This window comes from Rhagoletis zephyria, unplaced genomic scaffold (assembly GCF_001687245.7).
Source record: "Rhagoletis zephyria isolate East Lansing unplaced genomic scaffold, Rhagoletis_zephyria_1.1 Rzeph_scaffold_00313, whole genome shotgun sequence".
Classification (NCBI taxonomy): Eukaryota; Metazoa; Arthropoda; class Insecta; order Diptera; family Tephritidae; genus Rhagoletis; species Rhagoletis zephyria.
Genome location: NW_016157397.1, coordinates 198,838 through 270,926, shown reverse-complemented (window position 1 = coordinate 270,926; position 72,089 = coordinate 198,838). Strand labels below are relative to the sequence as shown.

At 33.7% G+C, this 72,089-nt stretch overlaps 4 protein-coding genes across 5 annotated transcripts in view; 3 read left to right on the top strand and 1 right to left on the bottom strand.

Annotated features, from left to right (window-relative positions):
* Positions 1–21,006: 21,006 nt before the first annotated feature.
* LOC108358914 (phospholipase A1 2) lies at positions 21,007–27,957 on the top strand. Its single transcript, XM_017610442.1, has 3 exons — positions 21,007–21,967; positions 23,986–24,256; positions 26,957–27,957. The coding sequence occupies exons 1-3, from the start codon at positions 21,862–21,864 to the stop codon at positions 27,918–27,920; spliced, it is 1,341 nt and encodes a 446-aa protein (XP_017465931.1). The 5' UTR covers positions 21,007–21,861; the 3' UTR covers positions 27,921–27,957.
* An 18,774-nt stretch (positions 27,958–46,731) lies between these two features.
* LOC108358915 (endonuclease G, mitochondrial-like) lies at positions 46,732–47,820 on the top strand. Its single transcript, XM_017610443.1, has 2 exons — positions 46,732–46,893; positions 46,974–47,820. Exons 1-2 carry the CDS (start codon positions 46,732–46,734, stop codon positions 47,811–47,813), a joined length of 1,002 nt encoding a protein of 333 aa, XP_017465932.1. The 3' UTR covers positions 47,814–47,820.
* Positions 47,821–48,712: 892 nt separating this feature from the next.
* Positions 48,713–54,842, top strand: Sec24CD (COPII coat complex component secretory 24CD). 2 transcript variants are annotated; one of them, XM_017610441.1, is made up of 12 exons: positions 48,713–49,354; positions 49,562–49,773; positions 49,852–49,969; positions 50,033–50,554; positions 50,617–50,843; positions 50,910–51,151; positions 51,333–51,448; positions 51,515–51,763; positions 51,821–52,270; positions 52,331–52,499; positions 52,561–53,351; positions 53,443–54,842. In XM_017610441.1, the coding sequence occupies exons 1-12, from the start codon at positions 49,094–49,096 to the stop codon at positions 53,581–53,583; spliced, it is 3,498 nt and encodes a 1,165-aa protein (XP_017465930.1). In that variant the 5' UTR covers positions 48,713–49,093; the 3' UTR covers positions 53,584–54,842. The 2 variants fall into 2 exon arrangements, with proteins under 2 accessions (XP_017465930.1, XP_017465929.1); XM_017610440.1 differs by having other exon boundaries at positions 49,562–49,969.
* Positions 54,843–62,162: 7,320 nt separating this feature from the next.
* sau (Golgi phosphoprotein 3 homolog sauron) overlaps positions 62,163–72,089 on the bottom strand; it is a 14,131-nt gene continuing 4,204 nt past the window's right edge. The window contains exons 2-5 of the mRNA XM_017610444.1: positions 65,048–65,175; positions 62,903–63,021; positions 62,658–62,833; positions 62,163–62,565 (exon numbers count right to left, since the gene is read on the bottom strand). Of these exons, the coding sequence (XP_017465933.1) occupies positions 62,317–62,565; positions 62,658–62,833; positions 62,903–63,021; positions 65,048–65,175 (672 nt within the window). The 3' untranslated portion in view covers positions 62,163–62,316. The remainder of the gene's footprint in view (positions 62,566–62,657; positions 62,834–62,902; positions 63,022–65,047; positions 65,176–72,089) is intronic.

Below are 72,089 nucleotides of genomic sequence, written 5' to 3'. Positions count from 1 at the left end.
TCTACAGCGCGTATGAGTAATATTGGTTTTAGAACGAATGTGTAACCATCGCAGAAGGACGTTTTACAAAAATATTTGTTTAAATTAGTCGATTCCAAAGAATGTTTAGGTGCAGCTCTTCTCGAAATAGTTACATCATTTCCATAAAACATTCTATGCTCAGAACAAGGAAAAAATCTAACAGCTAGCTATCCAAACTAAATAATAATAAAAATCAAATTGATCAACTTACCTCCGGGAGAAATGCAGAGAAGGAAATGAGTTAAGATTTTTTTTTTTTTTTACCAGAATTCATCAACTTCAAGGGAACTATGTAATTATAAGCTAATACCAGCTATAAAGTAATACAGTAAGTGCAAAACTCATTTCAGTAAATTGCAGGAAAATGTACAGGTTCCACGTCTCATATGCTAATGGTATGCGCACTTAACACATATATGTACATACACACACAAGCATACTTATATACAAATTTTCCATTATGACGTTAGACATGTAAATCTCATTTAATTCATTATGGCAATCAGACAGTTTGTGAAAGTAATTCAATTAGTAGATCTTAATTGTGATGGGCTGCTGTACTAGCTTGTGCTGGCCTATGTATGTTCATACATACATACATACATATTTGTGTATGTTTGAGTATTTGTAAATGCAATATTACTAGTTATGGCCGGTGCTTGGGCAATAGGATCCAGCAGCAATGTAACGCTTACAGCAACAACAAACATTTGTTTACGTACACTTCAGTAATATTTGTAATCCTGTCATAGGTACAGTTTCATCAGTAGGTTCTCCTTACCGCCATAGCATAGTCTACAGTAACTTTCATAAATGTTCGGGTAACTTCATTGGTAATGCATATAATTCCAAATTTGACATATAAGTAATTATGTTGCAAAATTATTAAATTAAAAACGGAGAAGATGAAAATAAGGGCATGTGGTTAGCGGGAGTCACCTTAGAAGGAAAATAGGTTCTCAAAGAAATAAGCCAGTGGAATGATTTAAAAAGACATATATGTGCCTGATGCGATTGCTAGTGCTCAAGGAAAAGTTAGATTTAATTTCTTATGTAGTTTTACAGAGCAATTCTGGCAACCGTCTTTCAACTCACCACAGTCTTTTGCAAGAAAATTTTTAATTATGGCAACTATCTTGAAAGCTCTTTTCTGTCTTTCGAAAGACTAACTGAGATATTCGACGAGGAGGTCTTAGCGTTATTTAGTGTGCCTTTAAGCAATTATATAAATAAAATTCAATAAACAACTTTTTTTCTGTTTAAAATTCAATTAAAAAAAATAAAAAATAAATTAATTGAAAAAATATAAATTAATTAAAAAAGATTCTAAAATTTTTAATTCAATTAAAAAATATATATTTTTCTTTTTAAATTAACAAAATTTATAAGTTAAAAAAATTAAGAAAAAAAGTAAAGTTTAACAAGAGAAAAAAAATAAAAAAGTCCCTAAAATTTAAACGAAATAAATTTTTTTTACATTACATCTAAATACTAAAATTAAGTAAAATTAGAGAAGAAAAAAATTTATAAAAAATAAAAAACGAAAGAAAAACAATAAGAATTTAATAAAATTAATAGCATATTTCGTTTTTTGAAACAATAAAATTTAAAAATCAAAAGTATATTCAATTAAAAAGGAAATTGAAACAAAAAAAAACACAAAATAAATAAACAAAATCTTTCAAATTAAAATTAAAAAAAAAAAAAATATTATAAACAGCAAAGTTAATAAATATATTAAAGAACAGGAAATAAATAAAATAAGTTTTTCAAATTAAATGAAAATCAAATAAAATATAAAAATTAAAAGAAAATGAAATTTAAAAAAATTTAAATGAGTTTCTTGAAAAATAGTTATATATTTTTCTTTTTAAAAGAATTTCCGATTTCATATGTAAAGAAATAACATAGGCAAAATTAATTAATTCACTAAAAGTACAGTTTTGTCTATCAAAGGATTTTATCACAAATTTGCCTGACTTATTTCGTAGATTTCTGTACCTAACTACTCTTTCAATTAGGCGTCCACTTAAAATATTTGACTTATACTGTAAATACGAGAAGAAATCGTTTTTTTTTCACTTATGCAATTTCCGCAGCTGCTTCGTACTAGAGGGCTGCATGAACTCATTCAAAACGGCATATGAATAATTCATATACAAAACGAATGAATGATATTACTTCAAATTTAAACAAACATTATCTTTTCCCACTGGGTGTGTTTCCTATTACAATACGAACAAAGTTTTTTTTTGGAAAAAACCTGTAAATCAGTGAAGGACTGAAACTAGAACCGGTGGGCATAGATGTCGCAATACACCCCAGAAAATTGGCGTCCTGTCACTATTTGGTTTTTATATGAATGCACATTGAAATGACTAAGCTTTTCGAGAAATGGGTTTATCAATTCGAGCTTTCAAATTTAAGAAGTCTTATAGCTGTGACAAAAATCTGCTGATACAGAATAGAGCCGTTATTTTACCTATAATTTCAACTGTTCCTCTTCAAAAAACAACCGTCTCATCTCTTCTTCAACTCTTCAACATTTTCGCCCAACTGACGCGCAATTTTCCAACAAACAATTTCGTTAAGCGCGGCCAAGTGTCAAACACAAAAAAAAATATAAAAAAATAGGAAAAATTGCAAATGCTCAAAATAGTGAACTAAAAAATATGAAATTTAGTGAAGTGAAAAGGTGTAAAGGGCAACGAATTGAAATAGGAATCAATCAGCAGCAGCAACAACAACGGACGCAGAAGAACGAATCGCATGAAATGAACAACAGTTGCAGAAAAGTGCAGCATTGTAAAGTCAGTTTGCATGAAAATGCAAATTCAATAATGGCAGTAAACTGTTATACTGGTTTACAATTGAACTTGCGTGCAAAACGTTACATACATTCTTGCTTATTTTGCATACCTGGCTGAATAGTTGCCAGTTGGTGGAAGGAAGGAGGTGCTAAAGAATCCGACCGCAAGCGGAGGAAATTGAAGCGAAAAGGAGAGCGGTCTGCTCTCTACAACCTTTAATCTACATTGGGTACAATGCTGAATATGAATATGAATATGAATATGAATATGAATATGAATATGAATATGAATATAAAATATGAATAATATTATGAGTATGAATACATATGAATATGAATATGAGTATGAATATGAAAATGAGTATGAGTATGAATATGGACATGAATGTAAATATGAATATAAATATGAATAAATAAATAAATAAATTTGAATATAAATATTAATATGAAAATATGAATATGAATATGAATACGAATATGCATTTGAATATGAGTATGAATATGAATGTGAATGTGAATATGAATATGAACAGGATTGCGAATATGAGTTTGAATATGAATACTAATACAAATATGAATATAAACATTGATTGTGAATATTAATATGAATATGAAATTGGAATTGAAATTGCAATTGGAATAGGAATCACTATTACTACGAATACGAAATGCAAAACGAGTGGGACCGCTCCGAATACAAATAAACCCACATTACTACAGTTAACCTATGCAAGTATTTTACAACTAGAACTTTACTTTTCTGAAAATGAACTGCTTCAGTAGTGGACAAACTGCAAAATGGTCAAAACCTGCGTGACATAACACAAGTTCCATTTATATCCGTTGAGCTCAGGGCAAGTTCTAACTCGTTTATGTCAGCAAATTTTATTATATTGAGAGAAATAAGTATGTGTGTATGTAAGTAGGTACGCAGCTATTTGAACCACTGCGGTTTTGAGTTACATACCATCACTACCCGCTCACGTCTAACCTACACCCCTTTCCTGCCCTCTACGCCATCTGCATTTGCAAAGCATTTTCAGCTTGTATCGGTGACCGGAAAAGTCAATCATCTTTTCTTGTTGTTTTTGCTGTTTGTTCATTACTTCCACTTCCACTGCTGTTGACATAACGAATTTGCATGCCACGTAGCCGCTGGTGTTGTTGACAAATGAAATGGCATAGCGATAACTCAAGTAGCCAATCAGCATTTGCAGGTCAACGCTTATTTGTTTAATGAAAAAGGGATATTTTTTAGGTCTCTTGCAAAGTCAGCACTTCTAATCGAAATGGAAATTAGATGAGGCAGCAATTGAGTTTTCTTCTTGTCCCCTAGCTTTCATTATTTTTTTCCAAAGAAAGACAATAAATGGTAAATGGTGCGGACGTTTTAGCAAAACTTTGAGAATTTGACGAAAAGAGTGTTTTCTAAAGTAGATCATTTTCATATGTACTTTGAGAAATATACATATTTCGTAGTTAATTGAAGCCATGTCAAGTGATCCGCGAAAACTCCAATTACCTAGTTCCTCGGCATATCCATGTGTAATGGGATGGGTATTAAAGAGAGAATTTCGGAATATTAGATCACGGTGACTTTGGCCGGAACTTTGAAGAAATGTTGCCTTTTCTGCCCTCAAATAAACAAAAGGGCGAGATTTGCACGGTTGATATCACGGTCGTGTTTTCCTATGAAATTAATTAAAGACTTACAGTGCAAGTGAGTAAATCAGTTGTATTAAGTTCTATAAATGAACTTCTGATGGAGTAGTATATTTTCTGTTTCACTCTCATATGAAGAAGGCAACATTTTCTCAGGTTTCAGGGCAACGCAAAGCAAGACAAAAGGCAAAAGGGAAACACTTATTTTAAGAAAAGAAAATTTGTCTTAAACCAGTCTTTGAAAAAATTTCAAAAACAGCATCAAAAATTTCATTATTATGATTCCGTAGAAAATTTATTTTTTTTTCTTATGCAAATTTTTTAAGCTTAAACGGTCTAGTCACCTGAAGTAATTTTTTTCAAAAACTATTAACAAAAAAAGAACTGTCTTTATTAATAAAAAAAAAAACTCAATTTTTGGAGGTATTTTCAAATCGGTCCAGCTCACGGAAATCTTAATATTTTTGCGAGATATTTTGGTCGAAGTCTTAAAATATAATACATTTTATAATTCCAGTGGAAAAACAGTACCAATTTTTTTTTGTATGGGGAGTGATGAAGTCTATTTTATATAGATACGATTTAGCCACAAAATCCCACATCATCATTTTTCTCACCTCTCGATTGCTTTTATCCCATTGCACTTATCTCTTCAACATTACAAATCTCTTATACACCTGGTCAGTTTATGCCACTTAAGCGTGCTTGAGTATTTATGTAAGTGGCAAATTTTGTTTGTATGAATACTACATATATGTAAGTATGCATAGTATAGTAGTAGTAGTAGTAGTAGTATGTACTACACTGGCTCAGCTAGTGTGTGAAATTTCATTTTCCTCTACTCGTTTCATCTATCATGCTTGCGAGTGCAAAAAATAATCTTAGAAATATGAGAGCTGAAATAAAATTCAAAGCGATTGCTTTTAAAAGAGAAAAAACGAGAATTACTTCTTAATAAACTTTGCAGCGGGCTGCAGTTAAAGTAGGGCAGCAAGATGGATGGCGAATCAGTCAGTCGGTCTATGAACGGAGCCTAACTAAACGGTCATGTCTATGCCAATTTGATTACCCAGCGCGCATCGGTGATGCCTTCGAAAGCCGATATCCCCGTCGTCCTTGTATGCTTTGCCAACAGGCGGCTATCTACCGCAACGGTTACATGTACGGGTATACTATGTAGCGTGACAATGTGGACAAAAATAGAAGAAGTGTGACAAGATTCGTGCTGTCCTTTCCACTCAATTTTTCCGCTTCTTCATAGAACTTCGTTTCGTAGTCATGAAGGCAGCGAGTCTATCCGTTCACTTCTAGCAGTTGACTCACGTGTCTTCTCAATTTGTTGCTCGAATGCAATTGATTTGCTCTGTCAATTGATTTAACCGCCCTTAGTGAATTATAAATGAGCCGAAAAGGAAGTGAATATAAATATGTACTTATTTTAATTTTACTTCTGTGCGCGACAGGTTAGATTTTCTCCTTTTTTCGAAGCGGCAGCCGAGATAGGGCGATCTTCACCTCGGCCATCGCTATACAGTATCAGATGAATTGTGAGTTGAGCTGCAAGACCCATCGAAAATTTGTTTACACAATAACAATATTTTGTGCCCCTCCCCTCGACGAAATGATGTGGCCTAGCCAAAGGTAAGTAGGTTTTAACTTTGATCAACAATAGCTCTGATTTCAAAGAGCCTTTGCCAGTAATTTACAAAAACCGAATGTGGAGCCCAATTGATCGCAGAACACTTGTGGATTACTCCCGCTAATGACTAAGGAAAGGTCATCAGCATACACTTTCGTCAGAAGCTTAATTCGAGAAGTTTGATAAAAACAGAGCTGACAAAAAGATTACAAATGATTGTTGACAGGAAGCCTTCTTAAGCTTACTCTTTGACTTATCGACCAAGGTAGTACTAATTCTAAAGGTACCGACAGTAATACTATCCTAGCGGCATGATAATCTATTTAACCAGTATAGATCCTGAAGTATCTCTGTCAAGTCAGGAGTGCCTGAAACTTTTTAGAGCTGCAAGGATATATAAATATATTGCTTACTGTATATGGTCCACCTTCTGGCGGTGGGTGCTAAGAGAAGCATTTGGGGCCTTCGGGAATAATCTTATCCATTTTAGGGATGCATTCATCCCAGCTGACTTCCAGATTGGCTCTTTATGTACCTACATACATATATGTATGTGCAGCTACTCTTTGTGGAAGCAAGGCGCCTATTCTTCTTTTCAAAAGCTTAAGAAAAATGCCGACCGGGACAGAAGACTGGGATTGCTATCCTTACTCTCTTCTTTTTCTTCTTTACTCTCTCTAACCGGTTCCAATTCCAATACTCAGATCTATGCTGTTGAGCACTGCAGTGTCCTACTAAGTACGATTCACCCGAAGAAAAACACATTCCCAGAAGAATCTCGAGAGCCTGCTCTTCCAAAAAAGAATACTGCCCTTCCGACTTTTCGATCCTCTTAGCAGTCACGAGAATGCGAGGTGGATGACTTCTGTAGCCGACAATATTTACCTCTGCACTGAAACGCCTCGATGATACAAATGTGCCACTTTGAAATGCTTTCTAAGACAATGCTGAGTAAGGAATGCAGTCGACGTGTGGAAGGTCAGGGACCTAAGTCTCCTACAATACTATCAATGATACGGTTACTTGACAAGAAAATTGAGGAAGCGCTAAAAGATGAATCGGAAGAAAGTTCGATATGGCGTACGAAATGGGTATATGGAATGTTTAATGCCTTACTATAGCTACTAGACTTGGGGTGAGCTTTGAGATCGTTCATCAAGGCTTGCTTCCAGAGCTTGGGCTTGACTATCCATAAAAGCTTCCAGATCATGATTCGCATCCAGAGACCACCTATCGGAAGGGTAATGCACAGAACCAGAATAAGCTTCGTATGCAAATACATACCTCTGTGTTGACCTAACAAGACTGCGTGCAATGACCCCACTTTGATACAAATTTGGATTCTGCTTCGAGTGTATCCGGTGAAATAGATTCGCAGAAGTGTTGTCAAAATACAGCAACATCAACAATAATATGCGTGCAAGTTGCGTCAAATTGCAGAAGGTGCGAACATTCATCACTCAACTGTCATTGGCAAATCCATCACGTAACATTTTGGAAACGCAGTAAGCCAAATCAACGCAACTTGACGCCAAAATCAAACAAGGATAAGTATGCAAACATTTGTACACGCACTTATATATGTATGTAAATGTTTGTATGTATTACTCACATGTGGGTAGGTGTGTATGTGTGCCTTTGAAATTAACATTAGCGCACATATGCGCCATGTTGCCAAATGTCCCCAGCGTGTCTTACCGACTGACAGGCTATCCCACTTTCTGCGCCTATTTAGCTGACCCACTTGTTGTTCTGCTATTCACACACCCACCATGCCTGCCATAACAATTTCCTTGACAATTTAACTGTCAAACGATAAATACCAATCAAACACACTCGCACACATAGTTAGACAACTATAAGCCCGTTAGCACGTTAGCACGTAAGCACGTAAGCACGTAATTACGCATTAAACAATGACAGCAACGCCGATAAATGGTATCAATCTGGCCGCTACAAATCCGCGTCAGCTGTCATGGTGGCGATTGTGAATGGCATGGCGCGAGCGTTTAGGCGTGTGGAGAGCAAAGTCCTTTTGGAAAGCAATGCTGCTTTCTCGCTCTCAGCAGGCGGCTTAGGTAATTTGAAATGTGGTGATGGCAACCATTAACAGAAATATTCATATTTAAATACTTTTTTCATACATCTACATATGTAAATCAAAATTTCAAACTTTTAGAACTTTTTTTTTGTAAAACATCAAAATTTTAAACTTTTTAATCTGATCTTTTGCAGTTTGCAATTTTGTAGCGTATTAAATTTTAGTATAATAAAATGCAAATTTCTAGTAGCTAGAACTTAACGTTGATTTTTGGAAATATTTTGTTCACACAAAGGTATTTATGGAGAAAATAAGCCACACCTTCCCCAAAAGTATTGCCAAAAATCAACGGAAAGTACTAGCTACTTTAGATGCGCACTTTTTTATACTAAAATTTAATGGCCTACAAAATTTCATACCCAGAATTTTTCTATGAAATCTAATTAAGAAGCTAAAAATTTTTATGAAATTTTTTTTTCGAATTTTGCTAATACATTTGAAAACATAACGTGAGCGAAAGCAACCAAAGAAAGGAAGCAGTGAACAGTCATTTTAATAGGAAGATTAAACAGATGGGAAGCGTCTAGAAGTTAAGTTTTGGAAGTGTAGCCCAAAGAGCTGCAGATGGATCTACAGCTTGATAGTACTGGCAATAATGAGAGAGAACTAATTTAGTCATGACGATATAGTCCCTTTAACTTCAAACTTCAATGTCTATTATGTATATGTATGGAGCGACTACACGTCAACTTGGAATAAGGAAAGGTCTTAAAATCTAGGATTATGGTAAAGCTAATATCCCAGCTTCAACTCGTCTTCTTCCCCATACATAAATACTAAAGAATGGATTCTATTAAGCTATATGTATGTACAAGCGTTTTCATGATTTAATTAGTAATGTTGCGTGCAAATGTTTTATGTTATAAAATCTATAATTTAAATATTTTACTATATTCCAATTAGTTTGAGTATTAAGCGGTCGACACTTGTGCAAATGAGTATGCATGTCCGTCCGTACATATAAAAACTTGTTGAAAAACATGCAATTTGGCACATAACAAATTAGTCGAGGTTGAAGCAACAAAAAAGGTGTCAATTTTAATGCCATTAGCAACACGAAATCCGGTGATTATCAACATATGTACATACATATATGCCTGTTCAAACACATGTTAAAATATCATCAAAGCATACATACAAATTTGCTACATGCACATGCACGCACATGCATACTTTTTCAACGGAATTATAAATACATATGTGTGTATATTAAGAGCTTAACCCTACAAGACAGCTGAGTATCATATGAGTACTCATATTATCATTATCCCTAATCACAAAAGTGCTTATCAAAGTCCTCATTTTCGTTCAGGCCATGGGAAAAAATTGAGTACTTTCCCCTCAATGTTGTCATCAGAAAGTCCTCAGTACTAATAGTCAAACTACTCATTTATGCCGTACTACAAAAACAAAAGTGTAAATGTGTGAGAATTTTTGCCTAAAGTGCTCAGCAATGTCTTGTAGGGAATCTATACTCGCATGTGAATACATATATGCAAATGTATTGATCTGTTTAAATGCATTATTCGATGAGGTGCCACACTGATTCGGTGAATAATATGAAGGCCATGGGGCAGAAGTATTTCAACAACCTACATACATACATTTAGTATTGATAAACCTCGAATGTACACAAATATTTTTTTAAAAGCCGCGAGAAAAACTTGAAATGGTATGTATGTATACTGATTTTCCGCCTAACAGCTGCTGGCGGGCTACATTTTCAAGTGTAAACTATTAGTCTGTTCCAATAGCAGTCCGGTTTACAGGATTTAGTCAGAACTTACAGGAAGTCGTTCCTATTGACATAAAACCTGTAAGTGGGAACACATTTGAGAGAGTAACTGAGCAACTGTTCCTAGTCAGAAGTTACAGGATTTAGTCCGGAGTTTTTTTTCCTGTAAGTTCATGAAAAGTGTCAAACGATCAGCTGATTTACATGTGCAAACAAAAACAGAAAGCGGTGAAAGCAAAGAACCTTATATTTGTTAAAAAATGGAAGTAAACAACGAAATATTTGAATATGTATAGATTTTAATAATTATTTAGTGATATTTCAGCCAAATCAGTGTAGTACCAATGACATGTAAACAAACCGTCTGACGTTTTTACAGGAAATAGTGCTTTTTGCGTTCCTATGCACTTCTGCATCTGTTCTCCTTTTACTCTCATTTGAGAGCGTAAAATTGTAGTTTGACAGTTCCACAGGTTTTAGTCCGAAGTTCAAAGGAACAGACTATATGTAGACTGCATGCAACGATAACTGGTAGATATTTTAACAGTTGCGAGAAGACCAAAAGCAAACGAAGGTGCATCTGTTTGAAGCTTACAGTCAATCATACAAGCATACATTTATATACATATACCAACATACATACATACATATGTATAATCAGAGAACTTAGATAGATAGAGAAGGTGCAAATTTTTGGAACGTAAAATTGTTTGGCTGAAAAATAAATCCATGGAATATCACCACAGCGCGATTAACATTTTAAGAAGAGTTAAAAATTCAAAATGATATTGTTTGCAAATTATGTTTATTTATTTATTTTTAATAATTTCCTTTAAAACATAATTCAATCTATAACAGAAACCACAATAATAAAAGTTTAAAAGCTTGCACAAATTGCAAAATAATAAATCAAACTTCAAAAAATTGTTATAAAAATTTCAAAATTTTTAATTAGAATATTTAGAAAATTTTCGGGTATGCAGTATTGTAGTCCATTCAATTATAGTATATGAAAGTCCAAGCTTCTAGTCGTTAAAAATTACCGTTCATTTTTTAGAATTTTTTTGTGGAGGGTTGTTCGCATTTTCTTCCACCTAACACATGAACAAAATTTTTTTTTTGTATGGGAAAAAACAGCAGTACCCCAACAAAAAAAAACCTAAAAAATCAACGGTAATTTTTAACAACTTGAAACTTGCACTTTCTTATACTATAATTGAATGGACTACAATACTGCATACCCGAAAATATATTAAATATTCAAATAAAAAATTTGGATGACCATTTCTTGAAGGTTGATTCATTTTTTTGCAATTTGTGCAAGCTTTTAAACTTTTATTATTGTGGTTTCTGTTCCAGATTGAATTATATTTTAAATGAAAATCATTAAAAATAAATAAACATAATTTGTTGATGGCAGCTGAATGTATGTATGTATGTACTTACATATGTAAATATGTACCCCATACACATACTCCAAAATCATTTATTGATAACGTTCTTGCACCTGCACATAATATTACATATATGTAAGTACATACTAACTTTCTTCTTATTTGGGGCTGACAAACTTTAACTTAAGAGTCGACTTTATTTCGTCTACTAATATGCCCCAATAGTTTTGGAGTCAAATGAAAATGCATTTCCCACGCATACATATATGTATCTATATGTACTACATGCTCCATTAATTGACAACGTTTTTGCATGCATATATAAGTACATCCATACATACGTGCATATTGCTGTCTAAGTACCACGCACATATATACAAATGCACATATGTACAACTCACGGCAGCATACATACACACATACATAATTACGCGCATATTCAAATACAACAATAACTATTTCATTCATAAACGCATGCGCATATTTCTCAAGGCCAAGTAAATTCATTCATAAAAACAACCGCAGCACATCTCCCCGCAAATTCATCACCAACAAGCGCAACTTTGTCAATCCGACACAAAAATTCTAAAATCTTAAAATGAAGAAATCTCGGCCAGCCAAGTGAAAAGTGGCAATTATTTCTCTATAACCAGTAAAATAAGTTATCTCGAATCTTGGCAATTTTTGGTAATTTTTGGTAATTTTTGACAAAACACTCTATTTCTCTGTTCCATACCAATATTTCAATCATTAACTAGTATTTTAAAGTGTCATTTTAATAAACATTAAATAAAAGTGTACGTTTTCTGCAGGAAAATACATTAATTTTTTTTAATAAAATCAAAACTTCTAAAATCACAAACATATGTGGTTTTATCGGAAGTTCACAGATGTAACGTGGCAACTTAGCTCGTTTTCACATTTTTCGGTCCGAAATTGTAAAATTTTTGTCCATGACGCGCCACGATTTTTGTACAGGTGGGTCAATGTGCCTTGAACACCATTTACATATATACAAAAAAATTATTTTATTTATTTTTTAATATTAAAAATTTCTATACTTCAAAGCGTTTATAAAAGTATATTTACATATATGCACGGACGATTTTTAATATTTTTCATCCGTAAGCAAATCTTCAGTACCATAAAAGATTCAAACACATCAAAGTACAAGCAATGCAATGTCCAAGCTAGTGCTACTCCACTGTACATGTGTATATGAATGTATGCATGTATGCGTGTAAAAAATGTCAATTCCAGTTGGTTTTTAACCCATTTTAGCGGACATAGTTTTTTTGGTTTCAGCTGGTTCCAACTGTTAATGAAGCACAATTTTTATGGTTAATCTTGATGAAAGTTACATGTATCGTCGAGAACATGGTTACATGCAGAATTTTAAATTAATTAATATTCTTCTCCATATAAAATGTACGAGTATGGCTTTATTAAATGTAAACTTATGCGAAAACCTAAATATTTCGTCAACCAAGGGTTAATTTTGGTGGCGTCGTGGCAATTCGCAGAAATTTAATAATTTGTCTGTGGTTGGAGGACGGCGAGGGGAAGACGAAAGCAGAACAATCGTACATATTTATGCACATATTTACATTTATAAATGCACACATATTTATGCGTTTGTCTTCTTGGACGAATGAAAAATTTCATATATGTAGTGATTTAGAGATTGCCGTTTCAGTAATGTGCCGTGGCGTGTACGCTAGAGGCGATGCAACTTTTTGGCGTCTCGCCGTTTGTCTTGGTTCAAATCCCGGACGGACCAAGTAATAAATTTTTTTTTTTTTTTTTTTTTAATTGTCATATTCATATTCCATTTTAAATTTTACTATTAGCTTTGTTTAAAATAATATATGTAAATGGATATGTAGGTACAAACGCATGCATAATTTCACATAATCGCTCAAATTTGCCAAAAGTTACTGAAAGCTTTATTGTAAATATTTTCACTAAAATATTAGTTATTGGAATTAAAATTTTATGCGAATCCAATTTTTATTCCCATTTTTAGAAAGCGCAAGTATGTATATGTTCGTGCCACAAAAATTATTTCATAAGTAGTTAATTTTAAACACAAATATGTATGTACACTGGCAAAGTGAGTGCATCCTGTTTTTTGTTTAATATTTGCAATGTTTTTAAGTTAAACTTTTATGTTATTTTCGACGGGAATTGCGGTTTTATGCATATAGCAAGTGCAATTTGTAAAAAATAGCGCTAATTTTTTTTTATTTGTTTGCAAACGGTCATGCGCATTTTATTCTACAAGAAATTCACTTTTATTTGGTAAAAAGTGCAAAAAGCCGTCAGCAATAAATAATCATTAAAAATCAACCGGATTTTTTAGCCGCTTAAAACTTGATCTTGTTCCACTAGAATTAAAAAACCGATCTATCTGCGTACTCAAAATTTTTCTAAAAACTCAGATTAAACAGGTCAAAATTTAGACGAGAATTCGTTGAATTTTTCTATGTTCTGTGTAAAGTTTGAAAGTTTGACTTATGTAATTTTAATTAAAGCATGAACCCCATTTTTATAAAAAGATAATAAAAGAAAATTAATTGAAAAACATTGCAAATATTAAGCAAAAAACACCATGCACTCACTTTCGATTGCCAGTATATGTATGCATGTACATATGTGTGTAAACTTTATGCCAAACTATCATTATTTTAAATTGTATTTGCATCTTCATAAAAGGAGAACAAGATAAAAAATTTAACAAAAATTACAAATTAATGAAAATTATGTGAAGATTTACCATATTTTCGTTTATTTGCTCACAAAGAACATCACATTTCATGTTGCTCAACATTGTATTATGTTATCAACATTAAATTCAACAGAATTTTTACATTCCGACTTGAACTTTTCTAACGCTGTTAATTTTTCGTCCGCGAATAGTTTCCACTTTCAGTTTGCACCTTCTCTATCTATCTAAGTTCTCTGGTATAATATTCTAAATGAACTAAAATAGCAGAAAGGCTAACAACCATCTCATCACATCGCAAATAACCACATACATACATACATATATGTTTCTGCGGTGACCATATGTCCTGCATTGTACCGAACAATCCTTTTTTTCTTCAATTTTTCATATAATTTATTTATTTCATAAGGGAAAGCAAATTTTCAAAGTTTCTTTTAGTGTTTTAGTGATGTTGGCATAAGATCGTAATTTTCCACATAAACAGTTATTACTTTTAAGCCTGGACGCTTGTGATTCAAATCTAGAAGCTCATAGATGGTTTCGGTAGTTATAATTTTGCATATAAAAAGGCGTGAGTACCAGGTACTTATGAAATTTGATGTGTAATCATCTTTCTCCCAAACTATACCCCAAACCGTACGGAAAAAGTCATGAACTAAGCCCAAACTGGTATCAGACTAGTCTCGAAATTCCACCGAAAAAATACGAACTAGTAGCAAACTGGGCCCAAACCAGTCTCGAAATAATTCCGAACTACTTCCGTAATTATCCCGAGCTGTGTCCTGAACTAGCACCGAACTTGATGCGACTTAGTCCCGAAATCATGCCGAAAAAGTCCTGAACTAGTCCCTTAATGGTCCCGAACTACTATAGTATATACATATATATCTTGAAAGCTCTTTTCTGTCTTTCGAAAGACTGATAGAAAGATTTGGTAACCAGGAGGACTTTGCGGTTTTCTGTTTGTCTCTAAGCAATAAGTTTTACAAAATTTAAATGAAATAAATGGAAGTATATATTTATAACAACTAAAATAAAAGTAAATAAAAATATAGTAATAAAATAAGTTTCGAAAAGTGGATGAGATTAAACAATTTGGTCTTTCTAAAACGATTGAGTGTGAAAATTTAAATAAAATTATATTAAAAAGAGAACAACATTAAATTAAAAAAGAAGAAAAATATATAAGTTTCTAAAAATAGAGTTAAATAAATAAATAAAAAAATTAGAACAATAGAATCTTATATTAAAATTTAAAAAATAAAAAAGGAAGCAAATGAAAATAATTGGACAATAAAATGAGTTTTTAAAAATTAAATTTAATTTAAAATAAATGTTTCTTTGTAAAACAATTAAATATAAAAAATATATAGAAAACAAATTAAAAAGGAAGAAAATTATAAAATATATATATTAATTTAAATTAAAAAAAAAAAATTAAAATAAGAAAAAATTAAAATTAGAAGAAATAAAAATAATAGAATAAAGTGAGTTTCTGTAATTAAATAAATCAAAAAACAAATATTCTTTAATTTAATTAAAAAAGAACAATATATATATATATATATATGTACATATAAATTATAACTTACATTCAAAAAGGAAAAAACCAAGAAAATAAAATAAGATTCTAAAAATTAAATGGAAAAATTTCATTTTTAAAACAATTAAATCTAAAAATTAAATTTAAATCAATAAAAAATTATCGCTGACTTTCTACTATCTACCTAATGTCTTTCAAAATTATTTTTTTCCCGCATTCAGCTGTCATAAATATTAAATATGGTCACCGTATACATACATACATAACACACGCTCCTCAACGCTAGTCGCCGCCCCATCGCACATGGCATTGACTAAGTACATAGTTCTAATTCTAATCAACTTCTCGTGGTGCACAATACCCATGGGCGAAGAAGCTCAAGGATTGCCAATGAGCACTGTAGCGCAATTTTACGAGTTCATAAATTATTTATAAGCAATAAACATAAAATTTAAATAATCGAATAAAACCGAAGGATATTCCGTTGAGGTTAAGTGCACAGGGGCTTCACTTGTGAATCATAGGTTAAGTAAGGCAAATATGTACATACATACACACTTAAATGTCTAACAGCCACCCACACATACGTAAATTTGTAAGCGCACACTTTCATACATACATACATACATGTTAAGATCATGCGGTTAGAAGGTCGGCTCTACATCAGCGAATGCATAGTTTTAGGCGCAATGATCTAAACATCGCTTAACCTAGCGTCGATTCTGGGTCAAATGACGCTGGCAGTGACACTTGGCAATGTAAATGGCTGTAATGATAATGATTATGATAATGAAATGAATTGAATATGGACTGAAATTCACCTTTTCGATGATATTTAAAATGCAGATGTTAGTATGCATGTAGTTATGTATAGTAGGGTGGCCCAAAGATACATAGGAAAATCCACTTTTTTGATTTTTCCTGCTGCCACCCCCCAGAACTGAAGAATATCCAAATTTTTGTACGGGGTTGCCATTTTTCTAAAAAATACAACAACCGTTATTAAAAATTTAAGCTTGCTTACTACCACAATATGGGTGTCAAATGGAAGGTTTATGCACTACCAGCAAAGTTTTTTAAAAATACATACTTTAATTCGCATATATTTTTAGATAGGGTGACCGTTTATCTATAATAAAAAAAAAAATTATTGCGGTTAAGTAAAATATGAGTTTCAAACAAAAGGTGTTAAAATGAAGTTTTAACGCCTACGTATTTCTGGGTAGAGTCGGCACCTATCTATAAAATTAAAATGAGTGCGATGTATCATCGCTACCATGTCAAACGATCGAATGTGCAAAAATACGTATTGCATCATTTCACTTAACTTACATAATTACCTTATCTTATTTAACAAATAGATGGCAACCCTATTTAAAAACTTGGTAGTCCAAAGCTTATGTATACACCTATCGTGTGATACCCATATTGTAGTATTAAACAAGCTTAAATTTTTAATAATCATGGTCCTATTTTTTTAGAAAGGTGGCAACCCAGTTTAAAAATATTTCTTTAAATATCTTCAAACGCTTTTATTCTTGATGAAGAAACTTAAATGTTTTATTGACCTTAACATAATTTTAAATTTTCAGATATCTGGCAACCCTATTTTAAAACTTTTTTACCACGAGCCTACGGAAAACATCAATGCAAAATAGAAATAAACACATCCATGGAGCAGTGCTATGGGCTCAGTAATAACCCCCACTGCCGCAGTGTGGTAATAGATAAAATAATCGCTATAATTGCTTATACATTTATCGATAATAATCGATACACATGTCGACATATATGTTTTCACACTTGCCAGTCGAATATTTATATAGTACATAATTAGGTTTTAGATTTTTTCAAAATTATTTTCTTATCAATTTCACTTCTTTACTTATTATTTACTAATCGATATTTCTTATTGTCTGTTATAATTCCATTTCACCTTCGAGAAACTGGGTATTTTTAGGAACAGTTTTTTAGAGCTGGAGGCTGGTTTTTATGAAAAATAAAATAAAAAAAGCTGGTTTGTGAAAATGAAATATTTTTTTGCTTAAGTCAAATAAAAAGTTGCAAAATAAATCAAATAAAAATTGACTCTTTCATTAAACATATTTGAGCCTTATTCGTAAAAAATAAAAATATATTTAAAGAATAAAGCTGACATTTTCATTCAGCAAATGACGTTTGTCTGTCAGGGTCAATGCCCGCGAAATTCAAGTAAGCGGTTTTCGAGATATACCTGTGCAAATATGTACTTGATACATTTTCGGCGGTTTCACGCCCCTTTCAAAATATAATCCGATAACGATAATAAAATATAATCCAGTTTGAGCATCCTAACTTTATGAGATTTCAAAATATTGCAACTTAAAAGTTTTTCAAAATTCCCGTTATATGGCGAGTGGGCGTATGTGTAAACGTATTAAGTTCATTTTAGGTCTTTTTTTCTAAATAATATGCTTCAAAGAAGCTTGTCTACCAAATTTGACAACTTTAGGCCCATTTTTACTATTTATGACCAACTTTTGTATGACACGCTCCCACCGTGCGTCAGCTTACTTAGCTACACTTAGCGTCTGCATAGTTGATGTAATCGAAATCGCATAACTGCTAAATAAATTATTATTTTGCTTTTCTGCTTGTGTTGTTGTATTGTTGAACAAATTGAATTTTAATAAATTTATGGGTTGGATATTCTCCAGCGGCATTGGCATAAATTGCAATCACTTTATGCAGAACTACAAACACACTTATGCATGTAATATATATATGTGCATGGGCAAGAGTGGTTAACCATTGTAAGAGTATATATGTATGTTTTTAAATGTAAGTGCTGTTAGTATTAAAATTAGCTTCTTTGTTAGGCATTTCAACGCAGTTATGTTTTCAAAACTACATTAATTAATTTATTTACGCAATAATTGTATTGTTCTATGCTATTAGGCGTCTCGAAATAATTTCGTTAACTACAAACACAAATATAATAATAAGAAGTTAGCCTACTCCAATAATAGAGAGCGCAAAAACATAATAATGCATTGTTACATTTGAAATTAAATAGTAAATACATAATTCCAAAATTCATTAGAGTTTAAATTTTGCATTCAGCTTTTAATTACTGCTGCAAAGCTAAAAATTTCCTATTTAAAATACACATACAAAAGCTCCTACAAAATGCTAATGGAATTCATATTTTTAGAATTAATAAATTGATTACTTAGTTTGTTTAAATAAATGTTAGTTCATGAGCATGTAAGGATGAAAAGGAAAAATACATTAAAGCATGTTCACATTATCGTAATTTAGGACACATTTGTAATTTAATAGCAAATCATGCTGAAATTAAGTAACTTCGCTTTGTAAAATATGTCAATAAATTAAATAGAAATGCGATAATTTATCATAAATCAATAACCTAATGAAGAAAAAGAAGATTTTTTAGCCACCACTGTTGAGAAAATTTAAAAAAAAACTAGCGAACCCGCACGGCGTCAAAACGCCAACATTTAATCAAATTTTTTAAACAGGTGAAAACCTCTAAAAATATTCCTACTGATTCACCTAAACCATTTCTCAATGAAGTGAAGTCTCGCATGGTGTCGGTTTTCATTTCATCAAATTTCAAATCTCCCTGTACCGCTAAAAAGGTTCTAACTTCAAAAAATAAAACCTGCGCACATCTATGTAGAATCCCAAGTTCTTTAATTTGACTTCTCATTTTGGAAATTCGAAATAACGGTGCAGATGTGATGACCTCCAAAAAAAATAGATGGCAACCCTAATTAAAAAAATTATCAGCCTAAAGTTTTCTTAAAACTCTTTCGTTTGACACTTATATTTCGATATTTCATTTATGTATCTTTTGTATAAGTAAAACAAATTCGACCTTTCAAACAGGTGGCAACCCCTTTAAAAGTATTTTCAAACTAAAATCTTTCGCTTAAGTTGCATTAAATAAGCGGAGACTACGATGGCATTGGCGCGTTGCCCGTCCGTGCAATACCCAGTTTTTATCACAACGACATCTTGGGAGCAGAACTCTCTAAGCATCGACCGAACGCGGCACTATAATGCATGCGCGCGGCCTTTCTGTCCCTCGAAATTGAAGTACGTTACCCCAGGAAATCCCTCCAAGTCCACAGATACGCCCGCGGCATACCCATGGCTCCTGAATTAGGATTATTCATATGCAATTTCGCATGGCTACTATATAATAGGGTAGTAGACGATTTGCTATGCTGCAAATTAATTTGTGTAAAAATTATTTCAGGTATACCTAGAGGGGATAAAACCATAAACTACTACTTACCAGTTTCTCAGTATTTATCATGGACTCGAAAATGTGTTCGTCCCAGGTGTAGGTGAAGGCGATACTTTCAACGAGCCCTCGTCAATGCCCACGACCAGGAAAGAGCCTTCTCCATCGCTGGAAGTCGGTCCTCTCCAGGTGCATGAATAAATACGCCATTGGCTCGTATTCAGTCCCACTTTCTGTCGCGGTATCCAAGCAGTAGGATGAATTTGCAGTTTTCGCAGGCTGGCATCCTTGCTATTATTTTGGCCAGCCACTCTCGGGAAAACTCATTAGAGCATTGTATCTTTAGGATACTATCCTCCACGCGCATCCACTCGTATTTCGGTTCGGCTGTTGATACACCAATGGCCGTCTATAAATAGCTGTCGAGAAAGTCTCTTTGCCCCTTGGACAAAGCCCTTTTCCTTTTGTCGGAATGTATCTCACCATCATTGCTTCCGCAGCTAATGAGGCAGAGGAGTGATGGAGAGGATCCTTCAACAACCACATTTGCATGAGGAGATTGACATGCAGGCAGTCGGATCGAGCGTGAAGGCATGTCCGATGCCTGGACCATCTAGAATCTCCACATCTGTCACAACCTTGGTTGCTCCAGAACGTATCGATGGTAGTTCGCCCTCTAACTAATTCAGAAGTAGGCTCTCCATTGACAGAAAGAGAGAGAGAGAGAGAGAGAGAGATTGCATTTTATCCTTACTGTCAAGGGGTGGGCCTTTCAGAGGGTACTCTTCCCATCGTCCTCCTACTTCCCGAGAGGCACCGAATGGCATTTGGGATGCTCCGACCTAACAACTCCTGGTCATCGTTAAAAAGGCAGCCCTAATAAAGGCGATAGGGTTCAATTGGTGAGTACATGTACTCACACAGTTGTACCACTATCCGTTGAGAAGGTCTAATTAGTGATTCGACAAAGCCCTCGCACCGCGTCAAGGTGCCTGCCATCGCGATCGATGGTTTGCCTATTTACATGTATGTATGTATGTATTATTTTAATAGTGTATTATACGCAAATATTAACAATCTTTGCAAAAAAGGGCAAAGAAATTTTTGACAAATTATTTAGTCCAAATTTGACAAAGCGAAAACATTCTATAAAAATACATGCACAAGAGTATTGAGAGAGAGGCATTTCTCTTTCTCTCCAAAAAGATATTCAAATGAGCGAAAAGTTCGTCATTTTTTGCATCGATCACAGCTGCATCAACGCTGATGACGTTGAATCGAAATACTTCCGGCAGCAAGAAAAAAAAAAAACCAAAACAAACAGTCAGTAGCATTGCAACAGCGTCCAGCAATAAACAATTTAGCCAGCCAACAGCTGACCATTTACTTGAGTAAGATCAAGCAGATCGAGACCACCAAAGACAACCAAGAGCCAACTTACTCACCAAGCAAGCAAATTTTCGAAGTTCAGTTGCGATGTGGCGATCGCGCAAACTGGTTGATGGCAGAGCTTAAGCTTATTTCGACAAAAGTAAATGTAAATAAATATTTATGTATTTATATGTATATTAAATATATACATAATATTATGCTAAATATATTGCATTTACCGCAAGAGCTGGTCGTCGAACTAAATTGAATACCAGTTAGTTGAGAGCGGTGCACACGCGATCACAGCCTCAGTTCAACAACACAAAACGCCATTCAACAGACTCACGATTAAAAAGCTGTCAACTTTAATACGAATACTACCGACATAAGTAGCTGACAGAGTTGTTATTGTCGTGTCATAGCTACATATTAAGTTTGTTGACATTTTTACGCGTTTGTTTCCTCGCAGTGTCTTCGTATGGCCGGGATGTGCTGATTCGCGAGTACGTTCAAATATTATGAAAGAGTGAATATTGAAGTGGAAGTACTGAGGTTAAATCTTCAATTGTGTTATTCTTTTTATTACTGGTTCGTCTACGAGCTTAGATGAGCAGGGCAACGGTTAAATTTAATAATTTATACGCTAGTCGTGTCGTGCTGCGCTTAGCAGTGCTGGCTGCTGTTGTTGTTTTAGTGATACTTGCTACAAATGGTAAGTGATAAATGGAGGGAAAAGATATTTATTTATTTTTTTTTTTATTCAGATGGAAGTGAAAATACTTTTATAGAATCTTAAACCTTTCAAGAGCGAGAACAGAGGGGGAAGTCAGTGTCTTTTGAAAAATATTTACAACTCATATACACTGGTTAGAATTTTCCATCCATTTGATCCGAATAAATTTTGGTAAGAACTTTTCTTTAATCGTATAGCAAAGTGTAGCCAATGGAAAAAGAAATAAAAAAATTTCAAATGTAAACAAAGAAATAAAAAAATTCAAAAGTACAAAATTTAGAAACTTCCCAAATTTTGTAAGTTATTTTTTTTTAATGTCTCAAAAGCCATTATAGACAAGAATGGTTCTAGTCTCGTTTTAAATGTAATATTTGTGTTATACAAAAAAATATGAATATTAAAAAAAATCAAAAAGTGAAAAATTACAGCATTTGGAAATTTTAAAAAATCCTAAAAGCGAAAACTAATTAAATTTCTGACTTTATTTTTTAACTTTGAAAAAAAAAAATGTTTTTCAAACTGTAAACTAAAAATTAATTTAAATTAAATAAAAAATGTTTAAAATAATTTTATTTACAGGTCAATTCTGGCAACTATCTTGAAATTTCTTTACTGTCTTTCAAAAGACTAATTGAAAGATCTGCTAATGCGGAGGTCTCAACGTTACGCTGTTCGCTTTTTAGCAATAAGTTTTTTGAAAACTTAATTGATTTAAAAATATATATATTTGTTTCTTTTTAAAACAATAAAAAGTAATAAATGAAAGAAAATGAAATAAAAAAATAAAGCAAAAATTAATAAAAATTATTTAAAAAAAATTAAGAAATGTTTTTAAAACAATAAAATCTAAAAATAAAGTTAGAAAAAAGTATATCAGAAGAGATTTCTTCTCTTAAGTACTTAAAAATTAAATAAAGTTAAACAAATATTTATCTCTGTAAAAAATCTAAAAATTAAAAAAAAACTAATTAATTTAAAAAAATACGAAAAGATACAAATTTAAATAAATTAAATAAGATCCTAAAAATTAAATGAAGTAAAACAAATATATTTCTCTTTTTAACACAGTAAAATACAAATCAGGAAAATTTGAAAAAGAAAAACAAATTAATTAAAAAGGAAGAAATAAATAAAATAAGTTTCAAAAAATTAAACGGAATCAAAAAATAATTTTCTTTATTTAACAATAAAATCTAAAAAAACAAAAATTAAATAAGAATAAAATAAGTTGCCAAAAAATAAATGAAATTGAAAAAATATTCTTCGTTTTTAAGAATTAACATCTAAAACTTAAAAGAAAATTAAATTAAAAATTAAAAAAATTGTATTTAATAAAAAATCCGCTGCTCGAGGACTCGAACTCGGATCTGTCGAATGATACGTCTATGTTTGCTCACTCGGCCATTGCGACTGTCGGAGCGACGCAAGCTAAATGATATACAAGTGCTTTCTCTCAAAATAGTTTTTCACCGCGTGTAGTGAATTAGAGAGCTTTTTATAAGACTTCTGTGCTATAATATCAAAAGTCTTTCGATCTGTCCTGCCATCTGTCTTTCATTTGTCTTACGAAAGACGTTTTACTATCTTAGCCAGAATTGCCCTGTTAAGAGTTTGCAAAAAAAAATTTCAAAGTTAAAAAATTCATATCTTTAAAACAACACCTTCTTGAAAGCTTCAGGATCTTTAAAGATCAGTGTATAAAAAAAAATTTCCATACATTTTTACAAGTTTTTGCTTTAGGTTTTTTTTAAATTTCGAAATTCTGTAAATTTTTAATTTTAAGATTTTTTTCTTAATATATTTATTATATAATCGCAAATATTATATTTTAAACGAGACCAGATCCATTTTTTTAACTACATATATTAATTTTTGAGATATTCAAAAAATAACTTACAAAATCCATATTGTACCAATCGTGTAATATACCAAAATATGTGCAATTTCATCTGTTCTCGTTTTTTTCTGTTTTCACTAAATTTGCCATCTATTTGCAGTTCCTTCCGCTAGCAGCGCGCCACTTGCCACCACATTGCGTGATGTGTGCGGTCATACGCTACGCCGGCCAAGCAGCTTCTTTGCTCGCCACTTTGATTCGACTTTCCTGAAACATTTCTTCAAACATTTGATACCATTTACCAGTACGATGCGCGTCAAAATGCAATTCTTTCTATATAAACGTGATTTTGCCGAGTGTGGACGTGAAATTATTACAGATGATCATAATACTTTGGACATGTCGGAGTTCAATCCGGAGCATCCAACGAGGTATGTACATAATCTACGTATACATATTTATGTATGTATGTAAATATAAATTACAAAAAAAAAGTGGTCACAAACCCTTTGCCAAAGAGGAAGTTCTAGGAGTAAATCCAGTCAAAGCTGAACAGAATGGAAAATTAAAAAAATTGAAAGTTGTTGTTCCTTGCAGTCAATATTTTTAATTTGATCCTGGAAAATGTTGAGCATTACTAAGGTGCTTTTACAGATGTATGTATATATAAATGTGTATGTGCGCAATACTTTTAGCAAAGGCTTTAGAAGTCTTTAGAAAGTCTTCAAAACTTTTCTGTTGTAATAAAAATAAGGGCCACCTTAATGCTTACAATCAGAATCAAATTCAGCTAAGTGCAACTAATTAATAGCTGTTTTATAATTAACGAAAGTGTCACCACGGATGCGGTGTCATTAGATGAAACGCAAACACACAAAAACAGCCATGAATAATTGACATGTTTTTGTATACTTACTTACGTTTTGTATATTTAAACAATTAATAATACATTGATGCATTGCTACTAAATAATAGAATTAGAAACTTTAAGCCGCAAAGTGCATTGCACGAATGTTGTACATATTATGTACATTAGGGTGATCCTTAAAAATATGAACATTTAAAGTTCGCATGAGGTAGCCTTTAATTTTGTTCTACGTTGCTTTAGAGTTATCCACGAAAATTTCAAAATTTTAATATAATTTTAGGGACCACTACCAGGGTTTGAAAGATTTTTTTTTTTAATCAAAACTACAAATTTTGGGCTAATCAAAATAAGTTTGATACGCATTTTAACTGTCTTTCCAACGAAGTACTGACTGGAATTAATCGGGTGTGTCAGTTTAGTCATGTCCTGAACACACTCAAAAATACCATTATCCCAAAAAACTGTCTAAAGGAAATTAAAAAAAAAATGCGCTTTGAGCTGAGGAAGTTCATACTAACTCTAACAAGAGTTTCTTGGTATTTTTTCATGGTAGCTATTTGTTAGCCAGTGTAACAGAACTTAGAAAAATTTTTGAAAATGCTGCACTTACTCCAAAAAAAAACTTAAGCAAATAACAATAATAAATGCACTTGGTAATTACTATGAATTGATATGAGTAGTTTTAAAAAATATCGCAGCTTATCAGATTTAAATTTTTTTGAAGCAGGGTTCTGCCCATTGAAAATTATTTTAAAACAAGCAAATGCCCGGCGTGCTTCACTGTGCCTTAAAAGTATATAGAAAATAAAATAGATTTGAAGAGCTTTACGGAGGGCGATTTTCAAACAAATTTTCGGTTTATGGAATATACTTTTTTTATGAATAAGTATGAATTTTATGAAATAGTTGCTATGTATGTGTGTATGTAAGGAATTTAATCCTGGAAGCATAATTTATAATCTTATAAATTGATTTTACATATCGTGCATTTTTTTCAAAGTTGTGTCAATTTTCTATATTCCATATCTATCTTATCACTTTAACTGAATGAAATTTTTTAAGTAGTTGGCAACCCGCTACAAAAATATTTTCGGCAATAAAATTTCTTAAACCGCTTTAGTTTGATAGCCGTATTATAATATTTCATTATATCAATTTAATAAAAATTTTCAAACAGGTGGCAACCCTCCTCAAAAATATGTTTGCCAGTAAACTTTCTTTAATCTCTTTAGTCATATACCCATATTGCAATACCTAATTTATCTTATCGATAAAATCAAATTAAATTTTCAAACAAGTGGCAACCTTGCCCCAAAATATTTTTGGCCGCAAGCTTTCTAAAACCTTTTTCTTTTGACAGCCATATTGCAATATTTACTTTATCATATCAATTAACTTAAACTGCAATTTTCAAACAGGTGGCAGCTCTCTAATTGTTTTTTCCTATATTTAAGTTAGACCTTTAGCAAAGCATCGACAGACAAAAATTCTAAAACTTTTTGATTTGCCTTCTGTTGCTCTAATAAAGACCCCCATATTATTTTTTTCTTTTATAGTTAAAGGGCAACCCTAATGTACCTACATACATACATGTGTACTACATAAAATAAAAACACTTAAAATTTAATATTCGCTTATTTGACAGGGGAAATTAAAAATAAATGAGTGCAATTAATGTGAAATTTCGTAATGGATATATTATATACATAAGTATTAGTAATTTTTGGCAAAAAAAAATTAATGGAAATTATTTTTATTAGCAAAATAACAATTTCGTAGGCTTGTTTGAATAATTGATTTAATCTTATGCGGTAGTTTGAAAAAATAGGAAAAAGCGCTAATTCATAAGCAGCAATTGGCGAGTAAGTGTAAATAAAAATGTGTAATTTCCGTGAAGAAGAAAGAAAAAAATACATATATTCAAAGAAACGCGCCAAATGCGGTCTAGGTAAATTTCGCGATTATTTATCGACGTTTTTGAGGTCACAATATGCATCAACACTACTGTTATACATACAAATGTGCGTGCCTGTGTAGTTAAATAAATATAAAAACATGAATTTAAGTACTCATTGTATGCTCAGCTGCAGCTACAACTTCATGACTCAGTGACGCATTCACTTCTTTTAGCCGTTCCATTGAATTTGCTTGAAGAGTTTCCCGTTTACCAAACTGCGCGCAGATATTTTTACTTTTCCAAATAATGCCATATTTGCTCTCACCCTCTCTCTCTCTCTCTCTCTCTCTCGTCATTTCTTTGCAGAATAATCATTCACGGTTGGATGAGTCAGAGTAAGGGCGCCTTGAATCGTGCCGTCAAAAACGCTTATCTCAGTCTAGTCAAACGCGTGCCACAACCAGCTGCCAACGACCCCGATACAAGCCGCTTCACTGATGCGTCAGATAGCGGCATCGTCACCAACAGTCCATCACTTAGCAATGACTTTGAAAACACTATCGACAGCAGCTATCCAAGTGACCTCAACACCAATGCCACCAACACACCAAGCGACTTCAATGTCATCGTCTGCGATTGGAGTTTGATATCGTCGAATGTCAATTATTTTGGCGTTGTCGAAATGGTAGAGGATCTTGGTCGTCTACTCGCCGATTTCGTGCACTTCCTGCACCTGAACACGGGCCTGCACTATCACGATGTCTACTTGATCGGCCACTCGTTGGGCGCGCAAATTGCCGGAAGCGCTGGCAAGCAAGTGCAACCATTTCGCTTTAACACCATTTATGCGCTCGATCCAGCTGGGCCGAAATTTCGCGATCTAACCGATGAGTATCGCATCGATCCCACCGATGCTGAGTATGTTGAATCCATACAGACAAGCAGTAGTTTGGGCTTCGAAGAGCCAGTCGGTCATGCGACTTTCTATCCCAATTATGGACGCGATCAGAAGAAATGCTACATCTATGGCTGTTCCCATAGGCGTGCCTATCACTATTTCGCCGAATCGATTACCAGCAAATTGGGTTTTTGGGGCACACTTTGTCGTCGCGAATCGGAGGATGTTTGGATAATTTCGGAATCGGGTGCAGAGTTTCGCATGGGTGGTGAACCTTCGACACCGAAGCGGGGCACATTCTATGTAAAGACTGCAGATCGACCGCCATATGCGTTAGGTCGCAATGTACAGCCGTTTAGGTTGGTCACACCGATGATAGATGATGCGGCAGATGGAAGTGTCGAAATGAAGTCGCCATTAAATGAGTTTTGATGTTCTTTTTTTTTGAGTCGTTGATGCAAATTATTTATTTTTTTTTACTAACTAATAAAAATAATTCAAATAACTTATTCAATGCATAAAATACTAGATTGATTCTAACTTAATTGTTTTCGACTAAACTAAAGGCTTAGGTAGAAGAACCGTTAGTATTTTCACTTTTCCCTACTTCTGTCAATATATGTGGAATGAGTTCACATATAGAAGATTAGCATTTATTTATAAATCATCAAATGATGTTTACCACTTCATAAATCAAGGACCCATACAATTCGATATAGTTTACGGGGCCAGACAGAGAGGAAGCGGATTTTGATTGCACTGGCTTCAGTGTCTATACAGCGTCTTCGCAAAGGAATGATGAGTGGATTAGGGGCTACTATAAATCCATGTAAGGCCTTCTAGTAACCTAAGAGTGCCTTTAAATTTCGCAGGACTGAACTGGCCTCAAGGTGAGTAGGTAAAGTTAGGTTAGAGGCGCTTCTAGACATAGCCTTAATTGTATGATTGGCTAATTTTATTGTTGTTTGAACACATGAAAGAACAACAAAATTATGCAATCATGCTATTTATGCTATCTATGCACCATGGTAGACATTATGCACCGGATCGTGAATACCCCTACTGAAAATTCTGAATAAAATTTTTAAATTTTGTCAAAACTTATTTTCTTTTTTTTTTTTGTATGCACTTTTATAGCCAAATTAATTCTAGTATATATATAACAAAGTACAAGTTCGAAGTAGGTACACAATGCCGTTCATTTTTGGCAATATTTCACGGGGAATTTTTAAAAAACAAGACAGTCGATTTTGATTAGCCTGCTAGAGATTTTCTTAATCTATTCGAGATATTCGTCGATCCTGAGCCTTCTCATTCGGATTCTTATTGGGAATTTGTTGTCTAGACAGAGTAGAGAAATGGTATATTTAGGTGAGGAAACTTTGACATAGACTATGCCAGCAGTGAAAGCCAGGTGAGATCAGCAATCTTGGTGAGGGAAAACTGAGGACTTGACATTTGTGGCATAGAAAAGCACGGAGATAATGCTACATGACGACTGCTTTTAATGCTCCATCAAAAGAGTAGAGCAGGTTAGTAAGGAAGAGAAGCGCAGAGAACAGAACGCTGTCATAGGCGCAGCTGTGAATCCACATCATTCTCTCTAGGAGCTGCATCGACTTCAACTAATAACATCAATTTTCAATCGTAACTACGTGGGACCAACGTGGAATGGCATTCTTTATTTTACTCTTTGTTTTTGAGCCCGCCGCATTACTGATGGAGTGGGAGGGTCATTAGCGCACCCTCCATCTCGGATTTGCCAAAAATCATTGGGCTTTTATCAAAGAGTTAGTTGAGAATCTTTAAGTTCTCCCTATTTGTCTAGGAACCTAAAAGTCTAGACTGCATCTTTCATGCGATGTTACAGAAGGCGGCGCGTCAGATGGCCAGTTCTTCACTAAGAGGCATATTAGAGAGCAGTATCAGGCTAAATTAAGTTCCTAAGTCATGGAAGACGCCGCTGGTTGCTTTCTTGCCAAAGGTTATTAGATGTCTAACTTTGTAAGTCTCGAAGGCTCTTGAGAGACTGATAGATGCGCAGAAAGCCTAAGTGGCACTCTATACATAAAAAATATGCTTACAAATGCGACAGATGTTTGTTTCATTTTGCTTTTCACTGAGATAAAAGCGGAGGGAACATTGTCCCGAGAAATTCTCAGTGTGAGTTCTAGTTTATCTCTGCCCTGTACATTCAATCCAATGCCTATAGAGGTTCCAGAGTCTACACAGTTATTTATGATCTTCCCTTGCATGCCGTTCGGTTAACCCACAACAGTATCCCGAACCATAGAATACTGTGACAGTCATCATCGTTCTAGCCAGTTTAATTGTCTTCACGCCTAAATGCTCAACCCAATGGTACTTTTGTATTGTATTCAACAGCGTCCTTAGAGATCACTAGCTTAGTGTGATCAATTGACAATCTTTAGTTTTTTCACCATCTTTGTGTGATATGCACTACTGGACGTAATGAGCCCACATTTATGTTATGTAACCTAACGACCTAGTAGTGTCTTGAATACCAGCTGCTTTTATTTGTAAAAGACAGGTGTCAAATAAGAGGCAACTAAATTGACTGAAAGCATTTTTAACGGTTGGCATTCAAAAAAGGTTCCATTCACTTAACTAGAATGACTTCATGCGTTATATGATTTCACTTATTAGTTGTGATGTGATCTGGCTGCAATGGATGATGTGTACGAATAACTCATCTTACATTCTGAAAGAATGAGCAAATATAAATGATGTAAGTACATATCGCTTATTTGCGGCAAGAGTGGCATAACTAATCCAATCCAAATCTAAACCTCGACACATGTTCTTCTAAACGATACAACTGTGGAATTTTCACACAACATAAAAGAAGGCCACTTCTGCTCTCACGGCCTCATATATACATACATATATACAAGGCCATATTTAGAAGGGACTCTGACCGCCCAAGAATAATATTGATTTGTAAATATGTTGAACTTTAATATGCAAAACTTGTTAAATACTAAATAGTAATGTAAAATTATTCCACGCAAGGTGTTTTAAAGAGAGCGCAAAAAATTTAATTCCTATAGTGAAAAATCTTGCGAGTATGGCAAAACATCCCATCCTAGTTTCAATAGTTTATGGGGTGACACCAAATATTTGTGCAGCCTCATGGCTTTCTACTTGTAGGAGTTGTTTATCCTGACAGATTTTTTCACTAGGGACAGAAAACCGAGAGCACACATTGTAGCACTCTGAAGCCCTTACTACGACCAGACTTCGCTATGTCAAGAGGATTTCTTAAAGCCATGTGGATCAAAGGCCTGTACCCACATAGTAATATGTTGCAAAAGATCATCCCTGGTCGCAGCAACTGCTGCCTCCTCTACTTGCTCCCTGCTATAAATATTAATCCAATCTAAACAAAACGAAGTACTCAGTTCCTGAACGTCTCTTAAATTAATAGGATATGAACTATTTATGATGGATTAAATTTTCCTACAAGGTCTGTGCCTATCAATAAATATGTAAAATAACACTGCCATCATTCATGTGTAAAATTAATTCCTCATTTCCGTCATTTAAGACGCATTCGTTGCTCGCTGGCATATGAAAATTGTGGCATTACATATGTATGTATGTATAATTAAGAACAATACCAAACACCAACAATTTAAAGCATATTTTAATTAAAGTCTTTTGCATGAAATTTTTTTGAAAACGTGAAAAGCGAAAATAATTTCACTAAAACGGTACTTTAACTAAGAGAATGACTAAAGCTTATGAATGTGGATCAAAAACATATATGTATGTACATGTGTGATTGACTTAAAATAACTTATTTGTGTCCAGCGCTGATTTATCTAATGAACCGATTTGAGATATATGTACTTTAGGGCGGGCCAATTTTATTTGACTGTGCGCGTATAGCATAGGAGGAATCTACGTGTAATTTTAATTTAATTTTCATTTTAAGTACACAAAAATTATGTCCAATTTCTTAATTACCAAGAATTTATGTCCTCTTTTTAAATTACCATAAAATTATGTGCACTTTTCAAGTTGTACATATCTCCGATTTTTAAATTGCCAAGTATTTTATTATCTCCAATTTTTGAACTGCCAAGAATTTGTGTTCACTTTTAAAAGTACCACTAAAAATTACGGTCACTTTTGACATAATCAAACATGTACTTTTCTAAATTTATGTACAGTTTTTAAATTTACAAAGAATATTTATCTAATTTTTAGATTACCAAAAATTATGTTAAATTTTTAAATGAGCATAAATTATGTCGAATTTTTTTTGTTAGCAAGCATTTATGTCCTATTTTTAAATTACCAAAAATTTGTGCCCTGTTTTCAAATAACCACAAACCTATGTCCAATTTTTTAATAGCCAAGAATTCATATCTAATTTTTAAATGCCCAAAAACCCAAGTCCAGTTTTAAAATAAACCAAGAATTTTTATTCATTTTTTACATTACCAAAATTTATGTTAAATTTTTTTATTCCAAAAATTTTGTACAGTTTTTAGGTTGCCAAAAATGAAAAAAATTTGGGTCCAATTTTTAAATTGTCAAGAACTTATGTATGTGCACTCACACTCATATTTTGAATAAAATAATTGTCTTCACCGTTTATCGAAAAATTAAGTCCAGTTTTTAAATTACAAAAAATATCCACTGGGTGAATAACATTCTATGCTGTCCGAAATTGAACATAAACATCTGCACGAGTATTAATCAGTTTCCTCTTTGGCACTTTACTGTAATATGCACTTAAGCACGTACTCTTTGTAAGCAGAAAATCAAACGATCAAATTCCAGCTGAAAATTTCAAACTGAAATGGTAAACGAATTTTCGAATGGATTGCAAGAATATTTCTACCAAAAGCATGTTAATTATTTAATTAACGAGGAGAGAGAATGTATGGGAATTCAAAAGCTATGTGACGTACATATGTATGTAAGTACCTATATTATGTGTACATTTGTTTCCACATATTCCACATGCATATGTGCATACATACATACAAACGCATTCAATTCATTAAAATTCTTTAAAGCAACATACTAAATACTTAATCACATAAAAGTGAGAAGCATCCTAATGCGAAGTACTGCTGCAACAATTAAGTATGTCCTTTCCATTTAAAAGCATTTTATGGACAGTAAAAGGTAGTAAGGCGGTCATTGATGTGAACTATGTACTACTGGATGCGACGCTGGTCCGTTTCCTGCTCGATTTTAACTTTTCTGTAACGAATGGTAGATCCAATATGGATTCGTTATTTCGAATTTTTAAAATCAAGCAAACGAGGTGGAAGAAAGCTTTATTTGGAAAATATTCTCGAAGCGGGCTGCCACCTGTTTAAAAAATCAAATCCTATAACATTAATATGAAATAATGGGGCATGTGTATCAAACAAAAAAGGTGAGAAAAAGCTTTATTTGAAAAATTTTTTTTTGAAGATGTTATCACCAGTTTAAAAATAAATTTCAATATATTTAATAAGTTTAAAATAAATATTACAACGTGGAAGGTTTGGGAAAACTTTATTTCGAAAATATTTTTAAAGAGGGTTGCCACCTGTTTTAAAATTCAAATCTAATTTTATCATAAAGCGAAGAGAAATATTTCTGCGTGGTTGTCAAAAGATCGAGGAGGAGAGTGATGCCACCTGTTAAAAAAAAATTAAATTTAATTAATAAGTTAATTAAAGTATTACAATATGGATGTCAAACGAAAGAGATTTGAGAAAAGTGTTGCCACCTGTTTAAAACTTCAAATTAAATTTAATTAATTAGCGTAGTAAAATATTATAATCTGGGTATATCTGTACAACTTATAAACATATTTGCACTAAAGTCTTTTAAAGTATTTTACTCGAGATTTGCTACCTTTCCAAAAGAAGAGCATTCATGTTGTGAAGGATAAATTAAATCGAATTGAAATCGCAAATGAAATAAAATGTACGCCGCTCCTTTATGGCCACTCAAGTATGCTGGTGCAGCACAAAAACTGCGAATTGATACAACAATTGTGAGTTTGTTTGAAAGACTGGAAAGAAGCATGCGGCATCTTTACAAAATTAAGAGAGAGTGGAGGCAGCGTAATGCATTAATAATGATGAAAATCGATTACGCGGCGAAAATGCGGAGAAAACCAAACCTAACCGAACCCTCACCCTCCCACGGTTAACTGTATATGGTATAAATGCAAATCTTTTGATTTCCTATACTCATTAATAATTAACAAATTCATTATTTAGCTATTACAAATGCTTACTCATACACCTCATTCTCGTAAACACTTTACGAGAAAATTAATTTAATACAAGTAGTATTTCAAGCCAATTTATTTGAAACTCAAAATCCCCCACTCCATTCATATAACTTCGTCAAAGTTGAGCAAAAACAATCAAAGCTTCACTTATGTTTTGAATGCAGGTAAGAGACAACTCATTAAATATTAAAAGCTTTCTGTCACATGTCATACCATTAATTATATGCAGAACATAACTGACCTATCGCGCACGCCCTTTATTGCCACTTGTCGCACAATTTTCACTCCACGTCCTTACTTTTAAGTGTTTCGCTGCCTAAGCAAAAGCAAATCTATTAAAAAATTTATAAGCGCACTTAACTCTGATAACCACAGAGAAACATGTTTTATGGCAGTAGTTGCGCAGGTAAATATGCATATATTTATGTATGTGTTTGTATTTATAGATACCCTGCAGGGAAACCGCGGACTGGTGAATCAAATTTCTAGTTCCGTACTAGGTCTTCATCGCCAAAAAGGAACAAGCCGATAGGAACTAGATCCCCACCAGTCCAAAATCGGCGAAAAGTGGTACTTTTAAGAAACTAATTTTTTCAGTTTTTTTCACTAGAAATCTATATCTAGAGTGACGAATTTAGAAATGGTTCGGAACTGTAGAAAAAGGGATGCAGAACGAACTAGATCTTATTTGTCGAATTTAGAACTAGTTCGGAACTATCGAATAAGGGATGCAGCGGGGGGCTTGTTTACTTTACATAGATATGTGTTCGGCGGCTTTTTCGTTCAAATACGCTTCTATTCTGTGCTTCGCAGATGCTATTTCATAGTTTGGTAATACAAAACAAAGCTTTGTGTTAACATATTAACATCTTGGGGTCGTATGGAATCTAACCAATAACAGGGAGCACCTCTGCAAAGTCAGCTACACCCAAAGGTATGTAAACGTACATTTCTTACAATCATTCAAACAAATTTAATTTAAAATTTGAAAAAATGTTTCTTTGAAAATAATGTAAAATCGCACACGGCAGAACCGAAAAGATTGAAAAATCATAATACCTTTTTCTTTCGTCTGTCGATTTTAGAACTGGTTCGGAACTATAGAATTTAGGACTAGTCCGGAACTATCGAAAAAGGGATGCAGCGGGGGGCAATTGACACTTCGTAGGACATCGCCATGTTAAATTCGCCAGTTGCTTGCATGCAAAAGAGATTTATCGCGTACCAGTACTGGGTCTAAATGTACTAGAAGCGCCCCAGTTCAGAACTAGAGATTTTTCCCACAGGGTATGTAGTAATATAGCACACACAGCTCGGTCGCATGAAGGCCCACAAATATGCGCATACTCTGTGATGCCGCAAACTCAAACAGCGACGCGGTATTAGTGCATAAATTTTTCAATTATGCAAAATTTTCGACACAGGAGGCGCAAATACTTTTACATACATACTTACATAAACATTAATCTACATATATACAAGCACTATCCCGACTCACTGAGCATTCAACACCCACAAAGATACTATTTAGTAGATATGTATATTTAATGTTAGGTATTTGAGTATTTATGTACTAGAGAGCTGCTTAAATGGTTTTGTGAACTGTTTAAAACTTTCGAAAACTATTGACACTTTACAGAGTTTTTCCATAATTTCAGTAAGTTTTCAACGCAAATTAAAAATTTTCGGTATTTTCAGAATTCTTATTTTATTAGGAGTTTTTTCGGAACTTAAAATTTTTTTTTATCTCTTAAAAGAAACATATCCAAAATTTGGATTTGCAAGTTTTTTATACTTATTTACAATTTACACGTTTCTGAATTTGTTTGGTACTATTAAGAATTTACTAACAATAACTTTAAAAATTTTAAGATTTTGCGAAAATTTTCAAAATTTGTTGATTGCTTGTGGTTTCAACCAGGGTTAAATACGATTTGTAAGTTTTATTTTAACTCTTCTACTTAATTTAGGCAGATGGTAACTCTATTATTATTTGCCATCCTACAAAAAAGTTAAATATAATCTCTCCGCATTTTCAAATTTTTTGCGATTTTTCGTAATCTTTTAATTATTTTTTCAACCAGTATTTGGATTTGTAAGAATTCTAGGATTATTAACCTATGAACACTTTTCTGGACTTTCTGAAACCATTTGCAATTTAATAACAATAATTGAGAATTTTCGTTATTTCTTAGGTTATATTTAAAAAAATATATATTGGCTTCTTAGAGCAACATCCGTGGTTAAGACTTGTAAGATTTTTTTACTTTTCTACTTATTGCAGATAGGTGGTAACCCTGCTATATGTATTTGGATGAAATTACATTTAATATCTGTTTTATTTATGAACAATATTGTGAGGAATTTTTAATTTAACTTAAATCTTTTATATTTTGCGACATGTGGAAACTCTATGAATACATGTTTGAACTTGTTTGATAAAAATGTTGCAAGACTGTTAAACCACAATTTCATTAAATCATTTTAATTTTAAAACAAGTAGCAACTCTAATAAAATACATATATATTTCTATTAAAATTTAATTTATTTACACATTTTTATGCGTTAGGATGGATGAAATTTTACTTTTTAATTTTTTTATCATCCATTAAAACATGCTAGGAATAAGTTTTCCATCGTCTTTTTTAATAAGCAACCATGCTGATCGATTTTGTAAGCTTACTACCTTTTTAATTAACCGCAAGTTTAAGAAAGGTGGCAGCCCTATTAAACTGCTAAATAAACTCGTTCGATATTTTCAGCAAGTTTATCGATTTTAAGGGTTTTTAATCATTTTTAACGATTTTTATCTTGCATCCGGAATTTGGATTTGTAAGATTTTTAAACTATTGACACTTTTCTGATTTTTTTTTTATTTTTTACAAGCTGCATTTCTATTAAAACACATTTCGGTAAAATTTCCTCAAGCATTTTCCAGTGGGAAACCATGCTGAACATTATTATATTTAAAGTTTATTATATTTAAAGTTTGGAGCCAATGGCAACCCGACGAAAGAATATGTTTGAATTCATATTTGCCTAATAACTTCTTTGTGTTAACAATATTTTAAGTTTAATTTGCCTTATATTCTTCATTTATTTAAATTTTAGTACGGGTAGAAACTCTATGAGACATTTTTTTCCAATAGCAGATTTAATAGTAACCATGTTAGACGATCTTTTAAACTTACTATCTCACTGTTTTTTTTACTTTTATTTTAGGGCAGGTGGCATTTTTAATTCATTTTAATTTTTAACGGGATGGCAACTCTATGAGATAATTTATTTAGATAAAATTTTCGCTTACTTCTTTTATATTTGGTTGTCATGTTAACTCACTGAGTTATCAATCCAGTTTAAATTAAAAAAAAATGTTAAAATATATATGTATTTGTATGTATATCTGTTTGGATACCATTTTTCTCAATACAATTTTTTGTATGTTAACAATATAGTTTTTTTTTTAATTAATTATTTAATTCATTTCAATTTTAAGACGGGTGGCAGCATTTTGAAAACATGTTTGAAAAAAATTTTATAAAAAACTGTGGTTTTGTGAAACAATAAACCGTGATAAGCAAATATAAGCAAAATTTTTTGAAGACTCTTTCGAATCCATTTGTGCAGCCCTCTAGAATGTATGTATGTATGTATGTATCTGTTTATGAGAGCGACCAGCAGTGTTCATTGCAGAGTATCTTTGTGTATATATACTTAAGTATACTTATACTGATTTCAGCAGATTTCGCAAAATTCCACTTAACAACATTGGTTGGAGCACTGAAGCGCCTGAAACACCACGGAAATTCACACGTAACACTCAACCGCGCCTTCGTAGTGGTACCAGGTAGTTTACTTGGCTTTTGCCATTTTATTAGTACATTCAGCAGGCGTTTTAGGCGTTTGTAACATCACCAATCGATTCGCAAACAAATGCTAATGAGCAAAACCACCAATTAAGCCTAAAATTAAACCGTTGACTCTTTCAACGATTCGCGACAATACTACTCTTGAAACTTCGACGGGTGTCAATGGGTTTAGCTTCGTTAAATTTTTGCATGAATTAATGATCAATATTCTCAGATGCTAATTGGATAAGTGTTACTAATTAAAACTCACATACGTATAAGCGCAAATTTTTCCTTTTAATCATTCCAGCAAAAACCTATTTAGGCAAAGGAATTAAACTCGCAAAATCTAAAAACTTAGGTCAAACTGGGTTAGGATGATAGTCTTTCCAGTACAACTACGAACGTTAGCTGAGCTGAATATAGCGAAAAATGCATCCACGAACGACTTACCGGGGGAGCTCCTTGTTTCAATGTGCGTTAGCACCTATTTAGACCGCAGTCTTGAAAAAGCTGGACAATTTAAAAGAACTGCTTCCTTAATGGCGGCTACATCTGCCTGGAAGACACTCCTTTGATCTGGAAGCCTAAATTTAGGAAAGAGGGAGAGTTCACGGCAAAAGATCCCGCCACCGGCGCTTTCGTAAGGCTACGACCTATCGCTGTAAAAGTTTCTCAGTTTCTCCTTCCCGCCACTGACACGAGTCCCCATCAGTCATCCCTAGGTGAGATATGAGGGCATAAAGAGCTAATTATTGCCAGTGTAGTAAGTGTGAGAATAAGAGGCACCGTTACAGCGGTCCTAAATGGCAGATTGATTTCATTGAGGGCGGTCTTTTAAGCGCTAAAGTGGGGTTTGTCCTAAGTACTACAGTGACTCCAATGAAGGCGGCCCAACCGCCACCGTGCAATCCGTGCACCGTGCAAGGGCTTTGCAACACTCAAAGAATGCCCCTCATATGTAATATCTTGTATGCACTACTTTTATAAATTTATGTGTTTGTGTATATGTACATATCCGCCATTAGATCAAATCCCATTGAAATCGAACTCAATTTTATTTAATTCATTATTCTACATAAAATCCATTTTGTTTTCATATTTTCATACACTTATACACGAGTATGTGCCTTAGGGTGGTCCGAAAATGCATGTGAAAAAGTAAAGTGGGAATTTTTATGCTCTCATCCCCTAGGATTGTTCTATACCGAAAAAAGATATATCCTTATTTTTTTATTTTGAAATCAAAATATATTTAGATGTCGCTCAAAGCGCTCAAAGTTTCGCATGTATTTCATATAGGAAAGAACCACTTGTCGTAGAAATGGTATAGAATTCTTGAAAATCAATATTTTTCGATCGAAAAAAAATCCCCTCCTCTTCAGAAGATTCCCAATAACATTACCCAAATATTTATTTAACCATCTTTTTATAGTAACTATATTTTATAGGTCCGCCGAAAACCCCAGAAAATGTTAGAAAATGCAATGGGGGAAAAATAAAGAATCTTTGGTATTAAAAATGGTTAAATAAACAATTCGATATTGTTATTGGGTGTATTCTGAAGAGAACAACAGTTTGCTGATCGAAAAATATAGATTTTCATGAATTCTATATCATTTCTACGAAAAGTGGTTTTTTCCTTATATAAAATACATGGAAAATTTTGGGCGCTTTGAGCGACCTCTAAAAATTTTTTTCGATTTCAAAATAAAAAAATTGGGGTATATTTACTTCGATATAGAAAAATCCTAAGGGCTGAGAGCATTAAAATTCCGAGGTTACTTGTTTTGCACCACCCTAATGTGCATACTTATGTGTCCATACATATTTACGATGTAGTTTAAAAAGTTTTTAATTAGCCTCTCCCAAGTGGCTATGGTAATAAACGAGATGAGCACACTTAAAAGCTAACAAATAAGTAATTTGCATTTAATACGCATTTATAAAATATTAACAATTTAAATGGAATTAATTTTTGATAAAACAAAGAGCTATTTATGCGTTCATATAACCACACAAAAAAAAACACAAAACTTACTGGCAAAATTCAAATTCAAGCAGAGCAAAAGCAAACAACAAAGGACTTTTATTTGCATTCAACGAAATGTAAAAGTCAACTCTTTAACAACGTTTACAGTTGTTTTTATTACTATTTTATTGTTTTCCTTTTCAATAGCGCCTGTTATACTCGTACAAACATATTATTATATACAGATTCCATAAAGAAAAATAAATATTAATACATACATATGTAAGTAGACCCTAGAGCACCTACATATGTATGTATATTCGACTGCATCACTCCCCTTACAAAAAAAATCAGTACTGACTTTCTTCTGGAATTATAAAGTCTATTATATTTTAAGATTTTCACCAAAATATCTCGCAAAAATATTAAGATTTACGTGAGCTGGACCGATTTGAAAATACCTTCAAAAATTGAGTTTTGTATTAATAAAAAGTACCTCAGATGGCCAAACAGTTTAAGCTTCAAAAATGTGCATAAAAACATTAAAAATAAAAATTCTACAGAATCGTAATAATGAGATTTTTGATGCTGTTTCTGAACTTTTTTCAAAGACTAGTTTAAGAAAAACTTGAATAAAGATAAACAAGTGTCATTCCATGTTAAATGAAGATGTGATGGTATTTGATAAAAAAAAAATTGGAACGTAAATGAGTCCTTTTTGCAAAGATATTAAAGGGGTGAGAAAATACTTTTCCTCTGATACGTCTTTGATACAAATCTTTGAAAAAAACTTAAAAAAACAGCATCAAAAGTCTCATTATTATCATTCCGTTGATAAAAATTTTTAATATTTTTATGTAAATTTGTTAAGCTAAAACTGTTTTTTTCATCTGAGAGGATTTTTTTTCCAAAAAATCCTTTAAGAAACTATTTTTATTCATAAAAAAAACTCCATTTTTAGAGGTATTTTCAAACCGGTCCAGCTGATCTAAGTTTTAACATTTTTCCGAAATATTTTAGTAGAAGTCTTCGAATATACTAGGTTTTATACACCCGCCGAAAAAACCGCAACTTTTTTTTTGGTGATGCAGTCTAATGTATATAAATGTTTATTTATGTTCATACGAAGTACGAGGTAGCAGATATCTATAAAAAGTAACTGGAATTTCATATTTTGGGAAATCTATAAAATTAGCAGTTTCATTCATTGCTTTTCATATTCTTACATGGTATTCATATTATTTTCATCATATTTATTGATTCTTTTATCGTTATGAACGTATGTATATGTTTATCGATTTTTATTACTATGGAAATCTTGAATGTCGTACCGTGAATATATTCGAGACGACCAGTAAATTAGTCGATCGTGTAAAACCGCCTCCAAAAGGCATTCAAATGAGAATCGAGAGTTTGTCGAAATTTGAAAGTTTGCAATGTTAATAGAACCAATCTTGATTGCACACCTTAAAACGTTTAGGTACACAAAAAACAGAAGTGACCCTCGTACGCGTCCCACTGCCACATACCTACTGTTCTCTGGTCGCTATGCATCAAATGAAATTGAATTGAATTCTGTTGCGTCCTACCACACTACTATGTCACATCGCGTTAACACTGTTTCAATTTCATGAGTATCGGTCGGTCAAGTGGCCAGTGAGAAAAATAGGCATTATTTCTGCGGTCTCAATCAAAATATTTTTTTTTTTTTAATTCAACCTACATATGATGTATATATGTATGCATGTAAATATGTCTGTACGTATATATATATACATATATATATGAATTGGTTAATCGTTCAACTTCATCAGGCAGAGGTAGGAATTGTTTCTATGTTTTTGTGCCGTAGAACGATTTATAGATGTACTCAAATGCAGTTAATCGGTAATCTAACCACACAAATAATAACTAGAATAGAATCTGGTGCAGTATCTTCTTCTTAATTATTGCTATAAACGCTTAAGCAATTTTAGCCGAGTGCAACATAGGTAGTGATGGCAAAAAAAAAATTATTAATCGATTAATCGGTTAATTGATTAAACGAAAGCATTTAGCCGATTAATCGGTCGTTTCGATTGAAACTATTTACATAAGTTATAAAAATTGACGGTTTTATTTAAGGATCAATTTCTTATTAAATTGTGGAAGCTTGCGCCATGAATTCAGTGCGCAAACAATTAAGAAAACTAAAAGCTAAGGGAAACAATAAATAAAAAGATGTAAATTAGTATGCAATCCGTTATACACCCCATGACAAAATTATAAGCGCATCACAAGATTTTTTTTTTTTTTGTTTTTTAATTTTAGTTATTTTTTTTAAATACAGCTTTTAGCTTTAACAAAAGCCGTATAAATATAAATATATCAAACTTCGTGCAATAAAAAAAAAATTCAAATGGGCGAAAAATTCGAGCTTTTTAATTAGATGTATGAGAAAGATTTTCAGTATGCAATTTTGTAGCCCATTAAATTTTTTTATAAAAAAATGCAAGATTGAATTATCACCTAACGTTGATTTTTGACATTTTTATTGACGGTGATGCTTATTTTCTTCCATATAAAAAACGCGTATGGAAAAAATGCGCAATACCGCATTTGGAAAATAAAATGAAAATATGTGTATGTTGTGATTTTTTAGTTGTTGCTTAGATTAAACTTGTGTTGGGGTTTTTTACAAAAATATCGTTTAAAAAATTTGCAGAATATGGGAATGTAAAAAATTTCCCAACTAGTAAAATTATACATATATATGTATCGAGTAGAGTGGACACTTTTATTGTTGCTAATATTATTGAGTGGTAAAAATGCCAATTTGGAATTTTGATTCATACATTACTTTGTGAGTAAAGTAATCCATTTTTGATGATTTCTTTTCGATTATTTTCAAAATTAATCGGTTAATCGCTCGATTAATCGAAAGGAAGATTTCGCTGTGTGCAAACATTTTCTATTTCGGTTTAGATTTTAAACCAAATTATCTATATATGAAACCTAGAAACTAGAATTAAAATATTTTGGTTTGATTTTTAAACCACGAACTTTTTGGACTAAAATTTAAACCAGAATATATTAAAAATTGCTTAAAACTATTGACTGGCTTAAAAAGTAGACTATAAAAGATTTAAAAAAACCAGTAGTCCTAGCGCGGTTTAAAAATTAAACCCAAATTTTTGACCGTGTATTAATTACAGATAATGTATGCCCAGTATATATAAGCTTATAAGCTGGAAATATTAACTCAAAGGTGTCGTTTTTGGAGTTATGATAATATTTTATTAAATTAGCGTTATGTACATGCATACGCACTTACATTCAAATTTCCTACTGGCCCTTAAGTAAGAGTACAACACTTGTATGCCCGTGTGACAAAAAATAAGCCAACACATCTACGCACGCATGAATGCATAAACACGAGTTTTGCCGCTTATGTGCACTTGTTAAACAAGTTATCATCCCACGGATGGAGAGCAAAAAAAATTTGAAACTTTTTCGAAATATCCAGCAAAAGTCAGTTGACCGCCAGTTAACACACGCAATTTCATATTTGTGCCAATACATATGCCTGCATGAGAAAAAATTGAATTGCACGCAGTGAATGTATATACATTAGGGTGGTCCAAAAATGCATGTAAAAAAAAAAAAATAAAAGTCGGAATTTTAATGCTCTCGTCCCCTAGGTTTGTTCTTTGTTTGTTTGTATTTTATGTGGCTAGAAAACAAGTTTTCGTTGGTATAGAATTCTTGAATCATTTTTGAGATCTTTAGAGGCCCTATAAAAAATAGTTAAATAAAAAAATGGGTATTGTTATTGAAAGTGTCCTGAAGAGAAACAAAGTTTTCCGATTGGAAAATATTGATGTTCAAGAATTCCATGTCATTTCTACGAAAACTTGTTTTTTCCCACATAAAATACATCGACAACTTTAAGTGCATTGAGCGACTTCTAAACACTATTTTTTTTTATTTCAAAATAAAATCAACCGGAGTACATATAATTTGTTGCGATGTAGAACAATCCTAGGAGGTGAGAGAATTAAAATTCCGACTTTTTTTTTGTACCACCCTAATATGTTTATATACATATTCGTACATTTGTAACGGTAAAAGAGCCGATAGGTTCATGTCAAACAGCAAGCAGTCATAAAGATGTCACAGCCGTGTCATATGCGGCGAATGTTGACGCAGAAACAAAAGCAATAAGTCCAATACAAGTCCTCAATGACACTGATCAATCGATATTTGTAGCGAAATTCTTTTTGGATATTAATTAAAAGTAGGTGTCGGATGGATATTTTTGAGCAACAGCTAATCAAAGAAATATATGTAAATATTTTTATTTTAGTTTAATTAAATTTTCTTTTAACTTTTACTGTCGGTTTCAAAAAATTAGGGGAAAAATTATATTTTTCTGTCAGCTTCCATATTTAATTCAAATGAAAAAATCATTTATTTTAAAAAGAAAAAATATTTTTTAATATTTAATATTTAACCACTTATTATTATTTTCTTACTTTAATTTATTTTTTTCTTACTTTAATTTAATTTGATTTTGTATTTATTTTTAGATTTCATTGTTTAAAAAAAATATATTTTTTTGAATTTCATTTAATATTTAGCCACTTTTTTAGATTTTATTGCGTTAAAAAGAAAAACATTTTTTGATTTTCATTTAATATTTAGCCACTTTTTTTTTCTTATTTAAATTTAATTTTCTTTTAATTTTCAGATTTTACTCTTTTTTGAAAAGAAAAATACCTATATATTTTTTAATTCCATTTAATATTTATGAACTAATTTGATGCTTTTTCATTTTCTTTCTTCCTTTTTTTTAATTAATCTTCTTTTTGTTATTAGATTATGTTAGTTTAAGAAGAAACATGTTTTTTAGTTTCATTTAACATTCAGAAATTTATTTTCCTGTTTTAATTTCCCTTAATTTTTAGGTGTTATTGTTTTTAGGAAAGGAAAATATATATATTTTTTTTAGTTTCATTCAATTTTTAGTAAAATATTTTATTTTTTTCCTTTTTTATAAAATTTTCTCTTAGTTTTTAGATTTTATTTTATTAAAAAGAAAACTAATTTTTCTAGTTTCATTTAATTTTTAGAAATTTATTTAGTTTTTCCCTTTGTTAAATTTTTCCTTTTTAACTTTCTTAAATATTTTTTCTTAACTTTAATTTAATCTTTAGAAACTTTTTCTGTTAATATATTTCTGTTTTTAATTTTTAATTTTTTTTATTATTAAATTTTCTTTTAGTTTTTATTGTTTTCAAAACAAAAATAATTTTTTTTTATTTGACTAAGTTTTTTGAAAATTTATTGCTCAAAGGCAGACAAAATAACGCTAAGACCTTTTGGTTATCACATCTCTCAATCAGTCATTTGAAAGACTGCCAAAATTTGCAATTGTCTTACGAAAAACATACCTATGTACTTGTACATACATATGTACATATGTATATAAGGGCTGAACGCATACAATTGGTACAGAGGGCTGACTAACAGCGGATGGTGTCAAGCTGATGCAGCTTAAACAAAGTGCACTTGATACAAGAACAGGCGATATATATAACCTATGTAGTTCTCAAATCTGATTGCCGTAGAAATATCCTTCTGGCTTTTAAGTCACACATTTTCCACTGAGTAAATAAATATAAAATTTCTAATTTTATTTTCTTTTACATCATTCCACCCCCTTCTCTGCAATAACTCATAAATTTCTTGTCAACGCTTGGCGCGTTTTTACTTTCGTAATTTCCTTTTTCGCTATGCGAAGTTTTTCGCAAAAAATTTACCCTGAATTTGAACTTCATGGGCTGAACATGAATGAAACGAAAAAAAAACTCTTCATATAAATCTTTCTACTGAATTTAGCGCTCATATCCTTTTTGGTGGTTACGGCCGCTTTCCATTTTATGCCTGCAAGACATTTTCGCTTTTTCAAAAAAGTTTTCTACAAGCTTAGTTTTAGTTAGTACATTACATTAGGATAAGATTATGTTGACCGAATGTTTTTACATACATATAATATTTAGGTACATATGTACATAAATAGTGTACGAGTGTAGGCTTGGTTGTGGCATTCAAGTGAAATCTTTAAAATCAAGTTAAACTATTGCAAGTTAAACTAACGCAAATTTGCAGGAATTTGCAAGTTTCCTCTGCCAGCTGGGGTCCACGGTTGCATTTCAAACATAATGAATTTTTATAGAATTTTTAAAATTCTTTCAGATGGACAAAAAACAAGGTACACATGTATATTTCTTGTTGTTCTGACTTTCTTTAACATATATTTCAATTTCTTTATCGTACTAGCTATCGGGTTTCTTAAATCGACTCTGGTTGCAATTGTGTTCCGATTGTCAATACAATTTTTTCTCAGCCGAATATAGTTAAAATCATTGGAATTAACTAAATTAATTATAAAAACAAGTATTTACTTCCTTTTTTCATAAAAAATCGCGCATTTTTATAAATTTTTAAATTTAACCAACTTATTTATTCGAATCAAATTTTCCGTGATTGCAAATTCTTGCTGGCTAAAATTTTTGAACCAAGAACTTCTCTCCAAGAGAACTATCACTTTACGATCTCAGTTTTTGAATAATGGATAATTGTTTGGTCTGCACGAACGCGATTTGTGCAAAAATCATGGTAATTCGTACAAATTCGTAGAAGTTTTTTGCTCGACGAACAGAACTTGTGTTACATAAAAAAATAAGCAAAAATTTACAACCAAAATTTGTAGGTTATGTTGATGTAGTCAGAAATTAACATTTTTTACTAGTAGCGATCCCGTACATTTCAGTTTTACTCTCTCGCTCTGAGCGATTTTTATTTTTTAACAGTTCTACTACTTTTAGTCCGAGGAATACGGGATTGGACCTAATATTAACACCGAAAATCCGGCTGCGTTTCTATAGCGGCGTGCGTCAAAGTACACATTTACCCATTTATAGTTTTATGAGTTTTGATGAATATTACTAATATAACACACAGGATTATTCAGTTGTCCAACACTTTACAATGACATTAACCATATTGGCATTTTTCCACGATTTGTCAAAATTAAAAAACTCGTTTAAAAATTTTAAATTTACAAAATTTTTAAATTTTTTAAGTAATAGCAGATAAAAAGTGCCTAAATGCCATTAGTTAGTATAGATTTAACGCTTTTGGTACTTACCGGTAGCAGCTTTTTCATATTGGGCGCCTACTATCAACACCATGATTTCTTGAGCAAAGTCCACAGGCTCATACAAGAGGATCCATATGCTTTCTACATACGCGAAAAATTATATGACACGGTTTGTCAGGACGACACTGCACTACGCACATATACACACTTCATAATTTTACTAATACTACGTACTATACCTTCCCTCAGTTGCAACTTTTCAATCCATACTGCTTGGACCAACTAGATGGCTCAAGTTCACGCATGTCACAGATCATGAAATACGGTTTTCCCGGCTTGGATGACATACGCGTCTATTCGGATTTTATACTCTCTTACGATCGTCGCAATCGTGTCGCCCATTGGGTTTATGAACACTTGCGTGCGCCCTGCGTTAAATCCAATGGCAATGGCGCGCATCGTCGCGAGTCTTACTATCAAGCCGATATGAGTGTGCCTTCGAATTTTCGTGCTGATTTAACAGATTACAGGGATTCACGATTTGATCGGGGCCATCTGGCAGCCGCTGGCAATCATAAATGCCATCAGACACACTGTAATGAGACATTTTATTTGACCAATATTGCACCACAAGTCGGAAAGGGCTTCAACCGTGATGCATGGAATAATTTAGAAATTTATGTACGTGATTTAACTGAGCGTTATGGTTCCGTTTATGTTTGCACCGGTCCTATTTATAAGCCGAAACATCAGCTGCGCGGTGTCACTGATGCGGAGCATTGCGGAAAGGTAGATGACAAATGGTGTGTGGAATATGAAGTGATTGGTGAGAATACTGTGGCGGTGCCAACGCACTTTTTCAAGGTTATCACTGTCGAATCAAAGCTACCGGGCGGTTCGCCCTATATGGAGGCGTACATAATGCCGAATGCACCTATTAGTAGCAGTACGAATATACGCAACTTCCTGGCCGATATTAGAGAAATTGAGCACATTGCAGGACTGCAATTTTTCAATGGCCTTCGTCGAAGCTTCTTTTTTGGCACCAATTACAGTACGGCAAGTGATATATACAGAAATTTTGTTTGAATAATTGTATGGGGAAGGTGGATTTGAGGGAAGGCTTTTATGTGAAAGTGAAACCACTTTTTAGATACGGCATCGTAGATAATAATATCAGAACACTTTTATTTACGGAATTCCTCATCATTGTTACTAGAGTCACTTGGAGCTTTCCGATAGCCCTCGTCCAAAAATTGCAGTTCTATAGCTGCGAAACTGACACTCTCGCGATATACATACATATGTATCACTCTTTTAAAAAATAATATAACACTACACAGATTTCATTTATGCACATTGTAATATCTACGCTCGAATAAAAATTATTTCGAACAGATTTATTATTAATCTTTGATATGAAAGCACAAATCATACAGCATCAAATAAATTCACGCGCGCAAACTGTCAAACACCTGGGGAGAGGAAACGGAAACCTTAGCATAAAGGAAGATGTGATAACAGCAAAAGCATCGGATGTCAAATTTACTTGCACTAGATGCACAAAACAGTTCTCATTGCACGATACAAACACACATGGCTTTTCCGGCTGCCACAATTTGCCAATGGAAGAAGCAAATTATTATTTTTTTCTTCATTTTCGTCAATTTTCATCTGATCATTTGAGCTGAACCGTTTGCATTTACACCCGCTTTGTTTTCCTTCACTGAACACACCACACACCAATGAATCGGAATTTCCTGCCACTTGCCGAGCTGCCACTTGGCAGTATTTTTTGTAAACAATTTACCCTGCAGCGCCTCACTCCCACTAGGTAAAAGCCTTTTACTCAAAACCTAACATTTTATACATTTATTTTATTTTTATTTTTGATGAATACATACTTTTGACTCCATCCAACTAAACGGTTCCTAGATGATTTAAAATTTTTATAAAAATACACCAACTTACACTTGGAGTATGTGCATGCTGGCAGCACTGTTTACGTGGCAAACGTCAAACTGGCAACTGGCTCTGACGTGGAAGTGATTTTTTCTTAATTTCTTCGACGGGTTTGAAAGAAATTTTAGCGTTTATATAGTGGAAAAATAGTTGAAAGTTACATAAAACGCGAGTTGAGACCTTGTACTTTAGAGTACTTGTGGTTTTAAAATATTTTTTGCAATATAACATAACTGTAATTGCAACAAATTTACACACTTCCCATACCAACATAGTGCCGTGCTTTCTGTAGAAAGTTCAGTTTTCTGCACCGACCGTCTCCACCTTCCGCGCATTCTTGTTTTGTATACTTGGCAAACAAAGGCAAAAACAATTAAGCTAGAAAAGAGTTAAAAAAATAGAAAAACATGAATCCGAACGTCTACGGAGCACCACCACAACAACCACAATATGCAACGGGCTGGCCGTCGGCTCCACAGCAGCCAACGCAACCAGGTGGAGTACCACCTCAAATGAGAGCGTCGAGTGGCGGTGGCTACCCACCCAACAGCATGCCACCAACATCCGGAGCATCCGTATTGGGAGGTGTGCCCGGAACACAGCCACCGCAACAAAATTATGGACAAGGACATCAACCAGGAGTACTAAATGGCAATTATCAACAACAGGTTTGTTTTAAGTATGCTTACAAAGATTTAAACAGCATTTCATATTGTAAAAAGTTGCTTGGCTAATTGATAAGAAAGTGCAATCACGCACACTTTGAGGTCAACGCAACTATTAGTGATAACGCAGAGCTGCTTTTAAAAATTTGTATATAACATTTCCGGTACATACATGTGTATTACTTAAAATCTTTTTGTTCTTTTTTTCAGTTAACGTCTTCAATGAGTGGCCTCGCCATGAACCCTTTAAAGCAACAAACACCTGTTCCTCCTCAAAACAATACGCCATATGCAAACGCTAACATACCCGATGCGCCCATATCTGCGCCACCCACTATTGCTGGCGCTCCAGATGCACCACCATTGACAAATGGACCTCCAACTGGTGGGCAATCGCAACAGCCATTGCCAAGCAATAATAACAATATTCCTGCTGGGCCATATGCTAACGGGCAAGCTTCAAAAACGCCACAGCCACAGGTGCCACCTTCCATGTATTCCCCAGCACCAAATGCAGCGACACCACCCATGCAATCTGTACCAGGTGGACCAAATCAGATGACTGTAAACAGCGCAGGCTTACCAGGATTGCCACACATGCCGCCAGCTAAACCGAGTGTAAGGAAAAATAGATTGTATATATTTGTATAGCAAAATATATTCACTAATTTTAAATTACAGACCGGCCCGCAATTACCAGGCCAACTACCAGTTTCTGCAGCGCCACCAACTTCAGCAGCTGGCGCTATGCCACAATATCAGCCACCGGGCGCACAACAAATACCACCTAGGCCAGGTCAACTTCCACAACCTGGCATCCCTCAGCCACAACCACAACCGGCTGTATTACCAGGTCAACCAGGTTTGCCGCCTACATCGGCGGCAGCAACGCTGCCACCTCAACCGGGCATGCCACCGATGCCTGGCTATCCTTCACAACCACAACCGTTAGGTTATCCGCCACTACCACAGCAACAGCAGCAGCAGCCACAGCAAGCGGGTTATCCTGCACAGCCGCCACAACCTGGCTATCCCCCGCAGCCCGGACAAACTGGTTACCCGCCACAACCGCAGCAGCCGGGTTTCCCACCACAACAACCCGGCTATCCTCCCCAACCACCTATGCAAGGTGGCTATGCTGGGCAAATGATGCCACCAACACAACCCGGACAGCCCCCAATGCCAGGACGTCCCGGTTTTAATGTACGCTGGCAAAATATTATCTCTTAAATGCTTTCACTAAGTATACACATATTTCGTTTCAGCAACCACCAGCACCACCGGGTAACATGTATCAACAGCCGCAACAGTATCCTCAGGCTCAGCGCCGTCTCGATCCCGATCAGATGCCAAATCCAATAAGCGTTATTATTGAAAACCAGCGTAATGCTGGTGGCGCTTTTGTCACCAATCAGCCAGGTCTTTTGCCGCCATTGGTCACTACCAAATATGTGGTGCAGGATCAGGGTAATTCCTCGCCACGTTATGTCAGGTATGGCGAAGCTAATGTCTATTTGAGTGTTTATTTTAATTTTCATGTAATTTTTATCTGCTACAGATCCTCTTTGTATTGCATCCCTGCTACGTCTGATTTATTGAAAACTACAGCTTTGCCATTTACCCTGCTCGTCTCACCAATGGCACGTACTGTGGAGGGTGAATATGAGCCCCCAATTGTTAACTTCGGTGAATTGGGACCAATTAGATGCAATCGTTGCAAGGCATACATGTCACCAAATATGCAGTTTGTAGATGCTGGACGACGTTTCCAATGTCTTATGTGCAAAGTAACCACAGAAGGTAAATTTTGAGTGTTATATTAATGGAATATGGTACTAGAAAATGTATTTATATTTCGTTGCTGTTATTAAAATTGCTCTTGGATCTTGTCGACTTGTTTCATTGTATTATATATTAATAGTTAGGCATGTCGGAAATCAAATTTTATACGCATTTTAATTATATGTTTTTTATTTTCCAGTGCCAACTGAATATTTCCAACATTTGGATCACACAGGACAACGTGTAGACAAGTATGAACGTCCCGAATTAGTATTGGGTACCTATGAGTTTTTGGCAACGAAGGACTATTGTCGCGTAAGTATTCACTTTCTTTACATAAAAAATAAATATATCGTAAGCAATTTTTCATATTTCTTGTAGAATAACACACCCCCGGAAATACCTGCTTTCGTATTCGTGATTGATGTCTCTTACAACACCATCAAATCGGGTTTAGTGCATTTACTTTGTTCGCAGGTCAAGCAGATATTAAAACACCTATCCGTTGATCAGGGGCAGGAGAAATCTAAAATGCGTGTCGGTTTTATTACCTACAACAGTACAGTGCACTTTTATAATATAAAGAGTAGCTTGGCACAACCTCAAATGATGGTGGTTGGCGATGTACAGGCAAGTTACCACATGTCATACAATAAATCTAAAGTAATTTTTAATCTAACCATACAGGACATGTTTATGCCACTACTTGACGGCTTCCTTTGTCATCCTGAAGAATCCGATGCTTTAATCGATGCTCTAATGGAGCAAATACCGAAAATGTTTGTCGATACAAAAGAGACCGAAACCGTGTTCTATCCAGCTATACAAGCCGGTCTGGAAGCATTGAAAGCTTCCAATTGTGCTGGAAAATTGTTAGTCTTCAATTCGACACTTCCAATTGGTGAAGGACGCGGAAAGTTAAAGAATCGTGATGATCGTAAATTGCTTGGTACTGAAAAGGAGAAAACTGTGCTTACGCCACAGTGTAATTCTTACAATGCATTGGGGCAGGAGTGTGTACAGAATGGAGTGTCGGTTGATTTATTCTTATTTAATAATTCATATATTGATATTGCAACGGTGGGTCAAGTATCACGACTCAGTGGCGGAGAGGTCTACAAGTACACCTACTTCCAAGTGAGTTAAAATAAATTAAAAATGCCCCCCTTTTCTATTTACTTGTATTTATTGGCAAAGGCTGACCTGGATGGCAATCGTTTGATTGAGGACATCATCAAGAACGTGTCACGCCCAATTGCTTTTGATGCTGTTATGCGCGTGCGCACTTCAGCCGGCATACGTCCAACTGATTTCTATGGTCACTTCTTTATGACAAACACAACCGATGTTGAATTGGCTAGCATAGGTAGGCAAAATTCTTAATATTAACAAATCTTTTAAAATATTCTTCTTTAAATCCATAACAGACTGCAACAAGGCTATTGCTATTGAGATTAAGCATGATGACAAATTGCCTCCCGAGGAGAATATTTACTTACAAATCGCTCTACTCTACACATCGGTTAGTGGTCAGCGTCGCTTGCGTATTTTGAATTTAGCACTTCGTGCCACTACTACAATTGCGGAGGTATTCAAATGCTGCGATTTGGATGCCATGATGTTGTTCTTTGCTAAACAAGCTTGCTTTAAATTGCTCGAGCTCACACCGAAACAAGTCAAGGATAATCTCATAAATCGTTCAGCGCAAATATTGGCATGCTATCGAAAACATTGCACTTCACCAACATCAGCTGGTCAACTTATACTGCCAGAGTGCCTGAAATTGTTGCCGCTCTATGTATCTTGTTTGATGAAAAATGACGCCATCTCTGGTGGTTCCGACATGACGCTCGACGATCGTTCTTACGTCATGCAATTTGTGATGACCATGGATTTGAATATGTCTGTTAGCTACTTGTATCCACGTTTCATTCCAATTCACAATGTCGATATTGATGACAACGAATTGCCAATGTCGATACGTTGTACACACGAAAAGATGAGCGAAGATGGCGCCTACATACTCGAAAACGGTGTGCATCTCTTTGTTTGGCTGGGTCAATCGTGTCCACAAAGCTTCATACAACCGATATTCGGTGTGCAGTGCACACAGCAAGTGAATGCAGAACGTTTTGCGATTATTGGTGAAACGCCATTGGCTCAGCGTGTGCGCAACATTATCGATACGATTATGAAGGAACGTACTAGGAACATGAGGGTGAGTGGAATGCAACTTACACCAACATTTTTTGTTTTATTTTTTTTTGTTTTTGCATTTAAAAATTCTTCTATTTTCGCCTCTCTAATAGGTAACTTGCGTGCGACAAAACGACAAACTGGAATCGGTATTCCGACATTTCCTGATTGAAGATCGCGGCACAGACGGTTCACCCAGCTATGTTGACTTCTTATGTCACATGCATAAGGAGATTAAAGATTTATTAAGTTAGCTTGTAGGTTTTGGAAAAAGTGGCAGCAACTGCAACTGCAATATGTCGTCGCAAAGTGGGAATAAAGAACAAACAACAACAACACAGTACGCCACCACAGCGTCGCCGGTATTGTGCCGTAGCTATTCCCAGAATCGAGCACGTTTGCATAGGCTCTCGCGTAAAAGATGGTAGATGATGCATAATTACACGTACATACATACATACCTATATAAGCATACATTGAAACATATAAATAATTTGAACGCATACAATAGATGGTACCGTAACGTTATTACTTCTAGTATACATCCATACACAACAGCAAAAAAATTAAATAAATACTAACTGCAATTTAATGTAATTGTGTCAACTCGCTTAAATAATCTGTTAATTTGGAATTCGCGCTAATCCATATCCACCCCAGCTACTAGCTCTTGCGCTCTATTCGTTTATGTGTATTTTAGGTATATGTTGTGCAAATTTCTATTATTATTATTTTTATTAAATTGTAATGAAAGCAAAGGATAGTTATCATATTTGAGAAATATACACGAAAACATTATTCAAACAAAAGAGAGTTAGTTGTATTGTCTGAAAAAGAAAAAAAAATGGCAAAATTATAAAATATATTTGCCAATCTTATCCAAATCGATCTTATTTCTTTCGTAGTGGTACTCACCTAACTGGAAACGTAAGCCCAAAATTTATCAATATTATATTGTATAGCACCTTGGAGGACTAATGCTAGTTGAAAATTATGTAGACTATAAAAAATTAAACGTAGTACATTCTACATATTCAATACTTTTAGAATACCTTTAATTGCAGTGACTTTTGACCTTCTAGCACCCATATGCGAGGAATTTTAGCAAACGAAAATCATGTTAACTTTATTGTGCAACTAAATATTAGATAATTATTACATATGCAATACATGTGTAGTTTTAATTCTTAATAGCTCACTTGTAAACCATTTAAGAAAATCCAAGCATGTTGTAATATAAGTGTTGCGAAAATCATTTTTTTTTTTTTATTCGAAAATGTTTCTTTACAATAGGAATTATTTAAAGGGACTTTATAAAGTTTTCTTCCCATTCTGCAATCCTTTACAAACTTCTTGTGGTCAAGGCTTAAAAGTTTATGTAAGTGAAAATGTGTGGCGGTTTTATGATTATTGCGTGAACAGAAACACACATAATTTAAATATTATATATATAATTAAAAATATACATACATACAATTTATTCGCATTTAAAATAAAATTTGTTTATTATAAATATTCAATGGCTTTAAATCATGTTACAAGACGTACATAGTATTTGATTAAATAGGAATTTTAACAGCCCTACTTTTTTCCCTTCAACTGCGCTTTGAAAAAAATAACCCTCATCAGTCCAGCTCCAGCTAAGCTAACCATAATATTTTTGCACAGAACTCACTCCGAAACTCACAAAAAGTGCATATTTCAAACCGAATTTTTTAATAAATCAGTGACCGAAAATTACAAAATTAGGTTTTAGACTAAAGTTTCGACCGTTGGCTACAAGTGCGTCAATCGGGTCACACATCTGGACACAATAGCCCGAAATCATTGGGCAAATAACTAAACCGTACCCCATTTTCTTTAATACAAATATTTCAAATAACCTCAAATTATAAAGTGGCGCGTTAAGACCAATCGGTCGTAAAGGGTTAAGAATTATTTTGGCGCAAAAATGTTGGCAATCACATGCCAAACAATCCAAAAATCATGTTTTTGTTTAAAAAAATTAGGTACTTGTTTGGTCATAATTAAATTTTGCCACAAAAATTGGTCGAAGTACCCATAGTGCAATGGGGTGTAGTCGTTTTTCTGGCTATGCACGACTAAACTCTATCCCGACTCTTGAGTTACCGTACGCAAACCTTGGGAAATGTAAGCGGGAGATGCTGTAATAAAGCCGTTGCTGTAGTTGTTACTAACAGCATACAAATTCCACAGAGAGAGGGAGAGAGTGACAGTTTTGGCCAGCTATACTAGATCTGGTTACGTAGGCCCGAATGTCGTGAAAATGAACCCTTGTGGTGCCTTGGGTTACGTTGCCGCGGCCTAGAGATCTTTGGTGACCTCCACCTTGTTTACTCTTCACATCACTTTTTCTAAGCTTAACTCCCTCCGGAAGTCAAAAAGAGCTTTTTTGGTTAGAGTGTGAACTTTCGAATACTACGGGCACATTAAACCTAGGATTCACTCAACTTTTCTGCTGATAGCGCCACACTCAATGAGAATATGCGATGGGATCTACTTGGTCGGCCCACAATACCCTCTAAGTCTTCATTGGACTGTAAAGTTGCCTGTTAGTATTTTAAGTACCACTTTTGGGAGGCTGTTTAGATATTAGAGGCTCTTAATGCTACGTACTTTGGCAGGTGAAGTCCTAATGAGCTTTTTCTATTATGTTCACTGAAAGAAGACGACTTCTTTCGAGAGCCTAGGGCTGATAGGAGTGTTAGCTGCTATTTTTCTTGTAAGACTGCCGATTGTCCGATATCTCTTTTCCGTCTATCGCCCTGTGGCCTGGTACCCATACCAGCTGAATCTCATTTTACCTACCAAAGGAGTTAAGTTTCCCCAATACATTCAAGGAATAAGGATGATTAGATTTCACTTTATAAATGAATCTCAAGTGTAACTTCAACTTCTACTTAAATTTTACTCGCCACGAAGACGAATTCCATAGACTTTCGCTGCAAATATGCTCGGGTATTTTCCCATAGGAGCAGACCACTTTGGTTCTGGTTGCGGCGATACCTGCCCTGTTCGTTCTAGAGCTTTTGAGCTGTCTGTATTGCAGTGTACAGTGCAAGTTTGAAGGAGTCGAGCACCTCAAATTTTTTATATATATTTCGAGCGTTTTTGACGTGCTTTTCATTCGAGGAGCTAACTTCGACTCGGATCACTACCTTGTTGCAGTTTAAGTTCTCCTGCCTTAGGCATCGCCACAAAAAAGAGATCTCGCACGGGCCTCTCACTTTTTACTCAGATAGAAAAGGGCAGTGGAATTACGTACCCCAATCTCTTCGTATCACTGGGTTATTACCACCCACGCAGAAACAGTTTTGGTGACGAAGAATGCCGCAGCGCTACTGAGCAGAAATACGCAACATACAAAGGTTCGGGAGAAAAAGGAGGAGATACGTCTTTTTAAGAAAAAGAAAAGGGAGAGGTATAAAGATGTGAGTGCGAATAGTTTGTTAAGCTGGGAGACAGGAATGCCGGCCAATTTTTATTTCTTTTTTTTTTTTCTTAGACAGCTTCAAACATTTTAAAGACCAGTGCTTGTCCTTACAGAGGCAAAGATGGCAATTTGCGATCAGTTGGCCAGAGTACACTTGAGATATGGAGAGAACAATTTTGACTCGACCAAGGCGAGGTGAGAATAGCAATAAGGTGACTTAAAATAAGTAAAGAACCTGTTACCGCCACCATTTTCTTACTGTGGTCTGATAAACAAATCCATAAGCCATAAATCGAAGAGGTCTGATGCGATCGAGAGAGAAGTAAGACGTAAAAACGTATTGGATTTGTTAGCATCCATTCAGACACTACCACCTACAAACCTTTCCATACAATAAAAATGATTTCCTTATGGTTAAATAGAGCCGGTAAAGCTTTGTCGGTGAGAGGTTCCCTGTGCTTTCCGATGGCCCCCCTGCGCTAATATAAGGCTATCACCGCTCTCTTAATGCCTTGCTCTTGCTCAAGGGTTGTCTACCAGAAAAGCTTACTGTCCTGAAACAAACGCAGATTATTCACTCGTTCAGCGAGTGTCAGCGAAAAACCGGTTTCATATCACCTTCTAGACAATGGCCTTCAGCTGGTCGTTGCCCCACTGAGCGAAGCGTGCGATAAGTAAACCTTACAAAATCAACCTCGACGTCCAGTCTGTTTGATAGTTGACGATTGCCTCAGGCAAGGCATTGAAAACCCACTTGATATACATAGAAGGGACCAACCGCATAGTCCTACCAAGACTACTCTGTGATTTCTGCAAATATGTATTCTGCTTATCATTAAAGATCGATAGGTTCATCAAGCGTCTTTGAAAAAATTAGGAGTAAGTGATTGGTCTCCTTGTTAACCTCCTCCTTGTAACTTTGACCAGCCTACAAGGCCTTAGAATATAACCACTTCTTAAGCAACTCACGTATGCAGACGGGGAAAAACCAGCGGCACGAAATATCCGTAGACTTCTGAAGTTGGTCCGGTATGATGCCCTCGAGACCCTGGCCTTGAAAGCGTTAATTGTGCAAAGCAGGTGGTGCACATTCCTTTTCAAACTGTTGGATTGGCGGCACGCTGCGGCCAAGGGGGGTGATAATGGTTATGTTGTAAATGGGTGGTATATCATCGTCTCTTTTAGCACATAATACGGTCCCCTTCGAGACGGTTAGTTTGATGCAACCTTCTCTAGCCATTTACTTGGTCCGAAGTATATTCCGCAGAATACCGGCAGATGCGACAATTGTGACATCCTGTAAGGCAGTGAGCTCATCCGAACTTAGCGACTTCTTGGCATGGTTTCTACTCATCATCAGCATTTTGACGCTCCCTTAGCGCCACAAAAGTAGCTTGGCATCTGCGCGGCACCAAGTCGGCTCTTAAGTGCCTAGCCTCGGCTCCCAATGTCGGAGTGGGTGTATGCGCCCCCGTTTCTCTTTTGGACCGAGAGTTTGGAGTGTTAGTAGTTTGCTCTTTCTGTTTTGAGCGATTGTGGTTTCGACAAGTCCTCTATCCTTTCTTACTTGGCCGCAGTCTCTCCTTTGTGTAATAGCTACTGCTCTTCCATCGGTCAGCGAGTGCGGTTTCGCCTGTGCGCCTGTGCGCCTGTGCGCCTGTATTGTCTCTCCTTCTCCACGCCTCTTAGTTTTGCACCAAGTGCACGTCTGTTTGAGGCACGGTAGCGCCCGCTACTTCGCTTTTCGACAAACGACAGATAATACCCGCACTTTCGCCCATTGGCAGGTGGTCCTTGCCTTGCTGCCAGATTTCCCATTCTTCCGCCCGTGTAAAAAATTCAAAGAGAAAATTTAAAAAAAAAATGTCCTTACCTCATTTTGGCGGTTAGGACTCGATATGTTTAGTTGTTTCACATTTAAGTTTAGTATCCAGCTCTCTGGCTAAGATATTTTCTCATGTAAAATTTCCTTAAGGCAGTACGCAGTTCTCAGGAAATTTGCTACGCTTTCTACTACGTTTTCTAAAGTTTTTGCGAAATAAGATAACAAGGCAACCCTTGTTTGCAACAGAAATATATCGAGCCCTAACCGCCAAAATAACGCAAGCGACATTTTTTCAAAATATTTTTTTTTGTGCAGAAATGCAGCTAGATTCTCTAGGAATATTTCTGCACCAAAAAGAAAATTTTAACAAAAAATTGCGGTTAGGGCTCGATAAATTTCTGTTGCATTATTTCTTGAGGAAAGAGTAAGGCAACGAGCTATGAAATATCAGATGTCAAAATTCCTTGGTCTTGACCGTTTTCCGACCATTTTCTAGACCATTAATCGCAATGAATTTCCAGCCGTTATAACTCTTATGACATTTTAACAGTTAGTCGGCAGTCCCGTTTAGAGGATTTAGACAGGAGGTCGTTCCTATAGACATAAAACCTGTAAGTGGGAACACTTTTGAGAGAGTAACTGAGCAACTGTCCCTAGTCAGAAGTTACAGGATTTAGTTCGGAGTTTTTTTTCCTGTAAGTTCATGAAAAGTGTCAAACGATCAGCTGATTTGCATGTGCAAGCAAAAACTAACAGCGGTGAAAGCAAAGTACCTTATATTTTTTAAAAAATGGAATTAAACCACGAAATATTTGAATATGTATAAATTCTAATAATTATGTTGTGACAAGTTAACAGGTTTATACAGGAAATAGTGCTTTTTGCGTTCCCATACGCTTCTGCATCTGTTCTCCTTTTACTCTCACTTGAGATAGTAAAATTGTAGTTTCGACAGTTCCACAGGTTTTAGTCCGAAGTTCCAGCAAACATTTGGAGTCAGGAATGAGTCTTTGCGGTGTCCTATTTCGGAGCCTCTACGCTCATAATGAGCGCATTTAAGAGTCCGATCTGAGGGTGCTTCCCTTCATTCGAACGTCGACTTATGTATATGAGCTTAAATTCATACATCAAATGAGCCTCGATATGAGTCATATTGGACTCTTATTGGCCTCATATGTATATGGGCACCAAACTGCATACTCGAAAAAAAATTCTAAAAAATCTGATTAAAGTTAAAAATTTGCATGAAAATTTGCTAAATTTTCGTGAGTTTTGCACAAAGTTTGGGACTTATATTTTATGTTTTTTATTGTAGAATGAATCATATTTTTATACAAAATTGGCGGAAAAATATTAGAATAAAAATTGTTGCATATATTGTGAAAAATTTGCTGTGCCAATACTTTGTTCCGGCAGTGTACGTGCATACATATGTATATACAGTTAGTCAATAATATTTTTAAATATTTTATTTTTCGATAATTTTTTATAAAAATATAGTTAATTCTACAACAAAAAACCTAAAAATCAAAGTTGCAAACCTTGTGCAAAATTAAAGAAAATTCTGCAAAATTTCATTCAATTATTGCACTTTTTATTTACGCTCTCTAAAAAAAGTTGAATATGCAGTTTTTTAGCCTATTCAATTTTAGTATAACAAAGTACAGGTTTGAGGTAGCTAGGACTTACCATTGGTTTTTAGCAATTTTTTTTTTGTTTAAGGTGACGCTCATTTTCTCCATATAAAATAATGTTTGATAATTTTTTTATATGGAAGAAATGTGCCACACCATCAATAAAAAAAAATTCCAAAAATCTATGGTAAGTCCTAGCTTCCTCATACTTGCACTTTATATATATATTATATATATTTCTCACCCACTCCTTTCGGACTCCTTTCGGACTCATATATGTATTCTGAACGCTCAGAATATGTTTGTCGATGTATTTTAAAACGAGCTTCCTTAATCATTTGTCATATTTTATAAGGAGACAAACCTGTCCACAATATCCCTCACCGATCGGCATAACCAAGAAACACAAAGAAAATGTACATATTTTTAGTTTTTTTTTTTGTGTATTATATACTATGTATGTATGTACCTGTCAAATATATTTTATTACTCAATTTAATTATTTGTCTTAAATTTATTTCGATAATTAAGACTCGCTTTTTTAATTACATACTGTGTTTATGTTGTACATATATTATGCTCAGTAGTTATGTATGTCCGATGTGAGTGTGTGTGTGTAAATAAGTGTGTGCATCAAAACAAACGTACATACATACATATATGCTCAAAATGCTTGCATTCATGTATATGAGTGTGTACTTTGTATGTATGTATGTACATAAATATGTACATATATGTACACACAATTAGGTATTTAGCTATGTATACAAATTTTCTAATTGCAAGTTTTTGCATAAAAGACATCAGATTTTTTTTTTAGTTTTGTGTATGGTGTGTGAGTGAGTGTAATCGTTTTTTTTTTTGTAATAGCTTAGTTGGTTACTGTTGTTTTTCAGTTTTTGTAGTGTTAGCAATTTCTTTTATCAAGTGCATATACGGTGTATAAAAGATTTATCGTTTTTTTTTTCTTTAATAATAATTTTTCATAATCATATATGTACATACATATAAATATAAATTGCTAAGTTAAAATATTTATTTAAAAAAAAAGAAACAAAATTTTTTATACTTAATACATAGTAGCTAGCCTGGAAATGGAACAAATTTAGGAATCTGTTTAAGCATTTATTAATTTTAAAAACTTGTTGTATATGTATCAATAAAAGCGTCAGGCAACTACATACATACATATTTAATTAAAAACAAATTGTGAGTTGCAATACGAATTCAATAATATCTTAACATTAAAGTCGGCGAATAGCAAAATTTCAAATTAATTGATTATTTTTCTAACCCCTTTTAGCTTCTCGTTTTATACTTTGTCATGCAGTTCTATGCAGTATTTTTGTCTTCGAATTTTTTTTTTAACCTTTTTAATGCTGCTTATTAATTTTTTCTTGCTAACGCTGAGACAAACATTTAGTGGAGCTAAAACTTTTAGTGATGCGCAAAANCAAACTATTTTCTTACAGACTTTACCAATTTCTCATGCAATATTAATTCTCTTTACCTTGTGTGAAATAGATTTTATAACTGTTATATTAACTATACAAAAACTTTTATCTTATACATCTGGCTCTTCAATTTAATCGCTTTTACTTTTCATATGTATGTAAGTGCGTGTGTTAGCATTTTGCTCACTTTTTCACAAATTTCAACATTCATTGCTGACATGACTTTAGTTTAAAATATGTACTTATTCAAATTTTTTTTTCCAATTTTTCTCGAAAATTTCTCTCTATATTCATAATATATATGTATATATTTATTTTCATAATTTTTTTTTATATAACAATGGTAAATAATGAAAAAGTTAAGATTTTCACAAGAAAAAAAAATACATCATATTTATAATATTTATATATTTATTTATCGTAATTATTTTCATATGTTAGAAAAAATCTATTCATTTATTTTTCGCTTTTGGGCTCTGCATTATCTGTATACTATTAAATTGTGTATGTATGTATCATTTTTTTTTTTTGTGTAACTATATAAATGTGGCATTGGCAGATAACGCGATTGCTTAACATCATTCAATCCCATAAGAATACAGATGCGTATAAACAGGATCTTATTTGCTGAATGCCAAAAAAACTGCCCAAAGTATTTCGTTTGCATTCGGTTTGGCCGCCTCCGCCTCAAAATCCAAGTCCAACAATTCTCTCACACGTTTCATGGCCAACTCATAGTCATCGTCGTTTAGCGGCGCGAACGCATTCTCAATTACGTCACTGGCGTGCGCCAAAAATATTAAGGCCAAAATACGTTTATCCATACGTTGCGGATCGTTGACCCACTTGGAAAGCACGGCATCTTGTATCTATTTTGTTGAAAGCGAGAATAGCGAAGGAAATGAAAAATATATATATATATATTCAAATAGTCGATTTTGTGATTTGTTTTGCAACTCACCTTTTTCACCAAACGGCATTTCACCACATTATCGCTGAGCGGGTGTGTTGTCATATCGAAAAGTAGGAAATTTTGCTTTTCTGTCGTAAGCACACCCTTCTCCACCAGATTCTTGGCCAATCGTTCGCGTACATTTTTTAATTGATACCGTAATTTCAAAGGGTTCCATGTTTCGCCTGGAAAATGGTGTAAGTCAAAAATTTAATTCAAATAAAATCAATCAACTTTGCTTAATTTTAAATTACCACTCAAATATTCAATCCAACTTTGCACAGATTCTGGTGGATCTGTTTCTTTAATATGTTTGAGTGCTTCGTCGAGCAGAACATCGCCGGTCGGCTGATCTGATTTTAAAATGAGTTTTCTAAAACATAGGAAGTTGGATAATTTAATATTGTAGATGTACATATTTTAGATACGCAATTGATGACGACAATGCATTGAATTTCATTATGAAGCATGCAGTATACAAGGCATAGAAATTACAAAAAATTTCGACTTTTAGAAAATGAATTGTGCATTTAGATGATTATTATTTTCTTTTACTGACGTGTTGTCACAGATATTTTTTAAGGCCAGCTTTGGCAATATATTATTATATCAATAACAACTAAGGGTAACGATAACTGTCTATAATGATAACTATAAATAACGATAACTATCGATAACCATAACTTTCTATGCCGATAACTATCGATAATTCAAACTATCGATAACGAAAAACTATCGATAACGACAAATTGTCGATGAGAACCAACTATCGATAACGACAAACTATCAATAACGGTAAACTATCAATAATTATAGCTATCGATAAGGATAGCTATCAACAACGATAACTATCGATGTAAACTATAGTAAAAAATTACCGTTTTTATACGGTTTTTATAGAGATTTCATAACAATAACGTCCTTGATAACAGGCAAATAGATCCTACATACGATACCGATAATTACACTGACCAACAATATTTTGCGGCAGGGCTCTTAGATCTGATTCCTATAGGATTTCTTTCCTTAGATTAAGAATCTGCCCTTTAATTTTTTTTAACAGCATAAAAAGAAATTTTATTCCAAAAGTTAAAAAAATGTAGTTTGTAAAAATTATCCAATATTTTTAAGTGGCCTTATTGTAGGGTTATTAGCCATTCAACGTAAGTCTCTAACTCTAACAACGATAACATAAAATACTTGCCAGATATGACAAAAGGTAAAATGTATGACCATTTTCCTGATTCTACGAAAAAAAAATCATATAAAAAACAGTGGTGCTGCATGCCGTTGTTAGAATTTTGTTGGCTGTGTTATAGATACGGTGACCATTCGTACCGATTTTGAGAAAATTGTTCCGCTGAATATTTTTTATTTTTCAGGACGTATAAGTGTCCCGATTTTTCGTATTTGTTCCGATTAAATTCCGATTTTCAGTGTTTTCTTTATTAGTTTAACTAAAGTCTTCCTGCACTCTGGCCCAAAAAACAATTTTTCGTACAAACGTGGCAGCACTTTCTCTCTACTCTCGCTATATTGCAGTCATCATTCTGTAAATCAAACTTTGTACAAAAACTCACAAAATTCGACAAAGTTTCATCAAAATTATGAGCTTTTTAATTAGATTTCTTTAGAAACATTCTGAGTATTCTGTTTGTAGTCCATTCCATTTTATTGTAATAAAGTGCAAATTTTAAGTAGCTAGGACTTACCGTTCATTCTTGGTATTTTTTCTTTTGTGGAATGTGTTGCTCATTTTCTCCATACAAAAAATTGTCGAACATACTTTGTATGGAAGAAAATGCGCGAACAAAAAATTGCCAAAAATCTACGGTAAGTCCAAGTTATTTCGAATTTAGTTTAATGGCTTACAAAAACTGCATGATCAAAAAAAAAATCTAAAAGTCTGATTACAAAGTTTAGAATTTTGATTAACATTTGTTAAAATTCAATGAATTTTTTGTAAATGTCTACGAAATTTGAAACTATCATTTACATGTTTTTTTTTTAGATACTAAAACTTGCTAAAATGTCTTTTCCCTATTTACATTCTCGCCACCGTATATGTGTGTATACATTTTTGAGATAATTTTTCAAGTTTTTTCTCTTTGTTTCGCCTTAGATAAAACTGTATTAAAATATGTTGCGTCTTTTTATTCTAAAAACAAAATTGTATGCTCGGATTCGGTGCTCTAGAAATGTCCCGATTTTCGTTTACAGAAATCTGGTCACCGTAGTTATAGATCAAGATCGGTGTAACAGCAAAGATATCTATATCTATTTAATAATTTTTAAAAACAGTTCCGAAAACGCTCGAAACACCGATAACTATAGCTATTTTTTAATATAAATTAAATTTTTTACGTATCTTACGTTATACATATTTGCATTTACTTTACCTGGAGCACAAGCTGCGTCGACGCATGCCTGTCTTCTCCATCATGACGCGACCGCGTAATCCAAGCTCAATGAGAATGCAACCACGTAGGCCGCTCGATATGCAATCATTCCAAAAGGATGTGTAGCCCTAAAAGAGAAGTAAATAAAAATCAATTTAATAAATTCAAAGACATGAAAAGTAGTGTAAACTGAACAATGGCAAACAAATTCGTATACATACTAGCGTACTATGTATATATGTACATTGAACCGTAACGGAAACAAGTAAAAAAGCCTAAGTTCGGTCGATGCTGAGTATTAAATACACGGCGTACGTATTAAATACAGTTTTTCCACCTTTCCGAAAACTACCGTTACATGGAAAACAGGGTATTTCAAACATCTTCGATAATATGTTCAGTTAGACTTTATGAGATAAACTTATACCGTTATAAGGTACATAATAATGTTATTTCTTTTCAAGTTTGTTGTCAGTATCAACTTTGAATATATTGACGTCCTTAAATTTCGAAGTATCGAAGTTTAACCATCTCTGAAATTTACCGAAATTTAAATGAAAAGTGGGCGTAATTTTATTCCGATTTCAAAAATATTCTACGTCTTGCTCTCATTTGACAAGTACAATAATGGACGGAACGGTTACCGAGATACACAAATGTGGTGATAAGTGGACGGTGCCACGACCATTTTCCAAAAATTTGTTATAAACGTATTTTTGCTAAAAAATCATTGCAAACATCAATTTTGAATTAATTCGCTTCAGTAGTTACTGCTTTACCGAATATTTCGCATTTCTCTAAAGTACCGTTATATAGGGTGGTGTTGTTACCGAGATATACACATGTAACCATAAGCGGGCGAGGCTACGCCCATTTTCAAAAATTTATAATCAGCCTTATCATGAGTTTAATTTTCCCTGAACCGGTTCACTTTTCACTTTTGGTTTCCATGTATTTACTATGGGCAGATGACAAATTTTCGGGTGAATTTTTTTCGGGCGAAACTCATGATAAGGCCTAATATTCTTATATTTCAACAAGAGATCATTATAAATATCAATTTTTAGTAAATAAACTTCAGTAAAATATCAATATCATCCGTCCCTAAATCAAAGGAAGTACACATACCAAATTTCGTTTCGATATCTCAATTTTTACAGGAGTTATCGTGTGCACAGGAGGTCGAACGGACAAACAGTTACATCTTAATCGATTTTTTTTTTCATTCTGAGCATTAACATATGTATGCGATTGTCTATATCTATCTCGATTCGTTTTGGCTGTTACAACCAATTGTTATGTGAACAAAGTTATAATACCCTTGTGCACAAGTGCGTACGTAATTCGATGAAATCCATCATATAAACCAAAAAGTGAATTTTGAATTTTTTATTAGCTATGAGTTTTTGCATTTCAACGATTATGTTTGTTACGTCTTTTTGCATTTCAGGTGACGATATGTACATACGTAAGACATACAACGAGTATAGAAAAGAATTCACATCAATATTCATTCAATGTAATTTTAAAATGACTAGCTCATATTTTTGTTTAAAAATAATATTTTGTCGAGTTTATCACCAAGCAGTCGTGTACGTCTTTCTTCTAGAATTCTGCCTGAAACAGAAAAAACTCGTTCAATAGGTGCTGAGCTAGCTGCTACATGTGTGTAAAATTTGCCTTGAAAAGGTTCTAAGAAGTGAAAAATCTGTAGCTCTCCCAAATTAAAAAAAAATCGTCACAACTTTTGTTTTCTGATTTTTTCATGTAAATCTGTATTTTTATAATTTTTTGGTCCTTCTGATCCTGCAAGCCTTAGACAGAGAAACTATAGAAACCAAGCTAGCAATCAGGCTACCTAATGACACTTATATGTACTACAAGCAACGAAGAGACGATGCCACTTTTTCGCATGCCACAGGGGACAGAGCGCGCGAGTCAGACTGAAAGCTGTAAAATAGCATTTTACCTGCCGATAAAATCCACTACAAATAAGAAGATTAAAGACAACGAAATTAAGCCGCTATCAGAAATAAGTAGCCATCTGCATAAGCTAGGAATTCGGTCGAATGATCTCTGATGCTTTTGAGATATTTACTATGGCAACTATTATTTGATTGTTAGGTCGTCTCAAGAAGACGTGAAAGCAATAGTGAATTTTGTACATACCCACTAGAACTTGAAGAGAGATCTCCCTATGTGAGGAATAAAAGAGTACTCCCCTTAACCGGATTTCTGAGCAATAAGAGAGATTTGTCGATTTTGTACTCCTTCATTACTCGTTTAGGAGTCAAATAAGAGATCTCCTAAGCGAGCGACGAAATAATGCTCCCTGAGGCATGATTTGGGAGCAGTAAACGAGATTTCTCGGTTTTGTACTCCTGTATTGCTCGCTTAGGAGCTTAATGAGAGATCTCCTAAGCGAGCAATTAAAGAATGCTCCCTGAGGCATGATTGACAAAGATGTCAGATAAGCAAAGTCACCTTCACAATTTCCCCGCTTGGTGGATTCCTGAACAGGCAAGCATCCTTGACACCCAGGAAATCATATAGCAGTACATATGTACTTATATGTGCATATACATAGGTGCATATAATTCAAATCTTATCTTACCGTTTTATTATTATGTTTTAGTTTCATATGATTTCTCTGCAATATAATTCTAAAATTAAGCAATTATGTAAGACGTATCATTTATGTTTTATTTTTAAGATCTTGTAATATTGCACAAATGCACGCGATTAAAAAGTTAAATAAAAAAATTTAATAAATAGCAAAATCTATTTGGCTTATGTAAAATGCTCGTTATCATTGCTCTCTTATTACTCCTACAGGAGGCTTTCGGGATGTCTCTAATGGGAGCACTCCTTTATTGCTCGTTCGGGAGGAATATGGGATGTTTTCTATGTGCACTCCCTTGTTGTATTTTTGGGAGGTTTCTGGGAGGTAACTGTGGGAGTACTCCCGTATTGCTCTATTAGGAGGTTTGTGGGATGATAATTCTGTGTGTGCTCCCCGATTGCTCGTTTAGGAGGTAAAAGGGATTACTCCCCCTCCTAGGACATCCAATGTTAAAGGGAGTATACAAAATTACATGCTTATACACAGAAGCATAGGGAGCAATGGGGAGTATTCGTATACTCCCAAGGGAGTACTCACCGAGCAATCGTACGATGCTCCCAAGTTCTACTGGGTACATACATATATTTTATTTTAGATACATACATATGTATATCGGCAGTCTTTGTAAATTTTTCTGTTGCTGCATAAAGCTATTGCTAACCCACGTAAAAATATGCGAGTTGGTCTTCTTTTCTTTACTACGAAGCTCAAACGTTTTATGTAACATTTAATTATTTATTTTATTTTATTTATTTTGTGAACGTCATGTTTTTGTACTGCCGAGCTCTGTGTATAATTAAGCCATAACCATAGGAACAGCTGTGTAAATTTTTTTTTTAACAAAATTAAAATTTGCAAGAGCCAAGCAATTTTTTTTGTTTCTCCATTTCGTACGTTCATAGCGTGTGCTAGTAAATTTTTTGTAGACGGAATCAACAAACTCTTTCTGAGTAAATATTAAACGCCTCAGTTTAACTTAGTATATTTTTGAGCGGTGACGTTTTTGTAGAACTCTTCAGTTCAAATGTTTCCCGTGAAATTGAATTCATATAGTTGGGTCCTATTAAAAACCGTGTTTTCATAATTCGCACGCTATATTCAGTTACGAAAAGGCGAAGTGTTTTAGACGTTGCCGCCACGAACCTTGGTTCTGCTATCGAATTCGCCGAAAACTGATTGAAAACACACAAAATAATCCATCCGGAGATGAAAATCAATAAAGACATTATGACTAGAGCTCTTATTAATCGACTAGTCGACTAATCGAATAAGATCCGTCTCTGTCAGTTGGAACAGTTCCTTTTGTCCTGCTAAATTATTTTAGTGTGTTTAGTAGTATTTAAGCTCTCTGTTTTATATTCAATAGGGATTTATATTCCATTTGATTAAATAAATAAATAGTCGATTAATCGAAAGGTGGTCGACTTTACTTTATACTAGATTAACCGTTTACTTTTGACTTTTTCAACTAAGCGCTCATAAACTACTAAACGACTATCCGTTCATTTTCGATTTTTGAACAAAACAGTTGTTTTCTTTCAATAAACATTGGTATTCAAAGATGTTAAGTATTTCAAATACAAAATACGTATTTGTGTTTTTGATTTAAATACATTTTACAGTAGTATTTCGTATTTGTATTTTAAATACTTTTTTAAGCAGTATTCTTAAATATTTGTTCTATTCTTCATTATTTGTCATTTCATAGAGATTCATGTACAACACGGCGATTAATTTGTTTTTTTTTTGACATTTGAAAATTCTCTCATTCGGATTACCAAAATTGTAAGGTCAACAAACAAAAATTTTTTTGAATTTTTCGATAGTTACGGCCTTTTGTATGTACGTGTGATTTCGTACGTATTTTTTTAAATAGGTACGTATTTTTTATGTAAATATTTTATGCAAAAGTAGTTTTTATATTTATTTCAAATACTTGTTTGTGACGTATTTGTAGTTAAATATTATTTTACATGTATTTTTAACATCTTAACATATTTAACATATTAACAAATTTTTATTTATTTTTTTTTTAATTTATGCTCGTTGACAAAACCAAACTGTGCTAATAAATAACAAATTCTGGCAATCTTTCTCAATACTAAAAAACAACCGTGAGTCGCTTTGCCGATTGTATTATTTCTTTTCGTTATAATAAACAAGATTTTCAGTTTGAACATTAAGGGCCGGATTCACAGTGCTTAGTTAAATACGACTTTTACTATGAATTTATTCATATCGCGTGAAAATATACAAATTCTAAAAATCAAGACTCTTCTATTCAAATTTGAAATTCATTCCACAAAAAAAAACAATAATTTGACACCAGTTTAACTTTGGGGGCATGCTGGTTTAAACTTTTATTAACTGAGCGTTGTGAATATGAAAAGCAATAGTTGATCAGTGGTTAACTACGCACTGTGAATTTGGACCTAATTTATTATTTGTAACTAATCAATTTAATTCCGAAAAATAATTAGTTACAAGCCATTTCTGTTGGTTTATTCAAAATTATGAGTTATGATAGGTGTATTCCCGTATACTTCCAGCAGAGAACTCTCAACAGAAAAATTCAAATGAATTTTTATCCGTTCTCTCCCTGAAGGAGAGAAATGTTTGCAAAAGTACCCGAACGCAAAACTAGCAAAAAGTAGTAAGTTTTTAGTACAGCATGAAACGGCAAACATGAAAAGAATATATATTAAAAGTTTCCTTAAAGCATTTGGTTAAGTAAATGGGTATTTGCTTTCTACCGAAACATTTGCAATCCTAATAAGTTATTTTAAACTTAAAAATCATCAAAATAGTACATTTAATTTGTTTTAATAAGTTGGAAACAGTTGACTTTGATCAGCTGTTTTTCTTGCTGGCAAAACTTTTCCAGCAGAAACTAGCAGCTTTTCAACAAAATTAAATGTCCGTTTGGTCTTTCAATTTGCCCTACTTTGCTGGATTTTTGTGTACGCGAACAGCAAAACTTATATCTCACAAATTCGCGATCAGTATCACACGGGGCAACACCCGATTAGTTTGACAGCACTTGCAAGTGGAATGACATTAAAGAATATACAAATTTACTCATGATACAAAAAATACAAGGTAGTTTTATTTAAAATTTTTTTGATTAAAAAGCATATTATTGACATTCTCCCTGATGTCAACATTTAGCATAGCGTTGCCACATCGGAAATTCATAAAATGGTGGATTTCATAAATGCTAAATGAAGAGGCTCAACCAAAACTTAGTAGTGAAAATGCTTTGTTTTAAAAATTAATTCAAATATTTGGCTTAACTCATTGATAGGATATCTTTTAGGAAAAAGTTTAAGAAATAAAATACTTTTGTTGGAATTTCTCCATTTTAAATATTTTATATATATTTTAAGATAAGTTTCAAGTTGTTATGTCTTGTATTCGGGCATTGATTAAATAAATAGCTAATTTTTTTCTTTTTATTTTTTTTTTTTTAATACAAACGAAATTTTTACGCAGTTTATTGTATTTTTTTTTTGTATCATGGGTGGTAACACGGAATGTCATTATCTGCTTAATTGTCAGGTAGTTAATATGGCGACGAAAACGTGACAATGAAACCATCTTCTTTTTTTATCATGAATTTACCTAAGAAACTATGCTTAAGTATGGTGAAATTTTGTGTAAAGGAGAACCGCTACATAAGTTGAGTTCTCGTATTCTCCAGCAAAAATATCCAGTTACTTGCCAGTAACCAAATTTCGGAGAGTAAGCCCATATTTACTTCCAATGGAGAGAAATATTCAAGATTCAATTGATTGAGTTCGAGTTTTATGTATTTGCGGGCACTCTAGCTTAACAAATAAAAATTACAACAGTCTACAATTTAAAGGCCAATAAACAAAAACAAACATATTTTTAAATTATTACAAAGTTTTAAACTTAGATTTATTTGGTTATTGTTATAGAATCAAGTATATTTTTATAAAAAATATGAAATATAGATTTAAAAAAAACTAAAAAGTCGAAACATGTCAATATGTGGATGTCATATAGTTATGATAAGCACTATAGTACTAAACTGACTATTTTTAGGGGAGTCACATATTAAAAGGCTACTTCGCGTCTTTTTAGCGATAAATAGACCATCCAACAACGCTTAAGGCAAAACAGACTGAAACCTAATTAAAAACTTGTTTCATAATCTGACTTCTAGAGGGGAATGGGCGTCGGGACTGAGATGCTAACCGATTTGGGCGTGGTTGTTGTTGGGCATTCAGCTATTGGGGTATTCACAACGGTGTCGTAAGTGTCGTATTGTTGTATGCCGTAAACTTTAAACGCCTAAAAATATATATTTTCCCAGTGTTAAAAATAGTTGGTTGTGGTTTCAAGTTCTCTAAACATTTATTTAGGCAAACATACAATAATACGACACTTACGACA

What these genes read in the sequence shown, in the direction of transcription:
- LOC108358914 (XM_017610442.1), top strand. Translation starts at nt 21,862, where the DNA reads ATGAGCAGGGCAACGGTTAAATTTAATAATTTATACGCTAGTCGTGTC. An exon ending in AGTGATACTTGCTACAAATG is followed by an intron (nt 21,968 to 23,985) that starts GTAAGTGATAAA and finishes ATCTATTTGCAG; the next exon opens with TTCCTTCCGCTAGCAGCGCG. An exon ending in AATCCGGAGCATCCAACGAG is followed by an intron (nt 24,257 to 26,956) that starts GTATGTACATAA and finishes ATTTCTTTGCAG; the next exon opens with AATAATCATTCACGGTTGGA.
- Sec24CD (XM_017610440.1), top strand. Translation starts at nt 49,094, where the DNA reads ATGAATCCGAACGTCTACGGAGCACCACCACAACAACCACAATATGCA. An exon ending in TGCCGCCAGCTAAACCGAGT is followed by an intron (nt 49,970 to 50,032) that starts GTAAGGAAAAAT and finishes TTTAAATTACAG; the next exon opens with ACCGGCCCGCAATTACCAGG. An exon ending in TGTTGAATTGGCTAGCATAG is followed by an intron (nt 52,500 to 52,560) that starts GTAGGCAAAATT and finishes AATCCATAACAG; the next exon opens with ACTGCAACAAGGCTATTGCT.
- LOC108358915 (XM_017610443.1), top strand. Translation starts at nt 46,732, where the DNA reads ATGCCATTAGTTAGTATAGATTTAACGCTTTTGGTACTTACCGGTAGC. An exon ending in GCGAAAAATTATATGACACG is followed by an intron (nt 46,894 to 46,973) that starts GTTTGTCAGGAC and finishes ACCTTCCCTCAG; the next exon opens with TTGCAACTTTTCAATCCATA.